The 62,535-nt window shown below is 36.9% G+C and overlaps 2 protein-coding genes across 3 annotated transcripts in view; both read left to right on the forward strand.

Annotated features, from left to right (window-relative positions):
* Window positions 1-21,278: 21,278 nt before the first annotated feature.
* On the forward strand, window positions 21,279-24,944 carry LOC306881144 (tiggy-winkle hedgehog protein-like; the record flags this gene model as incomplete). The annotated part of the gene is made up of 3 exons (XM_079435065.1): window positions 21,279-21,587; window positions 23,197-23,458; window positions 24,265-24,944. 3 exons carry the CDS (start codon window positions 21,279-21,281, stop codon window positions 24,942-24,944), a joined length of 1,251 nt encoding a protein of 416 aa, XP_079291191.1.
* A 36,755-nt stretch (window positions 24,945-61,699) lies between these two features.
* LOC306881132 (protein canopy-1-like) overlaps window positions 61,700-62,535 on the forward strand; it is a 9,118-nt gene continuing 8,282 nt past the window's right edge. The window contains exons 1-2 of one of the 2 annotated variants that reach the window (XM_079435050.1): window positions 61,700-62,171; window positions 62,282-62,369. The gene's annotated coding sequence lies outside the window, so the exon portion shown is untranslated. The remainder of the gene's footprint in view (window positions 62,172-62,281; window positions 62,370-62,535) is intronic. The other variant, XM_079435051.1, reaches the window with a different exon arrangement.

Raw genomic sequence — 62,535 nt, forward strand, 5'->3', positions numbered from 1 at the left:
AATTAAATTATGAATTAGAAGAATATCTCCAGAGTGTCAAAGACACAAAGCAGAGACAGATCCTGACCAAGTACAGGCTCAGTGAGCACAGACTAGCCATCGAGACCGGCAGACACAGAAAGAGCTGGTTACCCAGAGAGCAAAGAGTGTGTGTTCACTGTGAGACAGGAGAGATCGAGACAGAGACACACTTCCTACTTCACTGTTACCAATTTAAATCAATCAGAGACATATATATCAATAAATTCACAAACATCATAAGGAACTTTACAGCCATGACTGAAGAGGAACAAATAAAGATAATACTAGGAGAGGGACAGACAGCAGCACTGGCTGCGAGATACGTGTGGACGTGCCACAGCCTGAGAGACAGCAGGTGAACGTATGTAATGTGTGTATTATGTCTGACCTCAGTGTGTTTCCCTACTGTCTACCACAGTGACCCTCAGCCTGTGTGTGTTTATATGTTAAACACTGTGGTATGAAATGTTCACACAAGTTCTTATTTGTTAAAATGTTTATTTAAGTTTATATTGTTATAATGTTTTTATTCTGTTATTTTGATATTTTCATTGTTATTATATTTCAAGCTTTGGCAATATTGTATTTTTTACAGTCATGCCAATAAAGCAATATTGAATTGAATAGATAGATAGATAGATAGATAGATAGATAGATAGATAGATAGATAGATAGATAGATAGATAGATAGATAGATAGATAGACAGACAGACAGACAGACAGACAGACAGACAGACAGACAGACAGAGACATGGATAGCTGGATAGATAGATAGACAGACAGACAGCCAGACTGACAGACAGACAGACAGACAGACTGACAGAGACAGACAGACAGACAGACAGACAGATAGACAGACAGACAGACAGATATAGATAGATAGATAGATAGATAGATAGATAGATAGATAGATAGATAGATAGATAGATAGATAGATAGATAGATAGATAGATAGATAGATAGATAGATAGATAGACAAGCAGACAGACAGACAGACAGACAGACAGACAGACAGATAGATAGATAGATAGATAGATAGATAGATAGATAGATAGATAGATAGATAGATAGATAGATAGATAGATAGATAGATAGATAGATAGATAGATAGACAGACAGACAGGCAGGCAGGCAGGCAGGCAGGCAGGCAGGCAGACAGACAGACAGACAGACAGACAGACAGATAGATAGACAGGCAGACAGCAGACAGACAGGCAGACAGCAGACAGACAGACAGACAGACAGCAGACAGACAGATAGATAGATAGACACAAACAGACAGACAGACAGACAGTCAAATTGGCTTCCAACCAAAATATTGCACATCAGACCATATATACTCTCTCCATACCTTAATCGATAATCAAATAAACCAAAACAAAAGCAAAATTTTCTCATGCTTTATTGACTTCAAAAAAGCTTTTGACTCCATTTGGCATGAAGGTCTTTTTCTTCAATTTATGCAGTGCGGCATCGGAGGAAAAACATATGACATCATCAAATCAATGTACAAAAACAACAAATTTGCTGTTAAGATTGGTAACAAACACACATAATTCCTCCCTCAGTGTCGTGGAGTGAGACAGGGCTGCAGCTTAAGTCCTACACTGTTCAATATATACATAAATGAGTTAGCCTGGGCTCTGGATCAGTCTGCAGCACCCGGTCTTACTCTACTAGACACTGAAGTCAAATGTCTCCTGTTTGCTGATGATCTGGTGCTGCTGTCTCCCACTAAAGAGGGTCTACAGCAGCATCTAACCCTCCTGCACAGCTTCTGTCAGTCATGGGCCCAAAAACAATGATGTATGACTGAGGGTAAAAACGTAGCCAGACCAAACCAAATAATTAAAACACAAAAAGAAAAATACCTAAAACATTTGAGAGACGCAACAGCCCTACAAAGTAAATTGGAATGCTATTTGGCCCTAAATAGAGAATATGAATTGGCAGGATACCTGAGTACAGTGAGTGACCCTAAACTGAGAAAAGTCCTGAGCATGTACAGACTCAGTCAACACAATCTCACCATAGAGACCGGCAGACACAGACAGACCTGGCTACCAAAAGAAGACCGGCTGTGTCCCCACTGCACAGGAAATGAAGTGGAAACAGAACTGCACTTCCTGACATCCTGCCCTAAATATGCACAAATTGGGGACACTTTCGATCCCCATTTTACAACTCACCACAAAGACTTCCTTCAGAAACCAAATATGGACAAACTCCCATACCTGCTAGTAGAAAGCCCAGCAAGCTCAAACCTGGCCGCCAGGTGTGTGAGGTCCTGTCACAACGAAAGAGCCTCCAGCGGGACAGAACTACCAACACACTCACTATATGCCTAGAGGCACTTCTATAAAAAAATATTATTATTTTTATTTTTTCATTATTATTTTATTATTTATTTATTTATTTTTATTGTATAGTGTTATTAAAGCTTTGGCAATGTAAAGATTTATTTCACCATGCCAATAAAACTATTTGAATCTTGAATCTTGACAGACAGACAGACAGTTGACAGATAGACAGATAGGTAGACACAGACAGACAGACACAGACAGACAGTTGACAGACAGACAGTTGACAGATAGACAGATAGGTAGACACAGACAGACAGACACAGACAGACAGACAGACAGACAGTTGACAGACAGACAGACAGACAGTTGACAGACAGACAGACAGATAGGTAGACACAGACAGACAGACACAGACAGACAGACAGACAGTTGACAGACAGACAGTTGACAGACAGACAGACAGATAGGCAGACACAGACAGACAGACACAGACAGACAGTTGACAGACAGACAGTTGACAGATAGACAGATAGGTAGACACAGACAGACAGACACAGACAGACAGACAGACAGTTGACAGACAGACAGACAGACAGTTGACAGACAGACAGACAGACAGTTGACAGATAGGTAGACACAGACAGACAGACAGTTGACAGACAGACAGACAGACAGACAGACAGACAGACAGACAGACAGACAGACAGACAGACAGATAGATAGATAGATAGATAGATAGATAGATAGATAGATAGATAGATAGATAGATAGATAGATAGATAGATAGATAGATAGATAGATAAACAGACAGACCATAGTAATCTCTTGAAAAAGTGCATGTAATTTAATGCTCTTTATTGAGTTCTCTTTGAAGAAACCCTCTGTTTGTCATAAAAAGCTTTGCAGTACCACTGGCACTCTAGGTTTCATGCGGGAAAGGTGATTTGGCTGTGGCCTCGGCTGTCCATAAAGGTGTTGGTTAGTTTACGGTCACATTGCAGGTACCTGAGGAAGGTGTGCTGTCCTCCGCCCTCACGTTGACTTTTTTCTCTACATCGTCAGTCTGACAACAGAACTGACACCCTCATAAAAGCCCCGAGCTTGTGAATTGGCACTGGGAGAGTTCCATTCTGCACCTCCTTCAATCCCTCCTCTATCTCTCCCTCCGCTTTCTCTCTGACCTTTCTTCAGGCTCTGAATGCCTCATTTGATCTGACCGATGTTTGTTTATGGTCTGCGCAAATACAAATTGAGTTTTCCCCCCTTCTTTTCACCAAAGATGTGAAAGAGCAGGAAAAGGATGTGCTCTGTTTGGTTTGCATGGTGCTCCATTCATTTGTAAATGGCTGTGGATTGGAGAGGCTTGTCCAGGAGCTGTGACAGTTCAGTGAAAGGACTTATCCACAAAGAAGAGATCCAACTAATAAGCAACTTCAGAAGGACTAATTGCATGAGGAATGCATTCGGCCAGATGAGGTGCTGGGAGGTACATGTGTGCGCATCATCCATCAAGCTGCCCAGTGGAAGAAAAAAAAAAGAGGGAAAAGGCTATTCTTTGTGAGAAGCTGCAGGCTTTCAACATTATAATTTTCAAATGTACACATCTGAAATGTTTATGTAAAAACACTAGATCATTTACCTTGAATAGTGCAAGTGATTTTTAGTGGAATAATGCTAATGCTAATAAAGTCCATCAACACCAGATCTTCATCTCGAAAAACTGAAGCGCAATGAGAATCACAATAACGTCAGCACTAAGCCTCCACCCAAAAAACTGTCTAGCCGTCTGTTGTATGAACAATTTTTGGTAGGTTTGTCAAGAGCTTTCCGAACAAGTAGGAAAAGTGCAGGATGGCAGGATCACAATGGGCCTGATAAAAGTGTGGAGTGGAGATGCAGCTGTTCAAATAACAAGCATGTTGCATCTAGGCTACGATGAGTCATATAAGCCCCTTATGGGATATCAACAGGTTCTGCCTCCCAGGATTTGCCTGCTGCAGTTGAATAGATAAAAAAAGGGCAAATACCTTAAACAGTTTCCTAAAGCCTCTGTGAAAAGCCTACTTGAGAGAGGAGAGGGTGGTCGGCTGTGTTTTAAGTGTGATGGGAAAGATCCAAAAGCCCTCACCGTCGGTCCACATGCATGTGAATTAACTTGTCAAAGGATAAACAGAGAGATATAATTGGTGACAGACAAGCCACCAAGGAAGGAATTCTGGGTTAAATGAGCAGAATAATTTTTTAACAGTTTTTGACAGGGCTAAATCTGACTAAATGTTCAATAACAGAAAGTCTTTTTTTTTTTTTTTTTACAGATAATATTTCCAAGATGGAACCAAAACGTAGATGTCAACACAAACTAAAGACCTTAAATGGGGTCACATGCCAAAACACAAACTTAAACAAGAAACATATTTAAAACAAACACTACACTGAAAAAAATTTGGTGTAGGATTTACCTAATAAAACTAGGAAATATATTTTGCCTCAGAAATTGCTGTTAATTTCACAAATAATTACCTAGAAATAGCAAGTAATACAAATTTTGAAATCAAAAGCCTGAAAGAGTATTTTCTTGTAAAACATACAAAACTAATTTTACATTTTTTAATAAATTTTTTATAGTGTATTTGTATACTTTGAACACTTGTACAACTGTATGATCAACGCAAAATGTACAACACATATGATCAACTTATTTATGACTAACCAAAGTATGACAAAATGCATACACTGTCACTTTTTTGAGGATGCAAATAAAGATTACTAGTGTATTTTTTTTTACAAGAAATACCATTTTAATCTTTCTAGATCAATAATTTTTACTTGCCATTATTTATTTTTTTATTTTTTTTGTGAAATTAATTACAATTTCTAAGTGAAAACGGTTTCTACACAAAATTATTTTAGTGTAATTAGACTTTAAACAAGGCTTTTTCTGTATTGAGAGAGAAAGAAAGAAAGAAAGAAAGAAAGAAAGAAAGAAAGAAAGAAAGAAAGAAAGAAAGAAAGAAAGAAAGAAAGAACTTAAACGAATTACACTGCAACTTCTCTAATATTACAAATGCTAAAACCCCAAGAACAATGGAGAAAAGCTTATCCATCACAGCCAGTTCAAATCCCTGTGACTCCAATAAACACCCTTGGCTGGTAAAACAATTCAATCAACATCAACTGAAACATTTGTAGCTCATTAGAAGAGAAGGTATCCATGGTGACTGATTGTTTGACTGAATAGGAGTGCTAGATGAGTTTGTTTGAATCCGGCTGGGTGACCCTCTGTTTGCTGTGCAGCTTTACATTCCCACAATCCTTCCCATGCGCCATCCTCTACTTTGATACAGCGGCATAGCAACCGTGAGGACTGGCATTTTAGAGACAAGAGAGGCCAACACCAGATCTTGCTCCCTCTTTCTCTCTTATACCAGGGTCATTTCAAAACGGGATTGCAAACTTTTTCACATTTGAATCAGTGAGCACTCAGGCAAATCCTAACCACAATAATCCATCTCTGAAACTGCTGTTAATAGTTGAACAAGCTTAATTTCCTTAAAGATCTATTGATTTTTGCTCTGTGCCTAAAATACTGTGGCCATAAATGTTTTATTTCCTATTAATAGTTGTTTCAAAATCTATTAAAACTCATTCCTGAGAGGTTAACTTGTCGTAAAAGCCAGATCAATGCTTTCTTGTCTTGCGTGTGGCCAAGGAACCATTAAAACAGGACTGACTGTTACTTTGTCATAAATCAGCTTTACTACTGCCTGTGACCTGGTTTCTTCTGCTTCATTGATGACAAATAGTTATTGGCATGACTAAGAAAAAACATATTGTCAAATATTTATTAATCTGACATGCTCAATGCTAGCATTCCCAGTGGTGGGAATCCGAATGCATTGAAAACTCAAAAGGCATTTAGCCATCCTAATGGCTGCGGCAGTGTGACACCTGCTATTTGCAAAAATCTTTCTGTTGGCTAGATATTCCAAAAATGCCAAGTAATGAAAATGACCTTGTTAACACGGCAAAAGTTTCCTTTTAAAAAGCGGCACAAGCTTAAATATTCGTGCTCCCCTCTCTGTTCTGAAAACAGCCTGGGGAGACTAATTCATAAAGAAGTTAACCTGGCGATGACAGATAGCAGATCTAAGAGAGAGACACCTAATCCTCACTTTCTTTTTTCTGTCTGTGCATATTACCATTGCCAGACTGTAAAACTCATGTCAAAGATACACTATGTTAATTGAAATCTAGACGTATACATGCAGTTATTATATAATTTAAAGGTCTATATTGGCTAAATTAAGAGGTTTACACTATTGTTTTAAAATTTGAGGGCGTTAAATGATTTGAACAAAAATATTCTGAAACACTGCTATTTAAAATAATTGTTTTCTATTATATCATTTAAAATGCAGAAAAGCTGAATTTTAGCAGAGTCACATGATCCTTCAGATATCCTTCTAATATGCTGATTTGTTGCTAAACATATTTCAATGTTGTGCTCAATATCAATATTTTTGTGGAAAATATGATTATGACTAAAAGATGTTTATTTGATGACTAGAAAGCTCAAAAGAATAGCATTTATTTGAAATAGAAAGTTTTTGTAACATTATCAAAGTCTTTATTGTCATTTGTGTTCAATCTGATGCATCCTTGCTGAACAAAAGTATTAATTTCATTCATAAATGCATACATAAAAAAATCTTGACTCCAAACTTTTGAATGGTTGCATATCTTGGCTTACATTCTTAAAAATGAAGGTTCTTTATTGACATCAATGGTTCTATGAAGAACCTTGAACATCCATGGAACCTTTCAAATGCAGAAAAGGTTTTTTATAGTCGAAAAAAATAGATTTTTTAAAAATGTTCTTCAAAATGGTTCTTTTAGGAACTGTTCACTGAAAGGTTCTTTTGGGAAAACCAAAAATGGTTCATCTATATAGCATCACTGCAAAAACACCCTTTTGGAACCTTTATTTTTAAGAGTGTACAATGCTTTTGAAGGTAATGCCACACTTGCTATAAAGCTCCTATCCTAGGCTGTTATTTTTTATTACTTCTCCGGTTCCGAATTGGTTCCCATCCACAAGGTGACCCAAAAAAAGCCTGACACCGGGCTTGACGCTTACCTTTTTTACAAGGAGCACATGTGCTCCTAAGTTTAAAAATTTAGGAGCGCATTAAAAAAATGTAGGGGCACAATTAAATTATGTGTTTTAGCTTAATAAGGGATTATAAAGAGACATTTACAAGCACAATTATTTAAATGATCAGAATACAGAAAGTACACAAGGTTTTTAAATAATTTTGCTTCAGACTCTATTCAGTAGGCTAATTATGTAATTAGTTGTAGTCCTATTAAACTGTATGTACATTAGGTATGTGACAGTATCACTATAGTCATTGAGGCTTTTGTCAAGGTATGTGTTTTTTTTAGCACAATATATAATTTTGAAGTGAAAAAAAGTGTTGTCCTCCTAACAGGTTAAATGACTTTATTAAAGATATTTTACTGAAGAAAGACTTTATTTAAAATAATACACAAAAACAAAGTAAACAAGTGTTTCAAGATTAGAGTGCAAAAGATTGTTCAAATGAACGAAAGAACAATAGGTAACACTTTACAATAAGGTCCCATTTGTTAACATTAGTTAAAGAAGGTTAACATTAACAATATGCAATAGCTAATTGTAGCAGTAGTTAATATTCTTTGTTAATGTTGATTAATAAAAATACATGTTTTCTCCATAGAATAATATTAGCAGACACAACTTTTGATTTTATAATGCATTATTAAAAGTTGAAATTAACATGAAAATGATTAATAAATGCAGTCATTGTTTTTTCATGTTAACTAATGGAACCTGTTAAGTGTCGCTGAACAATAATAACGTATCAGTCAATATATACAGATCAGTGGATAGGCCATGTTTTAAGTTAGAAAAAATGTTTGAAAATAAATAGCTCATTAAGTATTTAAGTACTAATTATTTGGTGCTATTGTGAAGACTAAAGCGAATATAAATATCTAAATGACTGTGAAAAACAGTTAGGAATGCAGCGCCTTTCTTCTCATGTGTGCTCATTTAAATTAAACCGTTGCCTTTGTAAGTTCACTAATCATATGAGGTTGTATCGCTATGTTTCCATAAATAAACTGAAGAAATTAATACGTTTGTTATAGGCTACTGTATAAGTTAGGCTGTTTTGTTTTTTGTATTGTATTCGCACTCATGCTCCTAAATACATTTTCCAGTTCGCACACATCTATTTTTAGATGCAAATGCTCGCACTGTCGAGCCCTGCTGACACCTGAATAACCCTGTGATACGGGTGCAGATGAACGATGAGCGAGTGTTATGAGACACTTCAAATGAGTGATGGATCAAGTCAAGTGACTGAGGGACTGGAGCAGGGTATTGTGGGTAATTATCAGGATCCATAAAAAGTTAAATATTACATCTGTCTGGGCGATATTAATCAGGTTCACTATGATGGTTTCTTTTACTTAAGAACAGAATAGCGTAAAATAAAATCAATACTGATGTATCATTCTCTTGTGAAATGGCATAATAAATAGTCATAGTAATAGTATAACAGAAAAATGCTAAAAACAAACTGGTCCAAATTCTAAGAGATGTAATTTAATATTGAAAAGATACTGTTAAGATCTTAGCATCAGAGCTATTGTACTATTAATAAGCAATTTAATGGACAGCGAGGCCAGGCCCTGAGCCAAAGTTAAGCCTCTATTTCTGTTCCATATGATATTGCATATGACACTAATGGAGAGAAAATGACATAACTGCATTCACAGCTTGTTTCATGATGACAGGACCAAGAGTGAAATACACCGCAAGTGAATAAAACACGCGCAATTCAAATCAGATGGATGCCGGCGACCGTACGGAGGTAAGCAGACCAGGTTGAAAGAGTTCAAATGAACAGACGTGATGCGACTTCTGTAAATTAAATACAAATCATAAATTTTAATAGTAGACTTTGGTTTTACTTCATTTACTAAGTGCTGCATTACCTCATGCTCTCGTCCTCACAATGGATTTTCGATAAATCTCGGCACGCTCTAAATGCTGAAGGGCTCCACATATCACAAAAATATGACTGCACTTATTAGCCTTTGAGAAGTTATTGATCGGACAGTTTTGATTAATATTTTACGGCCTTCTGTAGCACTGGTGCCCAGAGACAGTGATAAGGACTGGGCAAAGTTGCCAGTCGTTTGGCACCGATTGTCCACAGCCTTTGAAACTGAGACTACAGCATAAAGCCCTCTAAAACTAACTCAACATGACAACTTCTTTATCGATGAGTACTTGTGACGTCACAAATAACACATAATATGCTTCCAGTTACTTATCAACAGAGAATTATTAATGATTTTGATCACTGACTGCTTAAAAGAATCAACATAGGCATGAAGAACAATGCTGATGCTGTCAAAGAAAGAGTATGATATGAAAACAGTTGTAATATGTGACCCTGGACCACAAAACCAGTCTTAAGTTGCTGGGGTATATTTGTAAGAGCCAAAAATACATTGTATGGGTCAAAATTATAGATTTTTCTTTTATGCCAAAAATCATTAGGACATTAAGTAAATATCATGTTCCATGAAGATATTTTGTAAATTACCTACCGTAAATATATCAAAACTTATAGGAACACTCCACTTTTTTTGAAAATAGGCTCATTTTACAACTCCCCTAGAATTAAACAGTTGAGTTTTACCGTTTTTGAATCCATTCAGCCGATCTCTGGTTCTGGCGGTAGCACTTTTAGCTTAGCTTAGCATAGATCATTGAATCGGATTAGACTATTAGCATCTCACTCAAAAATGGCCAAAGAGTTTAGATAATTTTCCTATTGAAAGCTTGACTCTTCTGTAGTTACATACTGAGACCGACGGAAAATGATAAGATTTTCTAGGCCGATATGGCTAGGAACTACACTCTCATTCCGGCGTAATAATCAAGGAACTTTGCTGCCGTACCATGGGTGCAGCAGGCGCAATGATATTACGCAGTACCTGAAAGTAGTCCCCAGCTAACTAGTTATGATAAGTCTGACAGACATTTATAATATATATAAAAAAATCTATTTCAAATGCTATTCTTTTGCATTTTCTATTCATCAAAGTATTCTGAAAAAGTAGTATGACAGTTTCCACAAAACAGCTGTTATCAACATTGATAATAATAAGTTTCTTGTGCACCAAATCAGCATATTACAATGATTTCTGCAGGATCATGTGACACTGAAGACTGGAGTAATGATGCTGAAAATTCAATTTTTTCATCACAGGAATAAATTTCAAATATATTCAAACATAAATTAGTTTCACAATATTACTGTTTTTACTGTATTTTTGGTCAAATGAATGCCACTAGTGTACCTGATGTTCTTCAGAATCCATTCATCTGTGGAGGTGAGAGGTCATCCAGTTTAGAGAATTTTGTCCTGCACTCTGGTCCATGGAAATGTGGCTAGGCAAAAAGATTATGAAATAGAAACAAATCTTATTAGTGACCAGTAAGCAAGAATTAGGACTAATTTTTGTACACATTTCCCTTAAAATCCTCTTTTGTTAGTCGTTCAGTTCATGGGCTTCGCACCGCTCCTTTTCACAAGTTATTTTAATGACTTCAAATTCCCACCGATGTCAGAGCATGTATTTTAATGTTGAGTCTCACTGAGCTGTTTCCACAAGGTCAAAACCCCAAAGATCAAAATGGCATACCGCATACAATATTTTCAACAACAAGATCAAAAAGTCACATCAAGATCATAAAGTCTAGCTGAAAATGTCATATTGAAGTTTAAAGCAGCCCTAATTAGCCACAAAACACAATGATTTTAAAGCTCAGCCAAGCCATCATGAGCATGTTGTAATTATAACTGCGTCTGTGAATGAGGCCTTCTTGTCTAATCACGTTTTAAGTAGCTTTGTGCAAAATGTGATCCCAACTAAGCATTTCCCTTTAACAATTCTCCATTGTAACATGTTTAATGTCATGCATAGCCCCATTTCTAACAGGCTGAGACAAATCATACAAATATTACAAAACATTAATGAGGTTCTATCCAACTCATGTTGACTTTAAACATTGTGCAGTGGTACATCACCTTGCTCAGATTGCTTTATCCTTGGCATCCATTTAAAATCATGCATATAAACAATGAGGCGACTTGATCATGATTCTGACTAATTCAGAAATCATTTTGGGGGCAGGCTCGTTTATGTAGCTTAGAAAACATAAGCTCTAAACTGCATTCTTTATCGTTTACTACATTCATGTTTTGTAGCCCTGAGCTCATGTCTCTGAAAGCCACAGCTATTAATGACCTGAGATTGAAGACAACCTTTCTGTAACACATTCAAAACTGCAGTCTAAACATTAGACACCCTTTAGGAACTACATTGTTTGCTCCCAAATGATTTTTCCATATTATTAACACAGACTGCATCCACTGCTGCAGCACATTACCTAGACCACCATATATCAAGGAAATGTTTCACACTGTGAAGATGTTTATCTGTAGCATTTTGGCATCACACATCCCTGACGTCTTTAAACATGCACACTCAGTTTTTCCTCATGTTTTCCTTCTGAACCCATAAAATAGTTATATTTACTTTGCTGTTATTTTTGTTGGCTTGACATTGCAAAACAGTAAGTATCTCACCACCGCATGAATTATTTCCGTTTTTTTAACAAGGAAAAGTGATCGCAGACGCCCTATGCAAATATTACTAGCTTACATAACCTTGTAAGTCTCACAACCTTCTACAACATAATATCAACAGTTATAGGATAAGTAAGATATTTTAGGTATTTTGCTGTAAATATCACAAAGATGATTGTATCGAACATTTTTATATACAAACAGATATAGGGAGTTTCGATATATTAATTAACAATGATTCTTTTTCTTTTGATTCCAGAAGTTTCAAGAAACAAATGGTACTCAATAAGAACAATATTAAGAACAATAAGAAAAGCAGTAAGTTAGTAAGATGGAGAAAAAATAAATATGATTGCAGTATACAGGTTTATTTAATTATTTAATTTATTGAAAATATAACTATTTATTGCTATTTATTTATTTATTATTATTTTATTTTTTTTAAACTTGGAACCAATTTAAATATAATAAATTTAAACATAATTTATTAATTGAAATACCTCTAACTCATCCTGCAGCCTCTCACCCGTGTAAGTTTGCTGAGGGCCCGTTCCCCAGGTTGAGAACTAGTGTTACAAGTGGTGATTACTGCACTAATTAAGCTACTTTTATAATACACTACATTAAATGCACATTTCATTTCCAAGAATAAAATAATCCTAAATAGTCAGCAGTTCAGTAGTAAACACATGAGTAGTGAATTCAGTCATGATGGCGAAAACCATGTCTCTTAAAGGGATAGTTCACCCAAAAATGAAAATTCTGTCATCATTCACTCACCCTCAAGTAGTTCCAAACCTGTATGAATGTCTTTGTTCTGCTGAATACAAAGTAAGATATTCTGAAGAATGTGGGAAACAGAGCAGTTCTGGGGCACCATTGACTTCCATAGTATTTTTTTTTCCTACTATGGAAGTCAATGGTGCTCCAAAACAGCCTGGTTACAAACTTTCTTCAAAATATCTTCCTTTGTATTCAGCAGAACAAAGAAATTCATACAGGTTTGGAACTACTTGAGAGTGAGTAAATGATGACAGAATTTTCATTTTTGGGTGAACTATGCCTTTAACTCTCCTTCTTGTTTTCTTAAGGTAGTTTGATTTATAATTTTTAAGGTTACAATTCTGGCATCTGACCCAGATAGACAAAGGCAAGACTCAACATGGCTCTAGTTGTGGTGGATGACTAAAAAGAAAAGGAAAGCATGGGTTTTTATTAACATTAACCTATGAATAATGATGATACAGTCATACTGAAACATATATTTAAAGATATCTGTGATTTATTTACATTCAGTACAATATAAGCATGTGGTGAATATATGAACTGTAAACGTGTGATATACCGTACAAGCATGAGGTGATATTCAATCAAACCAAATGGCGCTTTGGTAGCAAACCTGTACTAAATTCACTACTGGGGTAAAAAGCAAAAGCACCACACCGCAACAGCTTAAAGCATTGGTTTAACCTCACACGGGAGAATTTCTAGCATTCCTCTTCCAGTTGTAATCTTCTTTCATTGTTGCTTGTAATTAGACTGAAAACACCGTATTAATCTGGAAAGGTCAGGAGATCTGTAGCTCATTTGCTATGCCAAAAGTAAAAACGTACACAAAAAAAAAAGAAAGAAAGTTTTTCAACCCGAAACGTGCATCCATTCTCCTAATGCTAGCAAACAGGATTTACTGATACAAATTCACACAGTTCTATTCAGTCTTTGTATGCAAAAAATAGCATTTTAAAATGTGTCAAATAGAAAACAATTATAATGCAGCCTTGGTGAGCACAAGAGACTGATATGTAAGACGTATATGGGAGATTGTTTTCCTATTTAGCGCCCAAACTCTGGAACAATCTACCTAACACTGTTCGAGAAGCAGACACACTTTGTCAGTTTAAATCTAGATTAAAGACCCATCTCTTTAACCTGGCTCACACATAATACACTATCACATTTCTATAATTCAAATTCGTTAAAGGATTGTTAGGCTGCATTAATTAGGTCAACTGGAACCGGGAACACTTCGCATAACACCCGATGTATTTGTTGCATCGTTAGAAGAATGGCATCTATGCTAATATTAGTCTGTTTCTTTCTTATACCGAGGTCACCATAGCCACCCAGATCCAGACTGTATCCAGATCAGATGGTCACTGCAGCCACCGGGATCCAGTCCGTATCCAAATCCAGATGGTGGATCAGCACCTAGACATGACCTCTACAGCCCTGAACGTCAGCGGAGACCAGGACAACTAGACGAGCCCCAGAGACTGATCCCCAGTGAAGACCCTGTCTCCTAGACGGCCATCGGGACAAGACCACAGGAACCAGATGAGCCCTTTGCACAATCTGACTCTGCTTTGGCCTAGATTTAAACTGCTGATTTTGTCTGGCCAAGCTGTAAAGCTGATATAAAGCCACCCAGCTTGATATCAAGCTGATGTAAAGCTGCTTTGACATCATTTACATTGTTAAAAGCGCTATACAAATAATAGTGACTTGACTATATGGTATATACAAGAAAATATCATGAATTAATTGATCAACTTTTGCATTTATTTGTCTACTGTCACAGCTTGGAGAAACTATCCTGAGAGAGGCAGGACTGAGGGCTGGCAGGATTGAGCATTCACACTCATTATCTTGGGCCTTATCGATCCTGTCTGTCTTTGCCACCTCACAGGATCCTTCCCCTCACCTTGTGGAATTACCCATCACTTTGTGCCGGTTGCCATAGCGACAGACCATTGATCCACTCCACACCCGAGGTACTGATTGATAAAAATTGCAGCTAATGGAAAGTCTACTCTTCTATAAAAGAAACTGGCCACCGTATTTACTTGCCCAGATATTTCTCTCCTATCTGCGCTGTGAAAAAAGACAAAAAATCACTTCAAATGAGCATCATTGTCAAATTGAATCGAATGAACAACAGAGCAAAGGTGGATTCAATGAAACTTTTTGATTCTAGCAAGCTCGCCTCCATGTCTTCATTTTATATAGTAAAGGAATGTCTGAAAGCAAGTGCTGTAAAGTACGTGAAGGACACTGTGATCAAGTTTATTTATTAAAAGGTTCTGATAATTATTGCAGGAAGGGAGCGACAGCAAATCCAATGGAACAAAACCTCTGTTCATTGTTGAGCAAGATCGACGAAATCCGTGGCAGAGAGGCCTACTGTTTCTTGAGGTTTTCATTCAGTTCACATTCTAAGTATAGATTGCCCGATGTCTCACCAACTAATTAGGGAGTATTGGACACATTTGTCAAAGAGGCCACTATGGGCTGCCAAGAAGTGTTCTCAATTACTGAGACATGTGAATATGGTAACTGCTTTCCTGTGCAAACCTCAACTCCAGGAACCTCAGGCCTGAGGGGTGGGAGAGGAAATTATCAGATAGCAGCTCAATCCTAATGGTATTTGATTGTATTCTTCATTTAATAAACCATGAAAGGATAGAAACAGTAGGAGGTGTGGAATATGATTTTGTTTTTTTTACTCTTCAAGTAGGAACATTTAATTATGCAAAAAAAGATGTTCTCATAGTTTGAGCTAGTTTTGTGCCAATCATACAAACACATCCTCAAACTCGTTGTAGCATTTGGACCAATCGGACGCACAACTATTTGTTATATTTAACAAATACTCTCTTATGTCCCCTCACCTAACCAAAGGGCCAACTATGAGGGTCTGTGGACCCTTCCCAAAAATAAAATACATCTAACACCTAAGAAAGGCAAAACAGGCCTCTGGTTCCATGGCTACCCATCTGATAACACTTGTTTTATTGCTCAAAGGAATACGGGCAGAGCAACTCACTTAATTTCCCCTTAGGAAAAAGACATTATGCCATAAATATGGACTCTTCTCTAATTAATTCAAAGAAAAACCTTTCTTTGAATGAACATACATATATTCAGGTCATTGTGTATATTATTACTGTTCTTGCATATGTTTTTGTGTATTGTATACTGTTTTATGCATGCTTACGATAGCTCACTAGTTAATACCACTTTAGCTGTACCACGTTTAGTCTCTATCAATTCGTCTTCAGATGATCTAATTGAGAGTGAACATTACATGTTGATAACATATTAGTGTCCTAAGAATCTTTAGTAGTTTGTGCATTAACCCAGGCAAATTACCTAGCTAGAACTCTTCTGAACCCTTAAATTTTTGTGCCAGGCCTTGCGGCCTTGACTCTCCATTCAACAAAGGATCCTCGGATCTCAGCAGATCTCTTTCTTAGCTTTTTTTTCCCTTTCTACCTGGGAAGAAACTCCCAATTACAACCGAGCCAGAATAACATCTTTTGGAGTTCATCACCCTTCAAACCCGGAAGAACTTAAACTCCAACACCACCAAACCTTCAAACCATCAGAACTTTCATCCAAGACTGCATCCGGACACTCGTTCAATGGCCAAAGGCACTGCAAGTATCGTACATTTAACTAAATGAAACAGATGTTTAATATAAGCTATAAATGGCGCTGATGATTTTATTCAGGTGGTTAACTGACTCTTTTCATAGCTTCATTCTCTGGTTTCCTGATGGTTTCATCCATCAACTCTCATTTGCCCGTTCCCCATGTATGAGCGATTGACTGTTTGTTTGTTTGTTAGACTAGTTTGCGTTAATGTTTAGTTAATAAAACTCTTGTGCACAAATTACACGAGTTTCTGATTCTGCCTTGCAAATTAATGTCCCTTTACGATTTTTGACCCTTACTACATGCTCTTATGTATTAATACTTAGGAAAGTATTTTCTGTGGCCAAGAAAATACCCTTTCTTAGAGTTGATATGAACTTACACTGAATGTTCGCTGGACGAACAGATTAGTTGATGGCAATTTATTTCTGCTACAGTTATTACTGTCAGCCGATATAAATAATTGTAATTAATCATAATTAATTGTAATTAGTTATATACAATTCCCTTTTGAGCTAATTTGCTACATTGTTATTATTCTAGTGATCTTATGGAATCACGCAAATAAAGTGAGTTAACAAAAGCTAAGAGAGAAAACAAAGCACATCTAATTTAGGCCAAGAAAATGGCAGGATAATGCAGCAGTTCCAGGGCAACTCTGTCCATCCATACTTTATGTCACTGAGTCACCAGAGTGATGCTGGTAGAAAGATGAGTGAATTAGAGGGCTTTATTGGCATCAGAGCATCCATTAGTAGTGAGACCCGCTTTGGCAGGGAGAACAGCGAGTCTGCGTGCCAGGTGAACAAATGAACTGATATTGTATGTATGCTGATTCACCAACAGAACTTCAGTTTCATAGCTTCCGTTTTACAAACATACTGCCATTCTCATTAAGAACTCATTAGTTAATCTCAGACAGCTACAGTTATACTCATAGGGATAACAGTAAGGGATTTGTATGCTAGCTATAAGTCAGTATTTCAGATTTTTACATTTTCATTGACCTCATGACAAAAAAAAATTTAATTAAATATCAGCAACATTTATATGTCTGAAATACATTTATATTCATAATACAATTACTATATATTTTTTATACAGCTCCAAGTCAATCTTAAAGATTTATGCACACTATTACTGAATGTTTTAACAATTTTCAACCTATTATGATGCTTCCAATACAAAAACTTTATTAAATTTAAATATTATTTTTAAATTAAATAATTTCAAAAGTTAATTTAGGCACCGAAACATAAATATATTTACAATATTGTGCCTAAATTCACTTTTAAAATTACTCATTTTAGTTTGCTGAAGATTCAATTTAAATATCTTATTAAATAACAGTATCAGTCTTTTTAAAAACTAACTTTAAAGGGATAGTTCACCCAAAAATGAAAATTCTGTCATCATTTACTCACCCTCAAGTAGTTCCAAACCTGTATGAATGTCTTTGTTCTGCTGAATACAAAGTAAGATATTCTGAAGAATGAGGGAAACAGAGCAGTTCTGGGGCTCCATTGACTTCCATAGTATTTTTTTTTCCTACTTTGGAAGTCAATGGTGCCCCAAAACAGCCTGGTTACAAACTTTCTTCAAAATATCTTCCTTTGTATTCAGCAGAACAAAGACATTCATACAGGTTTGGAACTACTTGAGAGTGAGTAAATGATGACAGAATTTTCATTTTTGGGTGAACTATCCCTTTAAGTGAGTGTTAGATGACAGCAAAGGTAATCTAAACGCAAATGCATATGAAATGAGCATGGGAAATTAAATATCCAATACTGACCAATATGATGAATAACTCTTATACTAACTAATAAGTGATATGGTACCAATAATGTGCATCTTTCGTATTGTTATAACTGTCCTGAAATTGTTATGCAATGGCCCTTCTTAATGTTAAGCCCTGATCTGATACTCAGATAATGAACTGTTTATTTGAATGTGGTAGGTACTGAATGTTTTTAGTTTATGGAATAAAAAAAGAAAGTAACAGATCTCATGCATAGGTCCAAGTCACACAACCTAACAAAATGAGCATAAAAATCTCAGATTATTACTACGGAAACTGCCTTGCACTGCACATTCAAGGGGTCCCTGTAACCATTGTCAGAAACTCCTATAGTCTCACCACCAGATATTGGAAGGCCATAACATTTACAAGGGTCCGTCAAAACTTAAAAAGGAGGCCTCCCATTAGTAAAGCCAGGTATTTCCTGAGGATGCGAATGGCCTTTTGGCTTTTGACTAAACCATACCTATCTGAAACAGCTTAACTGGTCCAGTGACCCATCTTTCCACAGGTATTTTAAAGAACTAAAAAGAATGGTTCAAGTATGCCTTTCAGATCTGACCAGATGGATGCTTGGCACTGAGCATTCACATAAACCATCAAACAACTACAAGTGATGCACAGATAATGTTTTCCTTTGAATTCCTGTATTTTCAAAGGTTATATTCTATAAGGTTAGAACAGTTATATTCTTGCTAATTCTTGCTCTTGTTTAATCTGAGTATATTGTGATGAAGGAAAAGTTAAACAGTTAACAACAGACATCTACTGAAATATAACATACATTGTCATCCTATTTTCTTATTAATTAAAATGCAATTTATACAATACTGTGTGTGTGTGTGTGTGTGTGTGTGTATATATATATATATATATATATATATATATATATATATATATACAATTTATTTATTTATTTTTTGGATTATATTTTGGAGAAATTAAATGAATCCAATATGTACTTAATTTTCTGACACAAGGGAGAAATAGCACTGCTGTTAAAATGTGCTGTTAAAACACTGCGGTTTCAAAATATTGTCTGATTTATTGGACTTGGTCTGTACATATTATATCTCAAGTTTGTCTTTTTTCAAATGGAACTGAGATTTCAGTCCTAACTTTGAAGAGCATAACCCTTGTGTCTGTTCATTAAAGCATGTCTCACTCAGAGCTGTCAGGACAGCCAAATGATGTAAGGATGTCCTTTTCCACCATCATCCCATCTAAATCAAAAGCACGAATGGTTTCATCTAATAAATTGAGCTTTTGTTAAGGTCACCTCATCCTTTTAAGAGTGATTGCGGGACTATATATTTTGCGAGAAGAGGACAATGAAGAGTATATATGTGTACAGTTGTGTAGCACTGGATATTAAACAAATGGATTTTCTTTTATCTCATTTTAAGTTGAACATCTATAAAAAATTCAAAAATTTATTGAAGTTATTTTTTTTTTAAAGATACTACTTATGATTTCTATTTGAAGAGATTAAATGGCCATTTCATTTATCACGGGACTCTTGAAAGTCACCTGTTGCAGAACTGATCTCATAGTCTGACATATCCTGTTAACAGATCCTTATGAATATAAACATACACCTCTTATAAACTATTTGAGTATATATTCAGATCACCTAAATAGATTTGTTTCAGCAAATGAAGACACAAAATGTTGTATAAATATGTGCCTGAAAGCTTCATAAATAAATAGTCTACCCAATTAATTCTAAGAAGAGTGGAACAGATTTAGTGTTTTCAAGTGTAACTGAGTCATCTGTGGGTCAAATCATAGAGTGGCAAGAGGGTGAGTTTTTGCTCACTCACATGACAATTTTCAGAAGCCCTTGAAAGTCCAAACCAGGTAGGTGTTATAAATTCAGAGATGCACCACTCATTCATTTTGCCTACCAACAAAGCCCCTACACAAAACAAAATGCAGGGTCAAAAGATATCAGATCAAATCTGATAGTCAGATAAGAGGCTGAGATATTTAAGGCAGTATAAACAACAACAATCAACAAACTTAACACGCAGGAACGTTTTCAGCAATTGAACATGCGTTGCATTCATCATTTCATTCTTTTTTTGTGTGTGTGTGCATAAAAACAAATAGCAAATAGGCGAAGTAGGTAATTTAACCTAATCTTTCAGATGTCATCACACAAGATCTAAACTTTAACTTTAAGACAGAAATGCATGACTGGACTTTGGATGCCCTGATTAATCCCTACCAAAGACAAACAGAAAAAGGATGGGTATAAAGGATACATAGGCCAACAGATTTTGGGTCCTGTGCCGGTCCTGTTAGCAGCTTCATGAGGTCTACACCAGTCTTGAAGAGCAGTTTCTTAAAAAAAAAAGTAATTGGGATAGACAGCACCAGGATACAAGGAGTTATTTCATTTTTCATTTCAAAATCAAAGGATTTTATTTTAATTACAAAAGGATGTCTAATTTGTCATATTAACCTCAAGAAATATATAATCCGATTTGGAATAATGCAATTCTGATATAACATATTTTACTTTCTTTAAAATATAATTTTCATACCCACTCCGCTTATATTAATCGTACTTACTTGGATATTTTCATTCACATGAAACCCTGTAAACTAGCGTTTACCATGGCAACGTGAGAATACGTTTGTGTTATTTCTGCAGAAATGAAAGAGGTATGGAGACCGTCTTTGCTTGGATGGCATTATAGTTGGACGACACTCCGTCGAGTCAAGACTCCCTCCCCCTGCCATAGATTTGCTCTGTAATTCATATGGGTAGACTGCCTCTACTCATAAGCGTCTGACCATACCTCCCGTCAAACTAAGTCGCTCTTTCGTCTCCCACTTAGCTGTGACAGCCAGCCTCCAATGTGCTCAGTCAGTGGCTATCGAGAGCGGTCGTTATTGCACCTGCTTCGGTAGTGGTCGTTGGGTAGCATCCACCCGGTACGCGCGAGAAGACCCTGTGAGAGACTAAACTTTAAAGATCCGAAGAGATCATTTAACGTCATGGACGTAAGGCTGCATCTGAAGCAAATTGCTTTTCTGTGTTTTATCAGCCTGCTTCTGACGCCTTGTGGATTAGCCTGTGGTCCCGGTAGAGGTTATGGAAAACGAAGACACCCAAAGAAATTAACCCCGTTGGCTTACAAGCAATTCATTCCCAACGTTGCCGAGAAAACGCTCGGGGCCAGCGGCAAATACGAAGGCAAAATCACAAGGAATTCAGAGAGATTTAAAGAGCTGATTCCGAATTATAATCCCGATATCATCTTTAAAGACGAGGAAAACACAAACGCTGACAGACTGATGACCAAGGTATGGACACAAGCATGCGTAATTGCCAAGACTTACACTCTTTTAAATAATGGATGCCTATGTTCGCTGTAAAAGGTTTTTGAGTTTCCTTTGGTTTTTGGGAGATTAATTAAAAAAAAAATAGTGATGTTGCATTATTGGTACTTTAGATCAGTGTATTGGTTTTTGGGATCTTTAACGCGCCAGTACAGAACATTTATATTTAAATAAATAGAAAATAAAGTTATTGATGTAACTCAAACAAAATCTCATATTGCATTAAACTGTAAAAACTTGTGACGGGACTTTGTTTCCAGGTACTTTGGAGACACTGACAGCGAGCGGTCAAACGGTATAACTGTTGGAAATCCGGCACTGCAGTGCATGTATAACATTTTTTATCAAACAGCTGAGCTATAGTGATATCCTTAATGTGAACATTTGCATACTTTACATGGAACGTGTGAGCTATATTTTTGTATTTTGACTGTTCAGTATTCATTATATACCGTTTAATTTAAATCAAAATGACCATTCAGCGCTCATTCAGATTTTATTGCTTTGCCATTAGTGCAAAATTGGCACCGTTGGATAATTTAGTGTTAGTGGTTGAAAGCATGTGCTGAGCATAAGTTTTTTCTTTTCTCCAAACAGACCTTTGACAGTTAATAACATAATTATATACACGAAGAACCCCGCCTCCACACATCGTAAGCATAGCGTAATATGTTTTTTTTTTTCTGGTGCGCCCTATCAATTAATGCGTTTCCTCAAGACGACATCTGCGATTCTTTATGTGAATAGATCTCATGACCTGCTTTTATTGTGTAGTTAATGGAAAATGTGGGTCACAAGTGATCTTTGCCACTGATCTTCCGCGTCTAGTAGCCTACTGGATATTACCGGCTCCCGTGGTGAGCGCGCTTATTCCAATCAGCTGCTCTACTGCTTTCTCTGATGACAAAAAATATTTGTAGCCAAATTACAGTGCACGTTTCCCTGACAATGTCCAGCAAAAAAAACAACAACTTGCCCTTATACAGTAAAATAATAGCACATGTTAACAGTGCCATAGACGATACTGACATTTAATTAAAGCAACATCAGCGAATCATTGGTGGCAACGTCTGTAATTGATTGCTGCCGCACAGGCTGAGAGAAAGAACGTGAATTTTCAGCTCTATTTACTCCTCTCGGTTATCGATCGGTCGGTCTGGCACTCTTGACCTGTGGCAACAAACGATTTCCCCAGCGCACACATCTTTTACGCACAAACTCAGACCGACAATGTGCTTAGTGATGTATATGTATAACTCCGTATTGTTACACTGCGTTAGGGATCAATCTGATTCTAAAATGACGACAATTAAGGGGTAGGCCTATTTTCAGCATTATGTAAGCAAATGTAAAAAAACACAGAAACAATATAAACGTCACTTTAACAGTCGTTTGCTGATATGAATGCAGATACTCCAACTTTTGTTGCAGAAATTAGGCTACTTGGAGAGGAGGACCGACAGATCTTTTAGCACATGCTTTTTGATTATCTAAACATTCAGTAAATCTTCAACACTTAAAAAGGAAGGTATGTGTTGTAAATACTGACAACCTGTCTCTTTCACTCATTCAGCGGTGTAAGGACAAGTTAAATTCGTTGGCTATATCTGTCATGAACCAGTGGCCAGGTGTGAAACTGCGCGTCACTGAAGGCTGGGATGAGGATGGTCACCATTCCGAAGAATCTTTGCACTACGAGGGACGTGCGGTGGACATAACTACCTCAGACAGGGATAAAAGCAAGTATGGGATGCTATCTAGACTTGCAGTGGAGGCAGGATTCGACTGGGTCTATTACGAATCCAAAGCCCATATACACTGCTCTGTCAAAGCAGGTGAGCGCAATGTCATCACTATGCATTCACCATACAGATTATGCGATAGTTTAGATGCATAGCTTAGACATTTGTTTCTATGTTTGTGTTAATGTGTATTCTTTGAAAAACATATACAAAAAAATAATCATCTTCAAATAGCTTACATTGTGAAAAGACTGGCCTACTAATGGTTTTCAAATTGCCAAATTGGAGAACCTCTTGGCACCCTTTGTCACCTCACACATCCTATCAAGAAAATTAATATTTCAGGTGCCTCAAAACCTTTTGTTTTGACAGTCTCTACAGTTATTTGGGATCTTATGTCAAGACTCCAAATGGTGCCTCATGCATCTTTTCATGTTTTAACAGTAGGCCTATGCTATCAAGGGAATAATTTGTGGATATAGAAACGGAAAACAACTGGTGTTAACACATTAAAAAAATGACCCAAAAGCAGCTGAAATAGTAACTGAAATGTAATGACAAACCATTACAAGAAGTGTTAAATGAATTATGTGCGCAAAAGGCCAGTTGGCACGTTAGGATCTCAGCACCTGTGCAAACAGTTATACAAAACTAAAGGGATCAGGGAAAAGCCAAGTCTGTAGGCTCAATTTAAATGACAATGTCTGATCAGTTTGTGTTAATTCAGGAGCCAGAATGGCCAGACAAGCGTTTCAACACTTGCTTCTTTACAGTCTCTACACGAGTTTGGATCATTTCCATGTCAGCACCATCATGTTAAAACCTGTGTCAATGCATCGATTTTTGCAGAGTGCTTTATAAATATCCGCCTAAGTTGTCTATCTTCGCTTCTATCTCAGAAAATTCAGTCGCTGCTAAATCAGGGGGATGCTTTCCTGGATCTGGCACGGTGACACTCGCAGACGGGAGGAGGAAACACATCAAAGATCTTAAAGTGGGCGACCTGGTTTTAGCAGCGGACGAGGAGGGAAATGTCTTATTAAGCGACTTTATTATGTTCATGGACCACGATCCGACAACGAGAAGGCAATTCACCGTCATCGAGACTTCAGAGCCTTTTACAAAGCTCACCCTCACAGCCGCGCACCTTGTCTTCGTTGGAAACGTCTCAGCTAGTTCTGGGACAACAGCGACCTTTGCCAGCAACGTGAAGCCTGGAGATACGGTTTTAGTGTCGGAAGGTACAGGCAAGAGGCTCAAGAGCGTTACAGTGAAGAGGATTTACACTGAAGAGCACGAGGGCTCTTACGCGCCAGTCACCGCGCACGGAACCGTAATAGTGGATCGGGTGCTGGCTTCTTGTTACGCGGTTATCGACAGCCACAAATGGGCGCACTGGGCTTTTGCACCGGTCAGGTTAAGTCACACGCTGATGACGTGGCTTTTCCCGGCTCGTGACTCAAACGTCACTTTTCAGGAGGACGGCATCCACTGGTACTCAAATATGCTGTTTCACATCGGCTCTTGGCTGCTGGACAGAGACTCTTTCCATCCACTCGGCATTTCACACTTAAGTTGAGCCTGCAGCTACAGTATCACTATGTGGGCATCAGACTCAAACGTATCTTTATTTTCTGTAAGAAAAGCCTTAACGTGTTCATTGAATAATTTATTTGTATTGGATCATCTGTCTCTGGAAACGTACTACACACCGATTCAAGCATGATGTGACCGTTTTTGCGCATTTTTGTGAGATTACACGAAATAAGAGAAAGCATTGAATTTACAGGGCTGTACAGTGTGCAACCGACTGATCTATTTTATTGGATAAGCATAGGATGGCGTTCAAAAATTATATTTTTATACAAAGATTTGTATATTAGATTTTCGACGGATCTAAAAGTATTTCCAGAATCATATTTCGTTATTTGAAATAGTGCAAAGTTACATTTATTTAAACAGTTGCGATGTATCAACGAACTGTTCATGTCATTATGTCAAGTGTCATTGTTTTGACCACTGTTTCAACGTTTGTGTATTCACTACACTAACACTTTTTGTTTAAATGTACATTTCTTGACAAAAGTACTCAAAATAAATTCATGGTACGCATTGTGCAAATTATTCGATTACCTTTAAGGAAATTGAAAGGAAACATTTTGTTATTCATGTGGAATACGCAGCCTACATATTTCTGAAAGTGGTAAATAAGTAGCGGATCCTACGCGACTTGTTTTCCGCTGCAGTCTAATTCTTTCACTTGGACTAATTTATAGGCTAATCTAACTTTACTGAATCGCTTACTAAAAAGAAAACAACCACATTTTTTGAGACCCTCCCCCAAGCGCTCCATAAATTGCTCACGCGTAAAAGGAGCTAAAGGTACCTTAAAGTTTTAAAAATAGAAAAGCCAATTCTGAATTTGGATTAAATAGCAAAGAACTACATAACAAAATATCTATTTGAATAGGCTACTACAAGTCCATAAATGCTGTGTACTTCAAAATAGACATGAGACATAGCTTATTTGTTTGCATGAACATTAGGCTTAGACCCTTGACATTTTCTTTAGTAAGCTCTCAGTTTTAATATGTCTATTATGCTTATGGAGCAAGAGTATCTCACACAGCTGATGTCGTGCGACATCTACTGGCTTTTAACGGCTCTGTCACACTGTGTGATCCAGGTTTGCTTATTTAAAAAAAATAAAAAAATCTAAAATCCTATAGAAACAAAAAAAGGTTATCCTTAGTTTTAAAATGCTTAGAATGTACATGTTTGTTTGTTTTTAAATCATCCTTTCAATATGAAGTATATATAGTTAAATCTTAGATCTTTACATTGACTCCATCATTAAAGGCAGCTTGCTTTTCAAATAGCAGATCAGTAGGTAAAATAAAAACAGAACCCTGAACAAGTACATTCAAGTTAATTAAAATGTTCTTTCCTATGTAACCTTTGACATGATTGTTAGTGCATTCCCGTGGCAGTTGGCCTAACAGATGTTAAGGGAGCACCAAATAGAAAAATCAATAATTTTAGTCTCACTGTAGTCAAATCAAGCTCTACAAGCTCAACATAAGCAAAATGTATTCCTGGAAGACCTGAGCAGTCTTGGAAGAAATATGTTTAATGTAGAAAATAGCTACAAAAGGGTCTCACTGAAGAAAGAAACGGCAGAGTTTCAACTGCATGTTTTGGTAAAGTACTAATGTGGATGATTCAAAGGCCATTCAACTCATTCTACAAGAGCTTATGTAGAGATGTAGAAAGACCCATTCATGTAAAGCTCTAAAATAATCGAAAGCAATGAAGCTCAACTTTGGCACAAGTTCAAGCAGTGACTAGCTCAATAACACTGCCCACCTGAGTCAGTTAATCCATCAGACTTAAATCAGACACCAGGCACAAAACCTGTGATGAATGATGCAGACAGGCCGGGAGATACACTGGTATGCTGATCTTTTTCCCCTCAACATTTTACTCAAACACAACATTGGTGGTGGTGGGGAGGGGGACTCAAATTGCTTAATGAGAAAAGTAAGAAACATTTAGAGAGTGTTGCGACAAGGATTGAAATTCCACTCACATTCTGCTTTTGAGGAGGGAGCGGTGTTGACTCTGTGTGGTTGAGACTTGCTGGAAGACACAAAAGGAGCTGCGTGGAGACAGAGGGATGACCTTGGGCCCGGCCCAGGTACAAAAGCACTGCTAAAGGAACATTCCAGGGGACCAGGAAAACAAACTAGCCCCTAATCCTCTTTCTATCCCACAGTCTGCCGGATTAGAGCAGGGCCACTCTCTGCAAATGTTGACATTCCCTAACACAAGACGTTAGCGTCTTGGAAAATATTTCAGAATGAAACGTCTGTTGCAAGCAAAAGACCAAGCACAATAGGCAAGGCGGTCTTCTTGTATCTAAGAGGCAGTGAACCACATATTCTTTCAGTGGTCTGTGTGATTTTAGATGGAAGGTTTTTTGGGGGGGAAGTTAAATCAACATCTCCATCAGTGTTTGAAAACATAAATGTTTGAATTGGTTAAAAATGGCAAATTCTTAAATTACTTAGCTTTTTCAAAGCGCAATCAATCAAATAAATGATATGATTTTAAATTAAAACACAAAGCTCACAAAACATGAATATTAAAAATCCTAACTAAATATTAACAGCCTGCTTAAATTTCAACTTTAACATTTCAAACTTTTTGCAATTTAAAATAAATAAACAAGTTCAATTTATTAATTAACTGAAAAAGATCAAGCAAACTGGCCTCTAGATGGTGCTGGACATCTGCATGAGTAAAACATGTTGCCTAGGCAGACTTTTGTGAAGAAAGAGGAGGGAAACATTTCATATTCAAAGCAAGTCTGCCAGTGATTGTGTCAAATGCAGTGCTTTACCTAATTATGTTGGGGGCATAAAAAACATTACCACTTAAAGGGATAGTTCACCCAAAAGTGAAAATTCTCTCATCATTTACTCAACCAAGTTGTTCCAAGCCTTTACAAATTTCTTTCATCACAATTTTTTTTAAGAATAAGGTAACTATATATGTATTATTTATATTATATAACTACATTTACCTTATAGTTACTTTCTATATAACCTAAGATGGAACAAATAAAAGCAAAAAAAAAAAAAAGAAAGAAGATGATGGCGATGGGCAACTGAACAGTTGATGGTCCCCATTGACTTCCATAGTATTTTTTCCTAAAATGGAAGTCAATGGGGACCAACAGATGTTCGGTTACCCACATTCTTCAAAATATCTTCGTTTGTGTTCAGCAGAACAAAGAAATTCATGCAGGTTTGGAACTACTTGAGGGTGAGTGACACCTTTTGGGTGAACTACACCTTTAATGCTTATTAAAACATTACTGGCATTTGTCAACAGGCTATAATTCATCATGATGCCACCTTTGTTTTAATAGGTCATTTTTATTTGCACATTCCACAGAGACAAAACTTAACTGAAACTGAAAAACATTTATGGGGAATAATAAATCAGTAAGAGTGACTGTAAAAGTGACTCAAAATAAAGTATAAATATATCAAAGAACATACAAATTTGAGTGTTTCTTGCTAAATAACATGAACAGCCACGCAGGAACATGCAAGCAGTGTAGATATTTAATGGAAACCAAGGAGCAAAATGCCAAACCACTGTCTTCAACAATCACAAAAAAAGGCAAATACTGCATCATAACAAAAACGTTGCCAAACCTGTGAGAACACTGACAATTTTCTACTCAGCATGTTGTTGGATACGGTTTGATTTCAAAGAAATTCAGTGGTTCAGTCTTACTATGAAGTTGACATGGGTTTGAACAGTAACAGACTCTGTTCTCAGGCTGGAACTGAAGGGTCTATAACAGCCGAGACAAAAAGGGAAAAAAGAGGGCTTAAGCATCATGGTATATGGTACCCAAAAACACATAAACAAATATGAATGAAACAGGAACATGCTGGGAAACTATGGCATCTACTTACATGAAAGCGCTGCGTTGGTTTCCCCTGACAGCCACCTGTGTCAAAAGAAGGTTATAAAGGTCAGATCAAAGGTATGACCCCTGAGAGACACTCATTAAAAAGTAATGATGCCAGGCTGGCGCCCATTATCACGTTCCAGTAGCATTCTCGGTCCATTTTTACAGGGTGACAGTGGGCCTGCTGCCTGTCAGGGTCAGCAGTGTTTTTGTAATGCTTGTGACATCATAAAACCGCCAGCTCATTAGAGGCCACTGAGAAGCATTGTTGCATGTAATAACCGCTTGCTTTAACATTCCAGGTAGCTGTTTGGTCACTGCAGGCCGCTGTGGGTGGTATAGATCCTAACGTTTAGCAAATACTTGGAAATTACTTTTGAGTAGATCCCATCCTGTCACCACGGATGTTGCTAAATTAATCCCACACTGATTGTTTCATTGATCCCCTACAGTGAATTCAATCAAGTGAAAGCTAAAAAACATAGGCTACTCCAAAACCCAAAACAAAGGAGAATGAATGCAAAGCTACACAACCGTTCAAAGGTTTAGGCTCATTAAGTTTTTTTTTAAGTTTTTTTTTTATAAATTACTACTTTTATTCAGCAAGGATGCATAAAATTGATTAAAAGAGACAGTAAAGACATTTATAATGCTACAAAAGAGTTATATTTCAAATAAATGCTAATGCTATTAAATATAAAATTCTATTAATCAAAGAATCCTGAAAAAAAAGTAACACGATTTCCACAAAAAATATTAAGCAGCACAACTGTCTTCAACATTGATAATATGAAGAAATATTACTTGAGCACCAAATAAGCATCTTAAAATAATTTGATAATGCCATCCCAAGAACAAAAAATAAAATATATTTTAATTAATATATTATTAATATATAATAAAATGCATTAAAACAGAAAAGTTATTTTAAACTGTAATATTTAACAATATTACTGTTTTTACAGAATTTTTGATCAAACTGACTTTTAAAAAAAATCTTAGTGACCTCAAACGTTTGAACAGTGGTGTATATTTTGCTGTACCTTTGGTAAAAAATGGCTGAAAAAACATAAAAATTATATTTGTTTAATAAAAATGTGTATATGAATTATACCACATACTGGATATACATGGTCATTTAAATCATATTAGATGTTACCTTTTGATTCGAGAGAAAGTTTTTTGTCTACCACTTCCTTTAATATAGTTTATCAGAAATGTCTTTAAATTTGAATTACGATTCATTTAAACTCTAATAGGTTTTATAATAAGAATTTAAACGGAATACAAATACTGTTTTTGACCAGGTTCAAAACTAACATTAAAAAAATGGCCAAATTAATTGTTTTAAATTAACCCACCAAATATCCACATCCATAAAATTTACAGCATAGCAAATTGTCCCTCTTGACCTTTCTGTATTCAGCTTGACCTAGAGCTACACAAGTCGACAAAGGCCGCCCTCTAGTGGACCTTTATAAAATTATAACCTTACGCAGCCTTGGGAAGTGCATGTTCAGAAAAAAGATATGCCTTCATATCTCACCAAGACTATTCCAGTCACAAATGATGAGACAAGTGAAAAGAGCGTTAAGAACACAAATCCTAGTAATAATAAGATGAACATCTTATGCAATAATAACACAATGATAATAAGTGATAATGTAATTTCTACTTTTCTTCAAAACTAATTTTTGAAGATCATTGATTTTTGATAAAATCATTGTTTTGTTATTACACTGTTATTACATTAGCCAATTAGCATATCAGCTAACCAAATATAATGTACTGTGACAGCCACAGGAAAAAGGGATAAATTGTTTAATCTGGAAGAAAGAAAACACACACTGATCAAAACACATAAAAACCTGTGATTCAGATGACTACCGTGCAAGCATTGCTCAAGGCAATGCTATGATGCCTCTGTGTCAACGAGTGAACAATCACCTCTCACTCTCTGTGCAGTAATGCACAACATGACAGCCGAACGCCTCTCAACCCCGTCAAGTCTTTAGATCCGCGCACACCAGGGATAGAGTCATACTGTGCAGACAGGCACATCAACAGACCAGGCAGCAGCAGGTGATTGGCTGCAGTCAGGATGGGGAACTATGGGGGAATACTTCATCCTCAGAGCTTACTATATACTTCCTGCTCAGCCATCTGAGAGGCTTGTGCATTACAAGTAATTACATATCAATGCCAAAAATGCATTCTGTGGCATGCTCTCAAAACAGATAGACGTCAGTAATGAAAACTATAAGAGAAGATGCCACATACTGTTAGGTTAAACATGATTAACTTCCTTTCTAAAAATGTATTATTGTTTTGGTGTCTCTCTATTTAACGTTAGTCTCACTTGTGGCCACATTTCTCACCTCTTCAAGAGTTTTTGTGTTGCTGTAACTTCATTTAGCTTTCTAAATAGTAAGATTTTTGTTTTTTGAATCAATACAACAAAGATAAAATAAGTAAACTGAGCAAAAATTATCGTAAAAACATGTATTAAATATATTAAAGTGAAATTACTGAACCGACACATAAGAGAATGAGAGAAAAAAAAATGCTCATTTTAGAAGAAAATCTCAGATGGCACTTTTGCATCCATCCATCCATCTACATATATAGTGCTGCCAAACGATTAATTGAATCCAAAATAAACGTTTTTATTTATATAATATACAGTGCCTATAGAAAGTCTTCATACCCCTTCATTTTTTCACATTTTGTTATGTTGTTTTTGTTAAACTGCTTTAAATTACTTTTTTCCCCACATAAATCTACACCCCACTCACCATAAAGACAAAGCAAAAACCTGATTTTTCATAACTTTGCAAATGAGGAAACACTGAAAAAATCTTCATACCCTTTGCTTTGACACTTGAAATCTAGATCACTGGATCATCTTTGAGATGTTTCTATACTCCGACTGGAGTTAACCTGTGGCAAATTGAGTAGATTGGACATGATTTGGGAAGGCACACACGCCAGTCTATACAAAGTTTAACAGCTGAAATGGATGCCAGAACAAAAATTAAGCCCTGAGGTCAAATGAATGGCCTGCAGAGCTGAGAGACAGGATGGTGTTGAGACAGATCTGGGGAAGATTACAAAAAAATTCTGCTGTGTTGAAAGTTCACAGGAGCATTTGGCCTCCATAATCCTTAATGGATGAAGTTTGAAACAATCAGGACTCTTCCTAGATCTAGCCTCCTGGCCAAACTGAGCAATCGAAGGAGAAGGGACTTGGTTAGAGAGGTGATCAAGACACTGATGTTCACTCTGGTTGAGCTCCATGATATTATATGGAGATGGGAGAAACTTACAGAAGGACAAACATCACTGCAACACTCCACCGATCTCGGCTTAATGGCAAAGTGACCAAACTCAAGCTTCTCCTCAGTAAAGATATACATGAAACTCTGATTGGAATTTACAAAAATACACCCAAATAACACTCAGACTATGAAAAAAATTATTCTCTGGTTTGATGAACCTCAATTCCTTATTCGTGTCTGAGGGAAACCAAGCACTGCTTATCACCTGCATAACACCATCCCAACAGTGAAGCACGGTGGCGGCAGCATCATGCAGTGGGGGTGTTTTTCAGCGGCCGGGACTGGGGAAGTGATCAGAGAAGACAGAAAGCTGAATGCAGCTAAATACAGAGATATCTTTAATGAAAACCTGGTTCAGAGTGCTCAGAACCTCAGACTGGGCTGAAAGTTCACCTTCCAACATGACAATCACCCTACGCACACAGCAGACAATGCAGGAGAGGCTTAGGGATGACTCTATGAACATCCTCGAGCTGGGACTTGGAGCCAATCAGATATCTTTGGAGAAACCTATAAATGGCTGTCCACCAATGGTCGCCAGCCAACCTGACAGAGCTTGAGATGATCTAAAGAGAAGGCAAAAAAAAAAAAAAAAGAGAAAGCTTGTTGCATCATACCCAAAAAGACCTGAGGCTGTAATTGTTGCCAAAGTGCTTTAACTAAGTTTTGAGTTAAGGGTATGAAGAATTGTGCAATGTCCTTTTTTCAGTGTTTCCTTTTTAATAAATTTGCAAAGTTGTGATAAAATCGATTTTTGCTTTGTAATTATGGTGAGTGGGGTGTAGATTTATGTGGGGAAAAAAGTAATTTAAAGCAGTTTAACATAACACAACATAAAATGTGTAAAAAATTAAGGGGTATGAAGACTTTCTATAGGCACTGTATTTGTTAAACTGTGCACTGTGTATATTTATTATGTGTATATATAAATACAAACACATGCATGCATATATTCAAGAAAGATATGTTACGTTTATATACTAAATATATTTATATATGATATCATTTATATGAATATAAATATATACATGTAAGTATTTTCAAAATATATGCTGTATTTGTGTGTCTTTATATATACATAATAAATATACACAATACATACACATATATTATGTAAACAAAAACTTATTTTGGATGTGATTTATCGCGATTAATCGTTTTACAGCACTAATATATACATACATATAAAACAATATACAACAAACAACTCCTATTTTAAATAAATGTGATCTTTTGAACTTGTTATTCATGAAATAATCCTGAAGACAATGTATCACAGTTTCCACAAAAATATTAAGCAGAACAACTGAAAATTTTCTTGGGCAGCAAGCAAATTAGAATGATTTCTGAAGGATCATGACACTACGGCTGCTGAAAGCTCAGTATCGCCATTAAGCATTAGAAACTTATTTCTTTTCATCTTACTAAAACCCTAATATGTCATTAAACTACTACTTACCCCTTAGAACACACTGCACCTGTATTCCTCACAGCCTCGTTTTCATTTCTGTCAAAAATTATACATGGCACCTACTGCATGTTAACAAACTGAACCTACAGTTTTACCAAATTACATAAAGGTAGACGGAAGAGCATTTATATCCAGCGACCATACTGTACTTTTGATGACATCACTGGAATCATTTTAGAAGATACTTCAAACAATGAGAAATCGAAGATGTTTCCAAGGAGACAAACACCAAAGGCAGAAGAATGCAGTGCCAATCTTATGAAACTGCCTGCTCGTTTTATTTCAAACATCTACACCAGGACAGCGTGTCATTAACCGCACTAACTTTCACAAAGGGGTTAAGCTGTTTCACAGTAAATTGCACTGATCGTATCAGCTTTCCAGGGTGAGTAGACGGGCCTGACAGTGAGTGGTGGAGCTGGCAGGGGAGCGGGGATTTGACCTACCTGAATGGGTCTTACTGACATCAGCAGGTTTTTCAGATGGACCCCAGCGGTTGATGAAGAAAGCCCTTCAACTGACACCAGGTCTGCAGCCTTGCCCATTCTCTCCCCCGTCTTTCTGCTCTGCTGCTCGTCTGTTTGCCTGGCACCAAGTGGGCACTGCCCATCTGGCCCTCTCCGACTATACCTCGCCCCTGAACAACAACCTGCAGTGAGCGCCAGGCGCATGCCGAGACGACCAATTTAGTTTGCCCTTCTGGCGTCTGCTGATGTTTCAATACAGACGAGATGCCGCAATGTTTTTTGACTCTATTGACTAACAAAAGAATAGACCTTTGTGAGGGTAGACGCCATATTTAATTTTACACTAATGGAAACAAGGCTGTAAGGGACGGACATACAGTATGGTCAATAGATCTTACAGACCTCAAAGTCCAAATTCTCGTCCGAAATTTTCACATTAAAAAATAAATACGACCTCACGTTGTCTCAATCACATTTACACACTGCCTCCGAAACTTTCGTCTATTGTAAAAAAAATTCGGACCAGGTTCGATTTTCTGCGTTTTTTCTGTGAACAGGAATATTGACAATAAATTATAAGGATTAAAGAATATAGTGGAGTACTCGCCCACATTCACAACATGATAAGGACAGAGACACAATTACCTCATCCTGGGGCTGGTTTGGGCCGGATCCCCTTCCCTGTTTGGGACAGTTTAAATTGAGACTGTGTTGCAGAAATGAAGGTGGCGATGAATCAGGCATTTTGAAGGTGACAATTCTGGGCTTCATTTTAGTCACTGCGTTAGTCTCTTTGCTCGTCTGTGGTGTGAGATCACAACTCACACTCTGTGGCAAAAAAAAAAAAAAAAAACGGCAACAACAACAAAAACAGGAATGTTAAAAAAAAAAAAAAAAAAAAAAAAGGAAAGGAAAGGAACAGTTATAACTTATGTCTTGATTCATTAGTATAGTATGGAAAAAAATACTATGGATGTCAATGGCTTCCAGCAAGTGTTTGGTTCAAAATATCTTTTTTGTGTTCTGGTTTGGAGCGACATGAGGGTGAGTAGCCTAAATGATGTCAAAATGTTTATATTTGGGCAAACTATCCATTTAATATGAATCTTTTTCCCTCTTATTAAGTTCTTTTCTATCCCCAATGGTGGCATGCAGGTCTAAGGATGGACTGGAGCTCTCAGTGTATTTTTAGTCCACTTCCATGTGTCTTGCTGATCTTCCCATGCTGCAACTTTCCTGTTGTCCTGCCGAGAGTGTCCCACCTCCCACCTCAGAGCTTAATGAGCATAAACAAATCAGGAGTCCTCGTGACTCTCTCTGCTTCAAGTTCCGCACCTCTCTCGGCTGGCTGGGGCTCAATGTCACACCTGACCACTACACTGCTGTGAAAGCAGTGGGCATCCCCAGACCTACAGTCAAAACAACTGGCCTACAGTGTTGTACAACAATGGCACTCCCACAGACTATGTTGTGATGTTAGACAACATCACAACATTTCCTGCAGGAGAACAGACCTGAACATAATTGATTTTTCCCACATGGTCTATGGGACAGTCTGTGTTGTTTGTATTAGGATTAGATTTGTCAACACAAGCATTTATTTATTATTTAACACAAAACAAAAACACAATAAAAATTAGAGGTCGACCGATATGGGTTTTTATCTGGCCGATGCCTATGCCGATATTTAGAAATCAGGGCAGCCGATGGCCGATATATGGTGCCGATTTTCTTTCTTTCTTTCTTTCTTTTTTTTCCCCTTTATCTCATAAAATCTAAGTCAGGCAATAAGAAGTAAAGTGATACATAAAATTGCTTAAATTAAACATTTATTAAACAAAGCAAGCCTGTCCAATCAGTGCACTTGTATAATTTAAATAAAAAATAATGTATACATTAAATAATAAATACACAGCAGGTAATCAAAAATCTAGGAAAAAAAGTTTTTTTTTTTTTTGTGCACAAAAACTTACATAAATAAAATAAATAATATAATAAATCAAATAAACAAGAGTAGTGTTACACAGTAGCACCCAGCAGCATTTCTTAATTTTTGGTCTGAAGTGAACAAAACTATATACAACACCTGAACTTCAATTGAACACTTGTTCTGAGTCTGAACTTTTTTTATTGGGTTAAATTCCATATTTGCTAGTCTTTTGTGATATTCACTAATGTTGTATGCTTATGTGAATTACAAACGCTCTCTACTTATACCCATTCAATCATATTGACAGCGCGGAGTTGAGAGCTCCATAATCCACGTGACAGCGTGTCGCAGTTCTTTGGAAACTCGCCACTGCTTTCACAGGGATGTTCATTTTAACCGGTTAACCGACCGTAAGAATTTTGACCGATTAATACAATCAGTTAAATGGTTTAAAAAGTCTTTTTTTTCCTAGTAATTTATCAAAATATTTAAAAAGGTTTTTTATTTAATTGCGTTTATTAGAGAGAGAGAGAAAGAGAGAGAGAAAAGTCGTGTATAAGTCGCATTTTATTATTTAATTCAGAAATAGGCCTAATGCCGACGCGAAATGTTTACAAACATTATAATAAACACTGTAAACATAGCTAGGCTATTTTAGTTCCCCTCACTCCACAACGCATTCTTTCAAGTAACAGTAGGGTGATATCAGGCAAATTGGGCCACTTTTTTGTTAATTGCTTGGAACACTAACAAAAAACCCATGTATGACATTTAACTGTGTTCTTATGATTAATAAGGACTGTTTTTAATATTTTTGTGTTGAATTGATGTAATAAAATAAAATTGTTCAGGCCCTACAGGTTTTGAAACATTAGCTGCCCCACATTTTTTGAGATGGCAGTGTTCAGGTAAAATGGGCCGGCCGATCAGCAAAAATGGGCCAGTCAAACTGCAAAGTGAAATAGAGACATTTCTGATAAAACACATTTAATTATGTTTAATTTTATAATATAACAGAACACTGCATCTAAATTTACATTTAAATTACATTAGAACATCTATTTGAATTGCATTAAAACATTAATTTCAAACAATTTAATCAATAAAACATACATTTCATGAACAAAATGTACAAACCCGATTCCAAAAAAGTTGGGACACTGTACAAATTACGAATAAAAAAGGAATGCTTTTATTTAATAATTTACAAATCTCATAAACTTATATTTTATTCACAATAGAATATAGATAACATATCAAATGTTGAAAGTGAGACATTTTGAAATGTCATGCCAAATATTGGCTCATTTTGGATTTCATGAGAGATACACATTCCAAAAAGTTGGGACAGGTAGCAATAAGAGGCTGGAAAAGTTAAATGTACATATAAGGAACAGCTGGAGGACCAATTTGCAACTTATTAGGTCAATTGGCAACATGATTGGGTATAAAAAGAGCCTCTCAGAGTGGCAGTGTCTCTCAGAAGTCAAGATGGCAAGAGGATCACCAATTCCCCCAATGCTGCGGCGAAAAATAGTGGAGCAATATCAGAAAGGAGTTTCTCAGAAAAAAATTGCAAAGAGTTTGAAGTTATCATCATCTACAGTGCATAATATCATCCAAAGATTCAGAGAATCTGGAACAATCTCTGTGCGTAAGGGTCAAGGCCGGAAAACCATACTGGGTGCCCGTGATCTTCGGGCCCTTAGACGGCACTGCATCACATACAGGACTGCTACTGTAATGGAAATCACAACATGGGCTCAGGAATACTTCCAGAAAACACTGTCGGTGAACACAATCCACCATGCCATTCGCCGTTGCCGGCTAAAACTCTATAGGTCAAAAAAGAAGCCATATCTAAACATGATCCAGAAGCGCAGGCGTTTTCTCTGGGCCAAGGCTTATTTAAAATGGACTGTGGCAAAGTGGAAAACTGTTCTGTGGTCAGACGAATCAAAATTTGAAGTTCTTTTTGGAAAACTGGGACGCCATGTCATCCGGACTAAAGAGGACAAGGACAACCCAAGTTGTTATCAGCGCTCAGTTCAGAAGCCTGCATCTCTGATGGTATGGGGCTGCATGAGTGCATGTGGCATGGGCAGCTTACACATCTGGAAAGGCACCATCAATGCTGAAAGGTATATCCAAGTTCTAGAACAACATATGCTCCCATCCAGACGTTGTCTCTTTCAGGGAAGACCTTGCATTTTCCAACATGACAATGCCAGACCACATACTGCATCAATTACAACATCATGGCTGCGTAAGAGGAGGATCCGGGTACTGAAATGGCCAGCCTGCAGTCCAGATCTTTCACCCATAGAAAACATTGGCGCATCATAAAGAGGAAGATGCAACAAAGAAGACCTAAGACAGTTGAGCAACTAGAAGCCTGTATTAGACAAGAATGGGACAACATTCCTATTCCTAAAATTGAGCAACTTGTCTCCTCAGTCCCCAGACGTTTACAGACTGTTATAAAAAGAAGAGGGGATGCCACACAGTGGTAAACATGGCCTTGTCCCAACTTTTTTGAGATGTGTTGATGCCATGAAATTTAAAATAAACTTATTTTTCCCTTAAAATGATACATTTTCTCAGTTTAAACATTGCATATGTCATCTATGTTGTATTCTGAATAAAATATTGAAATTTGAAACTTCCACATCATTGCATTCTGTTTTTAGTCACAATTTGTACAGTGTCCCAACTTTTTTGGAATCGGGTTTGTAACAGTAGCAATTAGTGCTATGGCAACAATTTAAAAGTTAACAGCCAATGACTGCAAATAATTTCAAACAGATGAGGTATAAGACACTCAAACCTTTCTTTGTCTTCTCTGTGGTTCTTCTTACCTTGCTTTTTTCCCCTTGGTTGCTTTCCCTTCTGTTGCTTTTTTGTCTTTGTGTTTATGTAGTCAAGGTGTTCCTGACTGGTGAGAAGGTAAGAAGGAGGCTTGGCTCTTTTTCTCATGGGCCTCTCTCGTTTTGGTAATAAAATCAAGTCTCATGGGCCTCTCTTCTACCCACTGATTGTATTTTTTGCCCCATCCCTGGCGGACATCCTTTCTATCTCCTTTATGTTCCTTTCTGACCCTCGTCTTTCCTTTCTGTTTTTCATGCTGTCTTTAATAAAATGTTAAAAAGGTATGTCACAAACGCTAAAATACAATATATAATAATATAAATATTTTTTTAAAAGGAAAAACCACCAGAATTTCTACTTAAAGTCAACTCAGAAGGTGGCCCATTTTAACTGAACTTAATGGCTCAGTTTATCTTAAAACATTCAGGTAAATTGGGCCAGTAACTAAAAATTATTTTTCTTTATAAAAATCTTGATTATTTAACAAAATCAGTATTTTATCTCAGAGGGGCCATCAAGACATGGTTTATGAATCATTATTTCTAAATGTGCATTTGTTTTTTATTGATTTATCATCCTTATTATTGAGAAGTAATATTGGATATGTCAGGCCACTCACCTTGCCTTTTTCTGGTGTGGTCTCAGAATGAGGCATTGCCCCTCCCCCGTTAGCATCCTCAGACCAATAAATTCATTTGTTTAATGTCAAGTACTGTTATGGCAACAGTTTGAAATTATTTGCAGTCATTGGCTGTTAACTTTTAAAAAGATAAGACACTTCAACCTTAAATGGCCCATTTTACCTGATGGCCCAATTTGCCTGATATCACCCTATTTTAAAAAGAACACGAATTAAAAATATAAGAAGCTAGCTATAAACGACAAGCCAAAACGAATTAATTTAGGCTAAAACGAAACTGAAACCAACGTTGGGTCTCTCATTCAACACAAAATCAAATGTTTCCGTATTCGTGATGTATTTTAATGCCAAAATATTATTTATTATGTAGGCTACTTCACTCGCGTTCCAATATCCACGTAAAATGTTTTGCATAACATCACGGGTATACGGTGATAACGCTTAACGGCACAGATTTTACTACATATTTAAACTGAGCAGTGTGTTTTTTCCCATGTTTGACTGACTGTATTTTATTATGATAATGAACAGGCTGCATTATTGTCAAGGTAGTAAAGCTTAACTGTGTGCGTGCATGTGCCATCGTTAGCTGAAGTTGTGTGTGAACACCGCATGGCTGCAGACTATGAGTGGCTCCGTCTCACACGCAGCCTCAGAGGGAGAGAAATTCTCCAGTACAGAAACAGAATTGATAACGTCGGAACTTATCTATACAATGCAGGCTACAATAATAATTTAGCCGCTCGGCTCGGTACGAGGTTTTGGTACCCGTGCTTAAATGCAACATTAGCCTGAACTAGAGCTCATTGAAGGCTTGTTAACTATACAGTTACAAAAAGTTACTCACATTCTTTTTTCAAATGTTATTCTCATTCTCTCTCCAAAAGTAGCATCATATTTAACCAATGAAATACAAGGCTAGATTAAGAACAAGGATAAGAACTTAAGTCTTACCATTTTCCTGGGGAGTTACCAGGTAGTTCTCTCTTCAAAAAGTTAGCAGGCAGAGGGGGACATCACAGGGTTATCCGTTGTGCCAGTGGAATGGCAATCTGCTTGCCGCACGAGGCAGGGTCATGGTTGCTTGCAGACGCGCCTGTATATTAATCGGCCTAATTTGCAGCACAATCGGCGGATGCCGATTAATTAAAAAATGCCAAAAATCGGCCGATCAATCGGTCGACCTCTAATAAAAATGCAAATAATTCAAGATTCAAGTAAAGTTACACATTCAAGTTTTCGCTAGACCACAATAAACTACTACTACTTCCAAACAACACCTACTGAGAGCAGCGGATACAGAATGTGTCAAGAGCTGTTTACAACGGACACATTAAAAAACAGAGTGCAACAAAAAAGGCCTTGAGAGCTGAACTATTTTTAACTATTAACTTCAACTTCAAATATAATATAATGTTTTTGAAGTTATTTATTTGGGGGGCAAATCTTTGTTTCCTCTGCAAATATTGATACATGATTTATTTGATTACTTAATCGGCATCTAATGCAAATAATTTGAGATACAAAATTTTACCTATTTGACATCCTTAATTAATACAATGCCATTCTTTAGTTTGCAGTCAGTCAGCAACATTATTTGTGTTTTTGAAAACCGTTTATGCTCACCAAGCGAGTAAAAACAGTAATACTGTGAATTTTTATATTTCAATAAGTAATATATTCCAGTGATGGCAAAGATTAATTTTCAGCAGCAATTACTCCAGTCTTCCATGTCACATGATCCTTCAGAAATCATGCTGATTTGGAGCTGAAGAAACATTTCTAATTATTATCAATGTTGAACAGTTGTGCTGCTTAATGTTTTTGTGGAAACTGGAATACATTTTTGAGCAATCTTGAGCATTTATTTGAAACAGTAACCTTTTGCAACATTATAAAATGTCTTTACTGTCACTTTTGATAAATTTAATATCTCCTCGTTGAATAAAAGTAAAAAAAAATAAAAAATAAATCCTACTGAAACTTTTCAAAAGTAGTTTATGTGTTAAATGGTGTGGAGCTGCAACAGCTGCATAGAACCAAAGAAAAAACTTGTTGCCATAATGTTTGTACCCAGTCTGAATCCATACAATTACAAATGCATACTTTCTAGTCAAAGTCTTCACTTTACATTCAGTTAGCTGCTTTGAGTGGGATGAATTAACCAATGAAACCACTTTTGGGTAAAGTCAAGGCATTTATTACTTATCCAAGTATGAAGTTCCATTTTATGGAGGTTTAAATCCAATTTGGTTTACTGCTCTGGATACACCTGTTTTGATGCATTAAGTATGAATGCATCTTTAGACTATATAAACATGTCCCAAGGACATCCAAAATCAAAGCAGCACGATCTGATGCAGTGAAACAGTGCTATCTGTATTCTGCTGCTCTCAGCACAGTGTAAAGTGATTAATCCCCCTCCATAGAAATCACAGCCCTCCATTACACCAATCACACACTAAGCAGTATTATCCCGGGGTGACAACACTTGACAAATTCCCCGCTCGCCCTCACTCCTGCTTTGTGTTCCCTCCTGTTGGCACGCCTGCTATTATTCCTGATGAAAAATTAATTTCCCTTATCTGTGGCTAAGCTCTTCAATCCAAATCCGCCATACTAGCAACTCTCTATTTACAGGTATTAAGAGAACGTGCCCACACACATATTCTTGCCTGCAAACACACCAAAGATTAATTGCACGTCTTCAGGGGGTGACATCCAATTCTGAACACCTGAAAGATACTTGATACTTGAGAGAGGGAGAAAGATAACATTGTCAGCGAGTATGAGACTGACAGCGGAACAATGTCCCTGGGTAGCATCTTGCTGATCTGTCTTTCAGCTGGCCCGCACCACTCTGTTAAATGCAACCTCATCGATTCGGCTGTCTGCAGAGATTTCTCCGCATTTCTCCCCCCCCACAACCTCTATTAAGACTGACACCCTGTTATCTTCATCGGCCCGCAAAGCTCACGTGCCTCTCATCTCAGGACCTGTTATGGAGAGGAAAGAAGGGAGAGAAAGGGCGGCTACACAGGAGAGACGAGATGAAAGGAGAATGTTGTGTGATGTCGCATGGGGAAGATGGAATTCATATATGAGCTTGTTTTGAAAGGAGAAATCATAGAAAGGAAATCTTTTACCTCGATATCTAATCATGTACATATTGCTCTCACTTATATATGCAATACTATATGCACTGTACATGCAATCTATATTGTGGAAACAGCACCAATAGGCAATATGTTGTAGAGATAAAAATATGTCAGAGGTAACAGGAAATAGATTTAAAAAAATAGTGATCAATCTATTGTTTGTCTGACCAATGGAAGAGGAGGATATTAGATTATATTACTGTATATATTAATATAATTTTATTTATTAATTCAGTTTGGAAAATTACGTATCTCATTAAATCACCCCAATGTTAATTTTTGCATTTTAAAGTGTTGTTTGCAAAAATTAGTAATTTTAATAATTAACTTTAAATTCATTCATGCTTACATTATAGAAATCCTTGACACATAGCAATAAGGTGCGAGGACTGACTAATGAACTTTATTTAAAGTTTTACCATTTAGTTACTATTGTGTCACTAGTGCAGAAACAAAACAATATTTAAAAATCGGTTCTGCACATCAGTTATTGGACACTTCAAAATAAATATTTTAAAATTTTGTAACAGCCAATAATCTGTAAATCTCAAATCATGTAACACCACGTGTGATTAGTTTTTTGTTGGTAGATATTTTGGCTAATTAATTCACAGATAATAATTGTAGCTGGTATTCATGGGAAAGAACAGTACTTACAACTGGGCTGAGGTGTTTGATCACTCTAATTTTGGTGGGAACAAGCCCGTCAGAAGTTCTCGGCTCACACTTCTTCTTGCGTCCTGGCCAGACTTCATCAATACTGTACTGTTGGTTCATCTGATCTGGGACTTGCTCCATTCCCTGTAACACCACCCTGTCTGTGCCCCTCTGATGAGGCTGATTATGCTGCAGCTCTGCTGCACGGCCTGCTGGAATCCCTCGTGTCGGTGGAGCTTGTTGCCATGGTGGATGAAGTGGGGGTACTACAACCTGGTACTGGTGCTGCTGTGAAGGCAAGGGCTGGATTTCTGGATGGCGCTCCAGGACGAGACAGTGAGGGGGATTATGGAAGGGATGCTGGTGCGTAACCTTCCGAGGGCAGGAACCCAAGACACACGGCTGTTTCTGTTGATTTTGGTTGTTGTTCCAGTGTCCGCTGGAACTATCAGTTTGGAATCGCTCCTGCCGCAGATGCTTCTTGTTTGCGGCCCGTCTAGATCTCATCCGTTCTTTCTGTTTGATAACCTGCTCCCTCAGTCGCATCTGTTCCTGCAGCCTCTCCATGTAGAACGCCTCCTCTTCACACTAAGGATAACAAAACTGATAATAAACAATTCAATGGTATAATCACAACAAGCTTGGACATTTATTAGTGCTTAATTTATTTTATAATGAACACTTCATTAAAAAGAAAAATCACTATAAGTTCTTGTGTTCTGATATTGCTTAAGGCACAGACATTCTGCTAAATATAATTAAAGCTTTTTTTAAATACAAAAATCCTTGCTGATATCGGCAAATGTCTGCTGTCTGAACATGACTGAAGGAGGAGAATGCATATAGAAGACGGACTGATTGATTTTCAAAGCAAAGCTTTGAAACAGCCCTGACAGTGGCTATTGATTTCCTCCTGACTGCACTGTTAGAGGTAATAATTGGTCTAATGAACAGCTTTCACTCAGACTACCTGACCTTGAGTATGGGGTGAAAGGCTCTATTACCACACACTTTCATATCCAGTCCAGAGAAAATGAGAGAGAGAGAGCTGCTATAAAGTCTTCAAACGTATTGACCCAAAAACTGTGAAATGATGCTAAACAGTACAACACAGCTAACATAAAGGTTTTTAATTGAATAAAGTTGTGACTGTCACAGACATCATACTGACCTCTTTGTTGTTTGTCATGTTTAGCGGCTTTGTGGGAAGTTTTTGAGTAGCTGGAGGAGTTTGGGGCTGCACCTTGACCTTCTGACCCACATTTCTTCCCACCATCCCTGGCGCTGGTGGAGTTTTGGCAGATATCTTAGACTTGGCAATTGCTGGCTGCCTTGCAGCAATGGGCATCCCCCTGGCAACAGCCATTGGCTTGGCACTCTGCACCATCCTGGCAACAGCTCTTACCAGCACAGCAGGTTTCTGAGTGGGATGGAGGCTGTTATTAGAAATGGATACGTGCTGCAGTTGGTAATAAGAGATCAGCCATGCTAAGAGGCCACTGAGGCTTGCTGGATTAAAGAAAGTTATATAAAGTTACATTATTTTACATGTAGTGAAACACTGAGTGAAGAAATGGAAAGATGGTCTTTACCAAATATTTTTTAAATTCTACCATTACACAAATTTGAGGTCAGGATGCATAAAAATGATCAAAAGTGGCAGGAAAGACATCTAGAAAGATTTCTATTTCAAATAAACTATGTTCTTTTGAACTTTCTATTTATCAAAAATATTCTGAAAAATGTCTCATGGATTCCACAAAGTTACTAAGCAGTACAACTGTTTTCAACATTGATAATAAAAAAAAAAAAAATGTATCTTGAACACCAAATCAGCATATAAGAAAGATACAGTCTTCAGTGTCACAAATGATCATGTGACATTGAAGACTGAAGTACTGGCTGCTAAAAAATTTAGCTTTGCCATCACAAGAATAAATTAATTTACAAATGAAAAAAGTTATTTTAAATTATAATAATATATCAACATATTAGTATTTTTATGTATTTTTATCAAATTGGTGATCATAAGAAAATTCTTTCAAAAACAAATTAAACATAAAAAAATCTTACTGACCCCAAACTTTTGAACAGTAGTATAAATTGCAAGAAAAATCAAAAATAGTACTAATTTTCAAAATGTCAAATTAACAATCTTGATATTTCAGTCAGCATTAAAAAAAAATCTCAATAGGTCTAAATAAAAACTGAACTAAAAGCTTAACCAATGAAGTTCCCTGCCACTCGTGGTGAAGACAGATTGACTCTGTGATTTGCTCTGTGTTTGGTGATTTGGGCAATCAGGAGGGGGCCTGTAAAGAGCTGGCAGCCAGTGATTTTCTTTGATTGACAGGCAGAGGAAGAGTCTAAGTCAAAGGGCACTGTGCTTAATATAACAATTCATGCTAGGAACAGAAAATATCACATAAACAAGGTCACCTCCACAACTCAATTGTGTATAAATGTGTAAATATAAAATTTAAAAAAAGATAAATAATACTCAGATTATATTAGAAGTGTGTGTACAGATCCAATTAAAAAAAAGGAAAAGCAAACTCTAATGACCTTGATGGTGAAATAATTCAGCTCAGCCAACTGAAACCAAAGTGGGAACAGAGTAATTGCCCAAAACTGCCTTTAAACACTAGAGGGCAGCGTAGCCTGTGCTGCTACACAGCTGTGCCTGTCCGTATCTGTCCATGAGAACAAACTGGCCTACTATAATTTATTCGATTACTACTATGAAGTGCATTGATGTATTTACAGTAGACATTAAATGTATTTACATGGTATTTTGTTTCTTCTATTTGTGTCAAAAACAGATTTAAATTGAACGTTTTCCATACATGCAACAGTGTAATAAGTAACAGCAATGTGAACCACTTGGCTGCAGGTTCAACAAATAAAATAACTTATAAGCAGGGCAAATAGGCACTTGTTACTTAATTTGGCAAAGTACACTAAACCTAAAGATAAGGTAAGAGATCTGAAGAGTATTTATGAAAGCAAAATTCCTTGAGCATCAGAAGAGGTTAACATCCTTCATAAGACACACATTAACCAATCAAATCGCAATGGACAGGAGTGGCCATTATGCTATGTCCTTGAATATTACCTGTGCCTGTGGTCCAGAGAGAGCAATAAAGGAGCAGCAAGACTGAGCTGATGGATGTTTCTGGAGAGGCTTTTGCCCACGGTGGGGAGTCCCAGGCTTTGACAGATCCGTGGGCCCCTGCAAAGCTAGGCTGGGCCTCCAGGGGTCACTCTCATTTCCTGGAGGCTGAATGGAGCCCATGGGAGTAGGTCCAGCGAGGAGTGGATTAGTGTCCAAAATTGAAGCAGAGTGTTGTTGATCAAACATATGCTGTCCTGGGAACACTGACTCTTTGAAGGAGAGGTGAAACAAAGACAAAAAAAGAGGGGAAGTGAACATGTGGGTGCCATATTGCCATATTTCCGCTGATCTAATGTGACATCTCTACTTCTGTTTGCACCTTGGGTGTCTGACCGCATACAGCAGGTGCTAAGGATAGAGCAAAGGTCAAAAAGGCAAATGGCAATTTCTGTGTAAATCATAACATTGCAAATTCATGTATCTAATTCACACCGAAAGTCTCTTATGCTCACCAAGAATGCATTTTTATCAAAAATGTTTTATGAAATACTATAATTTAAATCAGATGTTTTCAATTTTGATATATCTTGAAATGTAATTTATATCTGTTATAGCAAATCTGAATTTTCATTCTTCAGTGTCATAATTCTTCAGTGTCTTTCCTTGACCCTCTAACTCTAGCACTCTCTATTCTAATTTTATTTTATCTGTCTTTTTATTTAAAAAAAATAAAAATAATAATAATAATAATAATAATAATAATCTGTACTGCGTTAGGCTAACTGAGACTTCTAATAGCGCTTGCACGTTGTTGCTCTTTTGTTAGTTTTGATTGCTTCTGTTGTCCTCATTTGTAAGTCGCTTTGGATAAAAGCGTCTGCTAAATGACTAAATAAATAAATAAATAATAGAAACATTTCTTATTATTTTCAACGATGACGGTTCTGCTGCTTTTATGTAAGCTCAAAAGAACACTTATTTGAAATAGAAGTCTTACAAACGTCATTTTGTCACCTTTTATGTGTCCTTGCTAAATAAATAATATCAATTTATTAAAAAAGTACTACCAACCCCAAACTTTTGAACAGTAGTGTATGTATTTAGGTTACAAGATTCTAACTGTAGAGTAGCATAGTAACAGATGGTTCGGTTAGAAAAAAAAAAGGGTGTATGCATCTAAACATACACCTTCCAAGACCGGATGTGTCTGTAGCGTTGTTTGCTCAACCGTCTGGAGCACTGCAGTTGGGTTATGTGGTCTCACCAGGACTGTGGGAGGGTCCAGTGAGGGTCTCTTCTGGGGCAGGCTGTACCCTGCAGCACCGTGTGAGATGACGCCCAGAGGGTTGAGGAGAGAGACCCTCTCGCAACTCAGATCCACCCTAATCGAGATAAACACCAACAAATGAGCACCAAGGAAAAACACATATTTCATTCAAATAAAAATTACATGTAGAAACGTAGAACATTAATGCCATAGTAATACATCATCTTCTATAAACTAGAAAATTATTCTGCAGTTTTTCATTCTATCACCTTTTGAAACAAATTAACATAAGGGAAAATAAAGAATAAAATGTCTTAATTTTTTTAAATATAATAATTTAAAAAATACAACAAATAAATAATAAATATACTACTTTTCAAAAGATTTTGGGTCTGTAAGATACTTTTTTAAATAAATGAATCATTTTATTCAGCAAGGATGCATTAAACTAATCAATGGTGGTGGTAAAGACTTTTATAAAATGTTAAAAAAAGTTTACTATTTAAAATAATACTGTTCTTTTGAACTTTATATTTATCAAATAATTTTTTTGAGCATCAAATCAGCATATTAGAATGATTTCTGAAGACTGCAGGAATGGCTGCTGATAATTCAGCTTTGCCATATATATATATATATATATATATATATATATATATATATAATTTCATTTTGAACATTATGATATGATTTTTCCGCTTATTCTCACATATTAGCAGCGATTTCAAGTGTTTCAAAGTGGAAACTTTGCTGGCACTCTGGCCATTATGATCACGCACATCTGCCATAATTGCACTGAGCTTTTCATGGGGTGCACGATAACAATCCACTAATCCTTTCAAAGAAAAGCTAACCACCCCGATTTCACCTTTATCCTCTTAAATATCCATCTCGGTTCTCAAATAAGCCCTTTTTCACTGTACTTCACATACGAAATGCCACCCTTACCCCTGTTAATTACCCGATGCTATCGCTCCTAATCTACATTCTAAACCAGAATTGATTACTCCTTTTTTTTCTCCTCTCCTTGGCCTGTGTGTGAATGAGATTCAAGCCAAGTCATCCTAAACAGAAAGTTAATCAGTGGCTCTATGCAACAGACTGTGGTTCAGAAATAACTGGCCATTGTGTACTTAATCAGTTCTCCACTCAAAAGGTCAGTTCCAGCCCCCCAGTAGGATTTAATTAAAAGCACTACACAAAAGCAAAAGCCGTTTGTATGAATTTGATAACCAAGAATGCTCTTTCAATGGCTAATCCTGCATTTACAGAGAGAGAGATGGAGAGAGAGGGAGAGATAGAGGCTGCCGAAGCTCTCCAGGGTTGGAGCCAGGTGTGGATTGCACCGCATTCAATAACGGAGATGATTTAGAGGACAATGGGATGATGTTTCATTAGAATCATGCTCTGCCTGTTGTCTTCCACTCTCAGTGTTAGAATTGCCATTGAAACTGTACCGACAGAGGGGGGAAGATGGTCACGCCACTGGGCCTCTTTCCTGGAGGTGAGATGCTGTTGTGGATTCAGAAAGTCATAAGAGGGATGTTTATATTCAGCGTGCTCTAAATTAAAAACTGCTGTAGGGCTACTGCTGAAGAAGGTCAAACGAGGGCAAAATTATTCACTTAAAATTAATTTCTGAGTTGTCTACATAATTTATTGCGGGATAGGTAACTTATTAATCATCTAAATATTATTATATGATTAAAATCAAAACAGAGCTGAATAGAAAGTGCATTGTTTTCTAAAGCGCACCTCTATCAGTCAAATGACCTGGATTATTTGTGATGTGTTTTTAACAAGACAGCAGTCTGATGTTTTTCTTTTCACAAAGAGCCATTTAAGCGACTTCTGACATCACGGAATTAAAAACTTGCGGGCAATCCACTGATCCATAGCAAAGAGCCTTTATCTGCCTCACTCACTATCAGAGCTGTCATTCAGCCAGTGCAAACAAACAGCAGCCAACCCATTCTCTGCCGCAATTAATGGAATTAATGAGATCTTTCACTGGAGGCAATTCATCCATTTCAATTCAATGCAGTTGTAAAATGAAGTTTAAAATGATAGACAGGATTAATATTTAAACACCTTTCTTCACAGAAAATATTCCGTACACACACACACACCACAGATGGGACCCTGCATGTACGATTAGTGTGTGATTGTATGATAATGGTATGATAATCGTGATTAATCAGATGCCCACTGGCAAATGGAAGTTTCCGGGGGGCATTTTGTCACGTGCATTCTAAACGGCATCATACCAAGCCTTGGCTCGACAACACTGCTCATTGGCTTAGGCTGAGCTGCTCTCTGAAGTGCAGCACTCGATTGAGATTCACATTTGAGAGTGGAAAAATACACATCACATCATGGGCTTCCAGAGCACATGAACATAACCGGCTTGAAAAACATTTTGTGAAGAACAGAGATATGTGCTTGGTCAAATGCCCGGACCTTGCGGCCAGAAATTGACAATTTTCTCCTTCTTTTCTCAATGATCTGCCCGTGTAATCATGTCAAATGTGCACATACAGATTTACGAAGGCATTTTGAAGGAGGCAACAACCAATTTTTGTGGAAAGTGGCGAGTTGATTGATTACTACAAAAAAGATTGAACGCCATCAGGTTAAATGATAAAGACTAATTTCTAGACCTCAGATGTGTAAAGCAGAACCAATGTAAGGTAAAGATATTTAGGAATGATATTTTGATGTAGTATAATGAATATGACTTCGATTGAATAGAAATGTTGATGCTGGGGCATATATACCGAGCCCGTGACCTCACATCCTATTGAGCATTAAGTCCCCCTCCTCCCTAGAAATGAAATAAACATGTGCCTAAAGCCCATATCAAACCTTTCCAGTTGCACAAGGACTACTATCAATGTTTACAGATTCAACTCAAACAGTGTTTAGCCAGGGCACTCATAATTAATAGCAGTAGAAAACATATACACACAGCCGCGTCAATGAGCGCACACACACATACACACACACTGAGGGAGCAGCTGCTACTCCCTTGGATGCTCAAGGGATCCACAGCAGGCCAGGCCTGGCTTTGTGTAGACATCAAGGGCACTGCAATAGAAAGGATAACGCCTATTTGACACTTAATACTGTAGAGACACCTTCACTTCCTTTAAAGACAGGAAATGGAACTATCACAATAAAAATTAATTATTTAACAAATGTATGTATTTTGCATTTTTTATTTATTTATATTTTCTATTATTAATATTCAAATTATTAATATTATTATTAACAATAAATAATAATTTTAAGTTAAAAATACTACTAATTTAAAATAATAATAATAATAAAGCAATTTACTAATTTAAATTATTTACTTATAAATGATTATAGTTATTATTAATAATAAAATACCAGCATTCATTGCATTTATTTATTATTATTATTATTAATAATAAACAATATTAATGTATACTGTATTCTGGAAATTGTATTATTAACAACAATAATAATATAATGTAAATTCTTAAATATTATTAATGTTATTATTACTATTGTTATTTGAATATACGGAATTATGTATCTGGGAATTAATCATTATAAACAACAAATTATTACTATTATCGAAAAGAAAAATTCCAACATACATCGTATTTAAATGAATGAATGAATGATTGATTGAATGAATGAATGAATGATTGAATGAATTAATAAAAAATTTATAAATACATAAATATTTAATAAATAAATAAATACAATTTCTAAATCAATTTTAAAAATTCTATAAATGTTAAAACGAAACACCTACAAAAATCTAAACCCACAGCAATATTTATCAACTCATTATTCCATTCACAGCAATAACAGCTTGATGAAATGAAAGTAAATTTGCGAAGGCCTCAGGCAGAAAGTGGCTGCAGGCCTGATCCTGACCTTGCCGAGAGAGTGCTCTTCTGGTTCTGGGAAGGTGCCGATTGGCTCGAAGTGTCGTGGGGGCTCAGAAGGAGAGAGAGCTAGGGTGCGACTCAGGACTCTGGAGGGTTTGGTCTGTGGGTGGATTGTACTTGCCTGAGGGGTTCGACGAGCGAAAAGGCCATGTTTGATCACATCATCTAAAAGCAACATTTATCGATACTGTATACCTGTAACAATAGGGTCAGAACTATAAGATGTTCTTCGTTGAGAGATGACTTTATCAAATGTGATAAAATTTGAATAAAGCCAGGCAATTCGGCACTTTACTCCAACGACGCCAGCAGACAATGGGGCTGCCACTCGTGCTGCAGAGGGAGGAAGGAGGGGCTGTGATACCTCTCCTCCGCCTGTCTGTGTCTATTAATGCCATGATCACAGATTAGCGTGACTTCAGGATAGAAAGAGACAGGGGCTGAGGGGAACATGGGAAGAGAGACAGAAAGGTGAAGAAAGGGATAGACAAAGAGAGGGCACTAACACTTAAAACTGAACAATTTCCTCCAGTGTGAGTAGCGACTTGACTCATTTTTTACGGTCAAATAAAAATGTTTCAAAGGAGAACTGCGCAAAGAGAAAAAGCCAATAAAGTTAACAGAATAAGAACTAATGTTTATTTAAAAAAAAAATTGGAATACATTTTACATGAAAGAAATTTAGAGATAAACATTTAGCTGTCCATTTAACATGCTTGATGTTAATATAGCAATATTCATTATGCAGTCTCAAAAGGCAACCTTGTAAGATGCTATAACATCAAGACACTACAGAGGAGTTTATGTTAGAGCGAATGAAGACATCCGCAACTCCAGTCAGCTTCTTGCAGATGACATAATGCTAATTCGAAGCTATGCATAATTTACACTCACTCTACTCACTCTCGACATGCTAAATGAGCAGTTTCAGCCAATCCTACACCAGCAACGCTTCATTCATCATGGAGTCAAGAGGAAGAGGGAGAGGTTTCTCTTCATCATCAATTAAATAATCAGAGGGACGCGTTCACAAGGATGCCGCAGCGCTATAAGGATATACAACCGCTGTCTTTTGCATTAATTAAATATGGTTTTGGGCTTTACAGTAATCGCCCATCTCTTGTTTTTACCACAAGAGAGATGCTAAATCCAAAGCAAAACACAAAGCTAATTTCGCATGATTGACTCAAAGTGGAAAACTGCCAAGTTATTTTGCATAATCCAAATATCAATACCAGTAGGAGGAGCAATAACCCTTGATAATTGAAATAATTTCGTAAAGCAAACTCAGAGATCTCACATACTCACATGACAAAAGCATAAAAATCTTCCTGAAATTTATACTGCTCAAACAGACACGCATGCAGTTCCTCATAAATCCACAATTACATGTAGGCTAGATAGTAAAGTTAATACATGCTAATAATTGGCAGGATAAGCATTTTATGTTTAATAAATTCATAAATTCCCACAGAGTGCTGGTCTGCTGGGGCTGAGGGTGTGTTGATTATGTTAGTATGGAGCGTCTATCAATCCCCCAAACTCTTGTCTGTCTATTAACCCCAAGGTCTTTCATTCCAAAGCAGAAGATCCCTGTTTACCAAAGCAGCCCTGCTTCAATTCCCTTTGGTTTCACACTCCACTATTCTCAAACAACCACAAAACACAAAGTGGAAATTATATAATATATCCTGAAGTGCTCTAGAATGCTCAACAGATCAGCTTGTTAATAGCTGCTCCCGTAAAATAAACTGTGACAAAACTGCTGAAGAACTGAAGACCAGCACTAAAAACTTGAGCCAGTGTCCCATTAATGGTCAGTGATGGCAGTTGTGAAATCTATACATCAAGCATCATATCGAATTCTCCATTTTAACCTGTCTACCTCTCAACAGGCTATGAATCAGCAATTATTTCCTTCACACTGTGTGTCACAATCAATTTCACTGCTCTGCGTAACAGAATGGTTTCGGGTGACATCTCCAATCAGTAGCTAGGGAGCACATCCTTTCAATGGAAATAGGGTGCTGCACAGGGTCATAACTTCTGACAAAATGCAAATTACATTTGTAACATAAACTGAAATGTCAATTGAGCTTCGCTAGGGCTGCTCCTTAGGTTTTTATACTTGGAAATTTATAATGCATTAGGGGTGTAAGAAAATATCGATACACGAGTATCGCGATATTTTGTTTGGCGATACTGTATCGATTCTCCAAAACGGAATATCGACATTTAAAATAAATAAATAAATCATATAAGATTCATGGCAGTTGTTTCGTTTTGAGTTCATTTCCCGACCGCTAGATATCAGTCTTCATCTCTGAACTTAAACAGTGAAAGGAAATACTAGCATCAGGGCACTCCACTAATGTTAACGTTAACATATTTCGCTGCCTGCCAGTAATGGAGGATGAAAGAATTGTTCCAGTTCTCGGTTCGATGTACAAAGCTGAAGTGTGGCACCATTTGGGCTTTTGTGGTAATTTTCGCCCCGGGACCGCGTCGCGAGCGCAACCTCGGTTCTGCCTACCCCGTGTTGAAGAGCCTTTGCGCGGCGGGCGGTAGAGTCGCCGTGCAGCTGCAGCTTTCTCTCGTAATTCAGGGGCGTTTTGTGCAGTTGGGGCGATTCATGCGTCGCGGTTCCACGCGGAACATAAACACAAACTGAAAAACCTGTGAAATCCAAGTTGAAAAGTTCTGAGAATGTTTAACATCTGTATTTATTTTATTGTTTTTATTGTTTAGTTTTCTTTAGGAATCCTGCAAGCTCTTTATTTTTCATTGATATTAAGCAGATGTCATTTTTTGTTCAGATCTATGGTTCAGATCAAATGTTATGACATTGTATATCACAATTGTAAACTTAAACTGTGAACCTTTAAAGTATTGTCTATAAAATATTTTTATCTTTTTATAAAATACATTTTATACATACATTTAACTAAAGAATCATGCAAGCACTTGAATATTTACCCCTTTACTCGTACAGCACAAAAAATGGTTCAATAATGTTGAATGTTATAGGGACTGATTATTGCAAATGCAGATCCCAGTGTGTTCTGGTTAAACTATTTTTATTTATTTTTATTTTTTTGCTAAGGTTTGCATATGGTGGTGTGTTCTTAATGACAGCTTTCCTAAAAAATATATTTACTATTCCTAAAATAAGAAATATCCCAATATATCGCCTTGTTTACAGTATCGCAATATATCGTATCGCAACCCCTGTATACGTATCGTATCGCCAGATTCTTGCCAATACACAGCCCTATAATGCATGGTGTGTACTGGATCAAGAGTCGAATGGTGTGAGCAAAATTGTGTTTTCGGAGCCGTTTCATTTTAATTTTCCTACACTTGAAAGTAGTCAAGGCTATTTTCTTTTCATCACTTCCCAAATGAGAACATTATGAGTTTTGTACAGTTTTGGCGCCAATAAAGCACTCTAACAGAAAAAAATAAATACTGTTTAAGTCCTGAACATTTATATGCATGTATGTACATATCATCAGTAAACAACATGATTTTCCAATGGATTAGCTTCCTCTGTAAAGCTACAGTAGCACATGACCAAGCTTTAAAAAAACTGCTGAATAGGCCCCAGAGCTGTTGCATATCAAAACTGATGTGACCAGAGTGCCAATGGGAATCCCAGCCCCCACAAAAGCCACCCCTTCTAGAGTAAAAATAAAAAATAAAACAGGAAAAAGCCCTCTGTCCCTCATGTGTCTCTCCTGACACAAACACTGTGACTCAGTGCCACAAACAGAGGCTAATACTCTGAGCACAGAGATGTAAACCTAACAGCAGACACCATCTGTACTGCAGGTATATGATTGTGTTTACAGTCTAGACTAACAGACTCTTGTCATTATAGAGAGGTAGGTTGAAGGTGACAGACAAATCGAATTACCTGCAATTGATGATATCAGCATCTATTTAAACTGAATGGTGAGGCTGGCAGATAAGAACTTGGATATTAAGTTCAAATTCTCAATATGAATTCATATTTCAAATGTAGTGCTCAGAAAATCTTAATATATTTGAGTATGTAATTTTTTTCCTTTTGCAAAGCTGAATTTTCAGAGCCATTACCAGTCATTAGTGTCGCATAACCCTTCAGAAATCATTCTTATTTTAAAAATCAACTTATTTTAAAGACACATTTATTATTATCAATATTAAAACCGTTGTGCTGCTAAATATTTTTGTGGAAACCACATTACATTTTTTCAGGATTCTCTGATGAATAGAAAGGTTTAATAGGGCAGCATTTATTTGAAACTCTCTTTTGTGACAATGTAAACGTTTTTACTTTCACTTTTAATCAATTTAAAGGGGCATTTTGGTGCCAGGGAGACGCAGAGGAGAAAAATTGTTAAATAAAGTAGTTATTTTTATTTTCTTTGCACATAAAAAGTATTCTCATAGATTCATAAATTAAGGTTGAACCACCGATGTCACATGGACCATTTTAACAAAGTCCTTCCTTACTACAATTCTGTGCCTTGATCGTGGTAGCTGTCTATGGAGGTTCAGAAAGCTCTCAGATTTCGTCAAAAATATCTTAATTTGTGTTCCGAAGATGAACAAAGGTTTTACGGGTTTGGAACGACATGAGGGTGAATTAATGACAGAATTTTCTTTTTTGTGTGAACTATCCCTTTAATGCATCCTTGCTAAATAAAAGCATAAACCTCTTTAAAAATAATTTTAAAAATCTTACTGGCCCCAAATTTTGGAACAGTAGTGCATACAGTACATAAGAGTATTTTTTTTTTCTCAGCAAATTATCAACTTTAGAAACACTAGGCCTATGTACAGTACAATAAACGCACCTCCTCTTCCAAAACACCAAGACAACACAATACCTCTCTTGACTCCTGCATGGGTAAACTGGACACCACTTTAATACCATCCTTAACATCCATCTTTATGTCGGCCTTCTGCTGGTCACTGTAGTCAGCAACGTCCTGCTAAATACACATTGCAGCATTTCATAACAGGCTTTATTGATCCATCATCTAAACATCTAATCAGCTGACATTTGGATAAAGCTGTCCCTTTATCTGATTACCATATTCAATAGCATTGAGTATTGAATTATTCAGTTTGGCTTATCCAGTGACAGCTTATTTGACCCCAGTTTGTATTGCTCTCAATCACTTATGAAAAGGCTGTGTCTCTATCTAACAACGAAAGACCAGCCTTTATTCAGCAATGTCTTAGACGTCCTTGAAATAATGATACATTGACTTCACACCATCATTAGGGATAATCTCATTCTCTGGTGGACAGAAAAACAAGAGAGGAGCATCAGTTATGTCCTCCATATTTAAGTCACAGAGATATCTTATAAAGGGTCAATAATCTTTTCACCTGCACTGGCGTTATCAGATTTGATTTTCACTTTGATAGAAGCCTATGCATTATCTGAGGCTGATAATTGGCGGGGAGTCTCTCCTACAACACAAAGAGTTCTTTTCCGCAGGGATGCGGGCCTCAAGGTCAGAGCTCAATTCTGCCATGGAGACAACAGGGGGGCATTACCTTCCACCAAACAAGCTGTCAGCACTAACTTTGTCAGAGCACAGACAAATAAACTGCTAGAGAGTGATAATAGATCGGATTTCACCTCCCTGTCACTCCTTCCCTCAAGGGAGCCAATTCCAAAGCACCGAAAGCTTAAGGAGCGAAAAAAAGAAAAGAAAAAAAATCAAATGACAAAACCAATGATATCTAAAGAGATAAAGGGGTAACTCACTTGAAATTCATCTCCAGAAGGAGCATTGATTTCAATGTCTAAAACTTCACCAGGGTCCACCTCCACCTCTTCTTTATGACATCTGGTTTGGTCTTTAGCAAGGTGTGAAGTTTCACAAACAAGGTAAGGCTTTGCAATCGCCTGCAGTTTTGGTTTAGGAACGCTTTCATTGTGACATCTGAAACAAAACACAACCTGTCAAACGCAAATATAATTGTGTTCAAATACAAACATAATTGTGATCAAAACAGCCACAATCAAGGAAACAACTGATATCTACCCATTTTAAAGTAGTATAAAGATTATTGGCCATGTCAGAACATCAGTATTCTCCAAGCAGAGCTACAAATATCTTGTTGGGAAATTTGCCAGATGGAAAAAGAGCAAGATAAGGGCATTTCGAAACAGCATTCCCATTATGTGCAATGTGCTTCAGCGGTGTTTGCTCTAAGCAGAGCTTACCTGAAACAAAGGTTCTGGGGGGCATCAAAAATCAACCTTTATCTAACAGTTCACCTATAGATCAGGCTGCAACAGAAAAAGGAAAAGTTCACCCTACCTCATAGTTTCGTTCTCATCATCACTACGCAAAAGGTCATCGTTCAGCTCTTCATCTGTTGTGTCCAATAGATCCTGAGAAATACACCCTCAATTTAAGCTCTTTTCAACCAACACTTTAATGAGTCATTCATTAGGGAATTGATCTTGGATGATGTAGTCCTTCAACACATATTCATGTGAACAAGAACCAATCCACCTTCTACACTAATGTATATTTCATTATAATGGTTTACCAGTCAATATTGTTGTAATATTTTACATCTATAAATGTTAAAGACTTTTTTGTCAGACTGCAGTTGCCTGATTTAAATAACCCAAAATGAATGCTTACTGGTATTTTTAAATAAATCAATCATACATCTGTTGAATAGTATGCTCAGCTCTTAAATAATCTAAAGGATATTTGTAAAGCCTGGCAAAAAGATGAAGAGATTCAGCTCCCAAAAAGTACAAAATAAATATTGATGCACTGGTAAATCTTCTGCTTTCAATGATGAGCCAGAGCTTGGACAATTTAGCTAGTCTTCTCAGTTATTAAAGCAAAGTGAAGACTTTATAGTTCCTCTCATGTAAAATCTGGTCAATCCTCAAGAGATCTCAAACCTGTCACAGTTAAGGCTATTTCTAGTAGTAAGGTCCTTTTATCTGCAGAACACCTTGTATTTGTGCCGTAGGACACATTTAGCAGATAATATACCATTAACTGCAAAAAATAGGACAGCTGGCCCTGTGAAGAAACCACCTGTCATAATCCTGAGGCAAAATGTGACACCATCACCTGAGACCTGGCATCTTAACAGATATTTACTGCTGTTTATCAGCATATCATACTGTGCACTGAGAATGCAATCACTTCACATGATCTACAAGACAAGATTCAGAGATCTAGGTGCAAGACAGCAGACAAAAATCTATTCAAATATATATGCAGTTTTCTGTATATACTCACTTGTTTGGATGTCAGCCAGTCATCCACCAGAACGTCTTCCTCTGAATCACTTTATAAAGGAAAGAACATAAAGCATTGCATGGCAATGACCACCTAGTCTTTTAGAAACATACTGATTTTCATATTCACAAAAAGAAAAGAACTTTACTTAAAAAGCACAATTAAACAACGTGAAAGTTATATAGAGATCAAATGTGTGCATGCATAACCAAAATGATATATTTATATAGCCTCATAAAGGCCATATGCATTTATTTAGTAGGCTACTGTGTACCTCATATGTCTATATGGAAAATACAATTAATAGATGGAAACAGGATTATTCTTTATTTCTGGATAGTTATTAAATAATTTTTTTACCGTTTAAATAACATAAGTCTATTTGGGAAGACCCCTTTAACCCAGAATAAGTTTAGAGCAGGATTACCTGTTCATATCTTGACATTGATACTTTCCTCTGAAAAACCTCTCTGCCAGGCTTGTCATAAACCTCCCTGTTCTCTGTGAACAGAATAAAGCACGTTTTGTTTGTTTTTATATTATATTGTGTGATAAAATTCAGGTAATTGCAGCATTTAGTGCACACCAAGAGTTGCTGTAATTATTATTTGTTCTATTTAAATGTAACAGAGCAAATGCAGTGCCGCAATACTAATAATGTCTTTCCACACAAATAAAGAAAGAGAGAAAGAAAGAAAGAAAGAAAGAAAGAAAGAAAGAAAGAAAGAAAGAAAGAAAGAAACCACAATTGCTTAAGAAACATAAACTTGCGCAGCAGCAATAATTTTGGCACCGGTAAAATGCTAATGTTACATGTGTCTGTCACACGATTCACAACAGCTTTTTCGCTGCGCATGCGCAGTACACTGTGAAAATTGTTTGGTTTTTTTGAAGTACGGCTTTCTTTTGCAGATACCGTTATCATTCCAGTTAATGGATAAATACAGGTTTTAGGCGTTATCTTAGATCGATGTCAAGTGTCTCCAAACTGTTCGGGTTTTCAGATGTAATGTGCTGAACAACGAGATAAACAAACAAATAACGCAGAAAACATAAAATTAACTTCGAGGAAGTGCAACGTCCAGCACTCACGTGACTTAGGAGCAACGTGAACCACCTGCTGACGTACTGCTCTCTAGAAATACAGCAAAAACCTTGCACGGAAAAAAATAATAATAAAAAATAAACTTGCACGGTAATAATGTAATGTAGAACAATTTGCCCACCTTGAATATTTTCCATTATAAACATGATAGATAAACATGAGTCTAAACTGGTGTAAACTATAAATTCAAAATGTGAAAAGTTACGAAAAAGAGAGTAATGCAAGGGATTGTGGGTAATAAAAAAATTAAACCCAAACCACTTTTGAAAATATACTTGCATATATTTGAGATTCGTTTTCAGGATTCCTTAACACTCACGAAAACATTTTAAATCCATATAATTTGTTCACAGCACGGTAGTTTTCATAACACAAAATGAGAGGTATAGCCTATACATGTTTAAAAATTGATTTATTTATTTTACAAACGATTAATTGAAGTCATGGCTCGAAATGAAACTATTATTTTGTTGAACTCTGCCCTTCAATTATATATCAGAGTGTTTATTTCAATTAAAATTGCTGCCACTCCTAATAGTGTTTGTTTGTGGCGTCTACATAACGCATACTGCCAATAGTACTCAGATTTGATCAGTTTATAATAATACCATATCTGGGGCACGTTCAGGTGCACACCGGTGCCCAGCGTTTTGCTACCGTTTCCGAGTTGAACGACATGTTTCCTGGAAACGGTGTGCAACGGGTTTGAGATACGTTTTCTCTTGTTTGGTGGGTGTGTCAAACATGTCAGCCCAATCAGCAGAAACGTGTTTATAAGCCACGCGTTATTAAAGAGACAACTCGCACAATGGGTCCAAGTGAAGTCATTTAATACGTGTCCGCTGCAGCTCGGTATACACAACAATTGAAGATATTAGAAGTTTGTCGTTTTATAGTAACATAGCATATCAACATGATAATGATGAATTTGTAAGTAAATGTAATCAAAATAAATTCACAAGAGCAAGTATATTGTTTGCACGTTTATTTACATTAAAGGCAAAATAACTGAAATAATAAGAGCACAAGTTTATATCTTGAACTTCTTTAGAAAGTCTGTCTAAATATCATGTAGTAATTGCAATGCCTTCTAGTCCATATCCTTTCCCCAGGAAGGTGTGCTAGACACTGATTAATGTAACATACAAAAGCTATACATATATTGCTATTGTATTGTGGAGTGACACTTTTATAAACTTTTCTATGCTCCTCTGATTATATAATGGTAAATATTACAATGTCATAGCACAACAACAATGATCAGCAATAATGATAAGCCTAATACTCACAATAAAAATAATAAGGTCATATAGATCATAACACAGGCTCGGAGGTAAGAAGTGGATTATCCTTCACCAGAAATTTCTTTTCATCCTGAAATGCGAGGCAAATGTTGGATCACAATAATTAGGAACCACAGTTTCCACAAACCCCTTCACTCGATTGGGATGTTCTCTTTTATTCTGGACGGCAAGGACAGTGACTGTAGCGTAGAGAGTATTTTGCGGTATTAAACACGTATTTATACCAATTTCATCAGGCTCTGATAATTCTTCAAAAAGAACACACAGAGTGGCCTTCTCAGCTGCCATAGTTGCATCTCTTGCGTCATCAGAACAAGGTGTTCAACGAACCTCCGTTTAATAAACGTTTTGCACCGTTTTTTTCGGGGCTGAACGTGGCCCAGATGATTCCTACAGATGCATGATTGTCACGTGGCTGGAATGTTTCCCATTGTCTGGTCGAGTGGTGTCTGGGAACTTTCTAATCCGGGTATTCAACGTCTAGGCATTCTTTGCGCTCATTGGATAAGAGTCAGAATTCTGTGATTTAATTGGACGTCGCAGCTGTCAATTCTCAGTGCGGCCAGCAAGGTTGCTGGTCGTGGCAGCTCGACAGAGCGGCACGTAGGTAGTCGTTGCGGTTTTTGTATAGGAAGTGCATTTGTAATTCAGTTTTGGGACGGATTTTTGGGAGTTTTTGTGTAAGCCATCTGGTGCCGAGATTGTACCCTTTTTCGTCTCAGTCATTTGTTGTAGCAACGAAAACTTTTACCCGTGCCTCACTCACTCCTTTGTTGTTCACACGTAGCGTCTCAGGTAAGACAGTACACACTTTGACTTTCCATAATGTGTGAGTTTAATAAGCTTAAAATGACAGGTTGACCACTATACCCTATACAATCCCAAATATGTAATTTTTTTTTTAGTTTCTTTTAGCTGCTCATTTACTCACACGCACCTGAACAACTGAAACAGGTGGAGCAGGTGCACCAAGTTTTACTGAAGAGAATTCAGGTGACACCTTCTCGTATTGGCTACATGTGTTTACACTAGTAATTAGTTTAAAATGCATCCTAACCTATTTAAATAACAGAGAATAATATGTTGCCATGGGTCCGTTATCAGAATATTAGTGTTAATAGGAAATTACACAGTAGATGGACAAAAAGAGTGATGTTGG

Source organism: Barbus barbus (genome assembly GCF_936440315.1).
Source record: "Barbus barbus genome assembly, chromosome: 15".
Taxonomy (NCBI): domain Eukaryota; kingdom Metazoa; phylum Chordata; class Actinopteri; order Cypriniformes; family Cyprinidae; genus Barbus; species Barbus barbus.